At 40.4% G+C, this 72,089-nt stretch overlaps 1 protein-coding gene and 2 pseudogenes across 1 annotated transcript; 2 read left to right on the plus strand and 1 right to left on the minus strand.

Moving 5' to 3' along the window:
- Positions 1-23,208: 23,208 nt before the first annotated feature.
- Positions 23,209-23,882, minus strand: LOC147456666 (S-adenosylmethionine synthase 2-like; annotated as a pseudogene).
- Positions 23,883-25,074: 1,192 nt separating this feature from the next.
- On the plus strand, positions 25,075-25,510 carry LOC147456667 (large ribosomal subunit protein eL18y pseudogene; annotated as a pseudogene).
- Positions 25,511-26,899: 1,389 nt separating this feature from the next.
- Positions 26,900-27,262, plus strand: LOC147456668 (small ribosomal subunit protein eS26y-like). The gene is made up of 2 exons (XM_086515529.1): positions 26,900-26,961; positions 27,022-27,262. The coding sequence occupies exons 1-2, from the start codon at positions 26,900-26,902 to the stop codon at positions 27,260-27,262; spliced, it is 303 nt and encodes a 100-aa protein (XP_086371655.1).
- The last annotated feature ends 44,827 nt before the right edge of the window (positions 27,263-72,089 follow it).

Here is a 72,089-nt window from a genome sequence, read left to right on the forward strand (position 1 = left end):
ATCTTCTTTCGTTGACACCAGAGGAACTCCAAACAATACATGCCGCAGAACAACACAAAAGTCGAGCCCATGACATTCGGAAACAGGCACAACAAGAAGCCAAAATCAGAATACTAAAGCGAAAAGAACAGGCAAAACTTCAAAGAAAGTCCCAACAGAACAATTGTATCAACTTCCCTCCCATAGAATCCATACAAACGGAGGCTACATGGTTAGGTGGCATGGATTTACGCATTATGCTGCAACTTGCCAATGGCACCATCGAGCGTGCATTAGTGGACATTGCGAGAAGAGAAAATGTTGTTAACTACTCCACTTTCACGAAACTAACAAAGAAACCTCTAACGCCAAATACTATAGGGCTCAAAGTGGAAAACAAAGGCACAACGGACAGTCTGGGATATGTAAATTTACCAATAACTGTTGATGGAGCAGTTTATCCTCATCAGTTTCATGTGGTAGAGGATAAGGATCTTAATAAAGCAATTATTCTGGGAGTGTCGTGGATGCGTTCTTATCAAGCCACACCAGATTGGCATGATAATACTTTGCAGCTCAGGCAAGATGACCAATCTTTTGCCACACCCTTTGTACCAATAGAGTATATGGGAATCTCTCCAATCAACACCTGATCCAATCCAGTGATGTTCTCCAATGGTGGTCAATAAAATCTAGGTTAAAAAATCCATCATGCAAACCAATCCGAAGAAATTATGGATACCCAAATGACATGGCAATACAAGCCCACCCACGGTGCATCAACAGAAACCCGACCTCGACACACCACCCAAGGCTTTTGTCAAGCAACCTAGGCCAATCCAATCTCAACATTGACAACCAAAAGAAGTCAAGTGGATATGAAAACCAAAATTGCATCGCTCATTGGATGCCTCAGCCATGAAGACCACATCCAAGAAATTTTGGTGGCGACCAAACAGATCCCTCAATCACAAGACAAGGCAAGGTCACAACTTCCTGTCAAACAACGGGCTCATCTTCTACAAGTACTTCTATTCGGACCAGGTAGCTTCAACATAACCTCACCATCAAAAACCATTGAACTTATTGTTCAGAATCCATATCTTGCACAGCATTTTGTTACCACATGCATATCCTCAATTCGCATAATAGAGACACAATATACGGCTATGCATGACACATACTTTGTCCCATGCACTTTGACACATGTTCGTCTGGGACGACTCACTCTAGGGGAAAATGCAGCAAGATCATCATTTGATCGTCATTTTGTATATATTATCATCATTTCTTTTCTTTTCTTTTCCTTTAACAATTTTTCAGATCCTTATAACGGTTAGTAGGCATAATCATGAGCCATATTGACACATCCAAATGCTAGGTTAAGAATATGTATGTATGAGAGATTACACTAATTTTGGTAAAATTTTGGCCAAGTAATAATTATTATAACTAATTTTCCTTTATTAAAAAGCTAAAAACAATAAATAATCAACAAAATTTGATAAGTCAAGCCAAGAAAGTCGAGATTGACTTTTGAAAGCAAACGCCAAAACTTCAAAGCAAGGGCTTTGAACATGGCAAATATGGAAAGATTCGGCACACGATAGATTTTGAGCCAACTTCTAAAGGATCAAAACTGTAGATTGAAGTCCATTGACCGACCAAATATAAAAATGAAGAATGGTTTGAACTGCAAGTGATATGAACAACAAGATAGGATCAATGGAGGTAAGTATGAATGGGGCATTCCGGGTAAATTGGGAACATACAGCCAAATGGGGAAACATAAGATCATTTTCATTCACACACACACACACACACACACACACAAAATCATAGGGTTTTTCGCTTTGTTTCTACCCGCTATGATACCTCGGTAGCTCTTACTACACCAGATTCGATAGGTATGACCATTAACCCTGCAAGAACATGTATGTATTCTGGGGGTAGCAAAGCCGGCACCAATCAACCATAGTAGACAGTGAGACTTTGCCTAAAAATATGTATGAAAGAGGACCGACATAACTTCAAAACATAGAAATGACACAAGATTTGGACATAGCTTGTATTTAAACTCACACCGAAGCTCGTAGGAACTTACCACACATAGAAGTCGATAGCGCGCACTCTTGGTATCTGTGCATAGCTCTCGTCGTTGCTAACACAATGGCGGTGTCGCTTCTCCAATGGCGGCTCCGTAGCTCACTTAGTAAGTAGATAAGACTCTCACTCTCTCTCTCTCTCTCTCTCTCTCTCTCTCTCTCTCTCTCTCTCTCTCTCTCTCTCTCTCTCTCTCTCTCTCTCTCTCTCTCTCTCTCTCTCTCTCTCTCTCTCTCTCTCAGAAACAGTCACAGCGCTCAAAAACTCACTTTGATTAATAATTTGCCTCCTTTAGGTTACAAAAACTTTGGCTTATATACCTCAGCCTTGGAGGTGAGAACATCTCTAACTAATTACATCAGCAAGTGAAATTACTTCGGGATTACAAGCTGGAAACTCAATTGAGTCCCGTTACTTAATGAATGGCTCAAATCAAAATTAATGTCGGAAAGACATTTATTACAATCAATGGTTACAAAATGATGAGTGTGAGCAAAAATGTGGGTGTGATCCTCTGCTGGCTCAACATTCAGTCAAAGCAGCCAAGGTAGCATACCTCTCCAGAGAACAGCTAGAAGAGCATCACACTGCAGTCTTTACCGACAGATTCAAGAGTAAAGAGGGGCATCAGGTGGAGTTGCAACTCCTACCCAAAGAAGTATATGATGTTGCCGCCAAGCCAGAGACCAAAGAACCCAACCCGCAGGCTTGGATTCAGAGGCTTCTACGAACACAAGCCTTGCGGATTGGTTTTTCAAAAATCTTACGAGCTTTTATCTAATTAAAGGAGATAGAACCGCACAGATATCTAACATTCAGGGAAACAAGGTCGAAATGGTCATCACTAAAGATATAGTGGAAAAGGAACTCAGACTGCCTATAGAAGGAATGACCATGAGAGTAAGAGACAGGAAAACAGCAGGAACCTTTACCAAAGAGACAACCACAGCTACCTTCGTAGATTTGATTCACAAATAGGTGGAAGAGCCAGCCAGATTGTACCATCAGCACTTCCACTTCTTGGCAAAAAGGCCACCACTGTACACCACGCCAAATCACGCGGTTGCCACCACATTTACCCAAGTTCTAAAGTCAACAACTAGACAACCAGTGGACCACGCGCAGTATGTCTTGACCACCTTGAAGGGCACCAAGAAAGAAGGAAAAATCACCTACTTGGGTGCACCAGAAGTCTTGACGAGGATAGCATACCATGCCATTGGCATGGCTGACAATTTACCACCTGCTCCTGATCAAAATACATGGATATTGGCAGCACAATCCTCTCCAAGAGCTACAAGGTCAGGAAAGAGATCTTATAAATTAGATGAAGAATCATCTCTGACAGCTCGCCGGAACGGCACAGCAGTGAGAGCTCTGATAACGAGGAAAAGAGAGCTCATAGAGAAGAAATGAAGAGAAAAGTTGTGGCCTCCCACCAAGAAGAGCCCACACAAAAACAAGCTCGCTTTGAAAGATTCTACTATCGAAGTGCCAAAACCAACCCAAAACCCGACCACCAATCCTTCAATCAAACAAAGAGCAGCTTTATTGGAAAGACTATTGTATCATCGCTCTACAATTGCATTGGGAACTTATGACCAAAACAACTACAATGCTTCGCCCACAGACACTTCATAGTCATCTAGGAGGACTCAGACTAGGAGGGGGGGAGGTATACAGGTATACAGGAGCTACAAAGCAGCTACAAGCGACAAAAACAAAGAAAAACAAAAATTATATGACAAGGGCAATGTCTTACATGATTTCGCAATTTTTATGTTTGATTGCGGATATTGATAATATTTATGCCCTTATATACCTTGTTTTGCAACAAGAAGAGATCAAATGATGAATTTGGGTCTCTAGACGTGTAAATATCACTAAATAAGAGTGTTTTTGGAGCTAAAAAGTGGAAAAAAGTGGTAATCCAAGTTTAGAAATCACAAATAAGTGTATATTCATATACACAGGGTTACCAGCTATTTATTGTGTATGTTTGGAATTTTTTGGCTTCAATTTGCTATTTTTCTTTATTTTTTATGATTTTCTTGATAAAAGTAAAAGAAAAATAAAAAAGCAGGTGAAACGAGATCAGAAAAAAGAAAAGAATAGATGGTGATGATCCTAATGACAAGGGCAACCCATGGTAAAAATTGAGTACAATTCGGGAAAAGTTGCGGAAAGCCCGAAATGACAGAATTTTGGCAAAGTGGACAGATTTCTCAGAAAAAGGTCAAACAGAGTCCAAATTGAGAAATTTCAAATCCTAAAGTGCATTTCACGACGAGATAGGAGCACATGTCAAATTTGGTAACAAGTGATTCAGGAAGTCCAAAGTTAAGTATTTTTGACTTCACTTACAGGCTCATTTGCACTATTACCCACTTGGAGAGAGCAAAGAGCACACAGGAGCATCCAACCTTCTACAGCCTTCTACGACTGCTACGAGAGCTTAGAGGACACCAGACATGAGAGGTAGACTTGTTGCCATAAGCTTTTGATGCTTATCATTAACTTTTGTCGCAAAAACTGAGCAAAACCAAGGAACAAGAGCAGACGGGGAATGCGGTAGTGGCACAACCGCCTAACCAAACCTTGCAAGAACTTATAGGTGGGTTACCCTAGTATAGAAGATGGGTTTCTAACACTCAAAGCTCGAGAAAGAACGACTGGAAAAACCCTAGGTCAACAGAGCCTGCAAGAGGCAAACAGGAAAAAGTTGTCGAAACGACACAAAACTTCTCAGGAAGCTTAACAACATCGAGAGCAATGCAACCATGGAGTATCTCCAGGTTTGGACCACCAAAAGTGGGTCAAAACAACCGATTCGACGACAGACACACAAAGCGTCATTTTGGCATAACGGCTAAAATTGACGACCGAATGAAATGAAACTTCACAAGCAGCTTCAAGTAACTATTGATGACTTATGTTTGCAAGCAAAACCCAAAAGAAAGCTGATTCACTTACCGATGGTGGAAAAAGACTCTTTCGGGCAGCCAAATGGAGAAAGATGGAGAACGCGGAGCCAAAGTCAAGTTCAACCAAATAGATGGCTTCACAACATATCCAATGAGCTGGAAATGCAACTCTCGAGAAGAAAAGTTGAAGAGATTCAACTCCACGGCAAAAAGATGACTTCGGAGACTGAAATGCCTATAAGGGGGCTTTTTAGCTAAATTGATGACTTCTTAAGTTGAAAACTAGTTAGCAGGGCTTAGGGCATTAGCACAAAGCATTCTTTGCACAAAAGGACCAACATTTCAAGAAAAGACATCATACGCGTATGATGTCTCACAGCATGAATTTCACATCCATTTCAACATTTGAGTGCATAGCCTCATTCCACATGTTAATCACATCCTATGAACCAAGTATCATGAGAATTGGAGTTAGAAAACCCAAGGAAAACCAAAAAGACGCAAAGTAGGCCATAAAATTGATTTTTGGTCCTAATTTTGTCAAAATAACTCCAAACTCATTGAAACTTTGTAGGATTGTTGTTAAACACATCTACAAGCTATCTGGAACCAAAAAGCACCATTTTGACACAAAAGACATCATACGCGTATGATGTCTATTTGCACTTACAGAGCCAAAACTGCTCATTTGTCATCATACATCCATTATATATATCTAATACATGCTACATATGAAATTTGGAACCATTTGGTCAAGAGGATCACCCCATTAGCCCAATTGAGGGAAAATCCTTCACCTAAAGCCTATTTTTGGCCCAAATCCAACATACTCAAGTCCAAACCAAGATTTGAGTAGAGACAGTCCTTCACTAGTACATGGGGAGTCCACAGAACCAATCCCATGCAAAATTGATGAAAAAGACATCATACGCGTATGATGTCTCCAGAGCCATTTTTAGCCCAAAATCTATCCAAACTTCATAAATCCACTAAATAAGCCTATCTAAATCCAAATCCAAGCTTATAGAGAAATTTGGTCCAAAAATACACTAAAAGACATCATACGCGTATGATGTCTCACTATGTGATTTTGGCACCTCAGGGCTTCAACCACCAAACAGAAGTGATCTACATGCCATTTGAAAGTGAACCACCAAGTTTTATCCAATTTGGATCATAAAATCCAATTCCCTTTCAAAATTTTACCAAGAGCCGGAACTGGACTAAATTGGCCAAAACTTGACCAAATGGGATCCAAACTCAAATCCAAGCATATGATAATCATGTATACACTATCAGCTACAAGCACAACCAATATGAAGTCATTTTGACACAAAAGACATCATACGCGTATGATGTCTCCAACATGAATTTGAGCCCATTTTGCATATTTTTTCACCTACCTTGCATCCTTAGGCCCTGAATAGCTCATGTTTCAATTTTCAAGTCATTTGGATAGTTAAAAGCTTCACTTCGACTTTCAGTACTAAAAAGACGCTAACTTCTGAAATTGGAGTTACAGGATCCATGGATTCCATCAAGTCATCGGCAACGAAGAGAAAAAGACCGACAATCAAAGATGCTATTGCAAAAGCGGAACCCTTTGACATTCCAGCAGAAACCCTCAGGCCAACCAAAACTTGGGTGGAGGAAGCAGTATTGGAGAAAGAGGGAACAAAGATCTACCAGGGGACTTTCAGAGATCCTCAAGGGCAAGCGGTGGATGTACCGATGATCCCACAGGAATTGGTAGATTATAGCAGGTCAGAAGACATCAGCAGGTACCTGGAAAGGGCAGACTTGCACAGTTTCTTCACCTCGAGACCATCAGGTGTGGATACAAGAAGAGTGTACGAGTTGGCAACATCCATTCAGAAGGATGGAAAAGCCACATTGACAGCTATGGATGGAGAGAAGGTAGAAGTACAGATCACTCCACAGCTAATTGCAGACGCATTGAAGCTGCACAACAAAGGGAGCTCGGTCAGGGAAAGAAGAGAGGCCATAGAGGTCTATGGGCCCAAGAAACAGAATGCGACCTATGGAGATATGGCGGACCCAAGAGCGGCAACCCTTTGCCGACTGTACAACCAATTTCTTCATGTTTGCAGTAAAAGACCGCAAAAGTATACGACACCACCCCATGCCATTGCGACCACCATCACATGGGAATTACAGACCAATATGCCAAAAGAGGTGAATTACGCTCAACACATCCACGAGCAAGTAATTGCCATGCACAACGAGAAGCCAAAATACATAGGAGGAGCGGAAATTCTGACAAGAATAATTTATGAAGCTATTGGATCTAGAGATCAGTGGCCAAAGGCTCCCTCCCAGAATGATTGGCTTAGAGAAGCCAACGAGGAGGAAGAACAGCCCGAAGTACCCAAGAGGGCATCCACAAGAGCACGCCGGAAACTAGAAGTAGTTTCAGAACCTGAAGAGGATGTGGAAGAGCCACTTAAGAAGAAAGTAAAGAAGAAGGTTGCTCCCAAGAAAACCAAAAGTCAGAAAGCGGCAAGGATGGAAAGATTAGTGGAGCAGTTTAGAGCGGAAAGAGCTCTAAAGGGTGACTTTGAAGAAAAGTGGGTGCCAGACCCCACTAAAGTCGAAACTAGCTCGGCCAGGCCACATATTGATCAATACGATCAATATATTAAAGCTTATGAGGAGTCAGAGGCTATTTTGGAGCAGCAACCTGTCGAGCCATACACTGAAGAGGAGGTACAGCAATTAAAAGCTGAGCTGAAAAAAGACGACAAGGGGAAAAGGAAAGTAGATGAGTCTACTAAGCCTCAAGAGAAAGATGGGCAAGCCGACAAGGGGAAAGCCAAGGAAGCTGAGGACAAACATCCCTCTATGACTGATTTACCAAGTCCGAAGAAGACGGAAAAAATTGTGGAAGAGACCACAATAGAGGTGGACACAGATGTTTTGGAAAAGCCAGAAGCCGAGACCAAAGAAAAGAAGATAGATCCAGTTCAGCAAAAGAGAAATGATTATGAGGATCTGGTAGAGATAGGATACACCGAAGAAGAGGCCCTTGAGGCAGTTTATGGGATCACCCTACAAAAACAAGATGAACGGAAAGGGACGGAGAAAAAGACAAAGAGTAAAAAAGAAAGTGAAGAGAAACTGGACGAACCGAAAGTACTAGAAGATCTAAAGCCAGTGGAGGTGGTGGAGGAAAGAGCTTTAGAGTTGACAGATGATGATGAAAAAGACATGCACATGGTGCATGAATTGCTCAGCAAGATAAAAGAAAGGTCCAAGGCAAAGGAAGTAGAGATTGAGACAGCCAAACAAAGGGAAGCAGAGTTGCAGAGAAATTTAGAGAATGCTATGACTGAATCTGAAATTCATAAAGCATCACTCTATGACGCGGAAAATGAGAGAGACGGCTTGGTACTCCAGCTAGCCGAGGCTTCAAGAGAAGTAACAAGTGCAGAGGAAGCAAGGGAGCGGATAGAGGATGAGTTGGAGGCGGCTAAGGATGAGCTCATTGTGCTAAGGGAAAGAGTCGAGCTCCAAGAAAGAACAATCACTAGACTCGGGTCTACCCCTAGAGCTAGCAGAGCAGGAACCGAACAAGAGGGAGCTATCGTACCAATTTTGGAAGACCAGGTCCGAAGCTTACAAAGAGAGCTAAGATTAGAGCAAGTGCAAAGGTTGCACATTGCGGAGGGATCATTGGCCGCAGAGGAGAGGCTCACATTAGAAAATCAAACACTACGGACAAAGAATGAGGCCCTCCGCAAATAGCTCCAAGATCTACAAGAGAAACAAAGAAGAGAGACAGAGACACCACAAGAAGAATCAGGTGGAGCAGCCATAGAGCTACCAGAAACTCGAGAGGCAACCACAATTGAAGATCCAGCCCCAGCTCAAGAGGTGGCCTCGACTTCAAGAATCTCTGAAGAAGAACAACAAAGGCTCCATGACCAAATAGAAAAGTCAGCAGAGGAGAGTGCCAAGGCGGAAATGGAATGGGAGAGGAGACTCCTAATCTCCATTAGACTTCAGGGACTAGACACAAAAGTGCTCCATGAACAGTGGATGCAACCCAGCCTGCCTTTCCCTTTGATGAAATTTGAAGTGCTAAAGACGAAAAAGAGAATAGAGGAGGAGCAGTATGTCGCTCTTTACGAAGGCAACATCACAAAGGAAGAACAATCAAAGAAGATAGTAGATTCACAACCTAGATGGAGGAAAGGTTGGCTGAACAAATACCCAGCCTACCTCATCTACCTGGTGGAGGCACCAAAGGAGATTCGGGAGGATGCAACCTTCTGCCCGGTGCCAAGAGTCAGAAACTGGAAAGAGCATGGCAGGATTGCAGAAAAGAAACCAAATTGGCTTAATTATCCCAGGATGCCAGGACCAAAGGCAGGAGAGAGAATAGGTAAAGCCTACATGGTGAAAACCCTAACGGGCACCATCAAGCTCTTTACTGGCTCTCCTGACCTTTCATGTCAGATGCTCAAGAAAATCTGCAGGACTCTCTTAGCTTGCATTGAAGTGTTCGCGCCAAATAAAGCCATGACCTCGAGTCTACTATCGACGGCCGACACGGTGACTGATATGATGTACGATCTTTCATTGCAGCCTTCTCCAAAAGTGTTACACCTCCTATACCAAAGGATTATGTTTTTGCCTAGCTTCCACATGCAAACATTCGAAGAAGCTTTCTACACCGGCTTTTTCACCCACGAAAGCAAAATATTCGGCCCAACCTTGACCATCCGCAACCTACGATACGAATCACATTTGCAAATGCTCAAGACGACAGGACTTTATTGACCAAGCATAAAATTCATGTCAGGGATGACATGAACGCGGAGAGGGGGAGTGTTGAGCCAGCAGAGGATCACACCCACATTTTTGCTCACACTCATCATTTTGTAACCATTGATTGTAATAAATGTCTTTCCGACATTAATTTTGATTTGAGCCATTCATTAAGTAATGGGACTCAATTGAGTTTCCATCTTGTAATCCCGAAGTAATTTCACTTGCTGATGTAATTAGTTAGAGATGTTCTCACCTCCAAGGCTGAGGTATATAAGCCAAAGTTTTTGTAACCTAAAGGGGGCAGATTATTAATCAAAGTGAGTTTTTGAGCACCGTGAATGTTTTTGAGAGAGAGAGAGAGAGAGTGAGTGAGAGTCTTATCTACTTGCTACGCGAGCTACGGAGCCGCCATTGGAGAAGCGACACCGCCATTGTGTTAGCAACGACGAGAGCTATGCACAGATACCAAGAGTGCGCGCTATCGGCTTCTATATGTGGTAAGTTCCTACGAGCTTCGGTGTGAGTTTTCTTCCAACTCGTGTGTCGGAATGGAGCGTGCAGCATATCTATAGAACCACAACGAGTAGAGCTACACATTAGTACCATCGAGGTCAAGTTTCGATCACCTGTATTTTTCGGCCTGTCTTCATACGCGTTTACCGCACGGAGTGGTTATAGGTTGATTTTGCAGTTCAAGTCTTTAGGGTGTTGTTCTTACCTAGTGTATAGACTTCCCCTTGAGTTTGAGATCGATTCAATGATTCTAGATCCTGTTTCGTATAGCATTCTTTCGTAGTACGGATTTCAGTCACTTGCGTATTTTAGAACTTAGATTTGATTTCCTTAGTAGTGATTGTCATTAGAAGGTTGAGTAGGTGATTTGACACCCACCTAGTTGTTTCCATGCGCCTGCGGGTCAAGATCCGTCCTCGTCTGACAAATTCTGTTGTTGGTTGAGTTCTCGCTATTTAGCTTCCGCTAGCGGCATAACCGCCTTAACACTGAATCTGGATCTAGTTGATATGTGGGAAGTTCTTGCAACTTCTCCTTTTGGTTGAGCTTCTTCTTGGCCCTCTCTACTGCTTGCATGGTTCCTGTTCAGTGAATAGAGTGCAAAGCTAGCAGAATTGTTGGAATTTTCTTTGAAATGTCCTTTAGTCTGAAGTGCTGAAAATTTTGGTCCAGTTTACTTCAAATCAATTTTTGAACAAGCATAGATGCATAAAAACATGCAAGGAACAAAAATGTGAAGTCAAAACAAATTTTTGCAACCAAAGTAAATAATCACGATTATTTACAGCTGAGAATTTTTTTTAACTTTTTGTAAACTTGGCTTCATAGGCCTGAAGTATATACCAAATACATGCTCTGAGTGAAATATGGGCTCATTTTGATGCATACGGTGAAAATGGTACTAGATTTTGGCTTTAGGTCTTTGAAACAGTAGATATAAAGGAAATTTGAGATTTTGAGCTCCAAATTGGTTCAAACTTGGCTAGTGGACTTAACACATCATCTACTTTGGATGTATGATGGCAAAATATCCAAACTTTCCAATTTTGGATAGAAAGTAAATAATCGCGGTTATTTACTTTTCTTCCAAAATTAACATTTTTCTCTACAAACTGGTTCTAGGCATTGTATAGACCGTGTATATGAGATATAAGGTGATTTGGATCAAGAAATGTGGTCCATAACCAAGAAATTGTCTTGCAAAGACTTCTTTGCGTTTTTTGACAATTTTCCAAGTAATGGGTGGTCATTTTGGCTCATACTTGATTTTTGGCATGCATTAGGTGTGTACACATTATAGGTGAGGAGATGTGACAATTTCCAAGCAAAAATGATGCAAAAGTAAATAATCACGATTATTTACAACAGTGACAAATTCTTTGCAAAACTTACAAATCTTGACCTAGACATATTCTATACACCTAAAAACAAGTCCTGAATTGAATTTGGTCAATTTTGGTCAAGTCGGCATCACTTTATGCTTTGTCGACTGTGAAATCACCGTTTTTTATGACTACACTGCATGTTGGGTTGGTCCATCAACTTTGAGGCTTTGGACTTGTCCGCAACATAGTCGTGAAGCAACCTGTCCAATTCTGGCTCATTTGACCCCGTATGTCGAATTTGACGCTTTGTAACCTTCGACCCATTTTTAGCTTTTCAAGGGCGTTGCTTGGTGGATTTCACCAAACCAATCATATACATTGTATATGGACCTCATAAGCAAGTTATCTGTGGAGTCAGATCGGAATTCTGGCATTTGCCAAAAACCTAGCTTTTCTACTGGGGACCCCCTCGACCCCTGCCGAATGGTCAACTGATGATATATAAAGGTTCTATTATGTTAGGGCATGCTATGGTTCAAATCCCATCTGATTTGGTCGAGCTGGCAGGCCGCTATGGTCAGTTTTTGGTTGTAGGTCTTCGTGCACTCCTCGGTTTCTAGGGTTTTTTTCTAGGGCTTTAGACTAGCTACCGGCCGTACAAAATGGATCATTGATGAATAAAGAACTTACCCTCATGTCTCGTGTGAGACGGCGCTGAAAATGGTCAACTGTGGGCTCCAGAAAAATCGCACGAAAGAGGTCGAAATCTCTCTCTACAAAGGTTGCAAGTGGAAATGAGGTGGTTTTAGCCTACCTTGGATATCTATACCCGGACTTCCCGAATCAATTTTCCCCAGATTCCCTCATTAGTCCTACTAGGCCGTGAAATCTATGTTAAACTCAAAAATTTCCCTGATCGGATTCGTGTAGCTCATTTTGCAAGAATTTTGCAATAGTAGGCTTGGCTGCCTAATTTAGGCTTCCCGCTTCCATCTTCTGATTTCATTGAAAATTTTTGTGCTTGTCTGTCTTATCACCGTCATGTCTTCTGTTTTTCCATCTGAGCTTCCCTGCTATTTTTTTTACCTGTTTATTTGAAAAAAATAAAAGAAAATAGCAAAATGCTCTAAAAAAGTAAAGTAAAAATCCAATAATTAATAAAATCCATTGAAAAACACAGCTTTATTATTTTTTGTTGGATTTTTTCTATTTTTAAGCCTCATTATCAATAAAAATGATGAAAAAATACCCCAAAAAGGGACTATTTTTTATGATTTTCTGATAGTATATACACTAATTACACTCATCAAGAAGATATTATCAATGAATTTTTCCTTGACGATAAATTATAAGGGCATTATTAGGTAATTTTGCAAAAAATTACACGTTAACATCAAACTTTTTTCTCCCTCTTCAAACATTGCCCTTAATTACTTAGTACTTAGTGCCCTTCCACCCCTCCTAGATGGCGTAATCTGGGACGACTGTGTGCATGGGTTGAACAATTGTGTCTATGCATAGCCGTGGTTGGCTCTACCATGCTATGAAGATCAATGAAATTCAAACCAATATGTTGTGCAAGAGTTGGGTCTTGAGTGATTAACTCAAGGGTTTCTGATATCGAGGTTTGCTACTGATGTCTTCCAAAGAGCAAATCTTGTAGCCTGTGTGCTCTCTGTTTGATTGTACCATCAGGATGCTTCAGCACACTGATTGCTTGAGACATTGGTGGCACTTTTGTTTGTTGTCTAGCTTTTTCTCACCATCGATAGCTTGGTCTGCTTGGTGTTGTATGGTTTGGTGGAGTCTTTTGAGACTTAACTCGCCAGTGCTTGATTGGTTTTACGGTTTGTGGAGAGGATAAGTATCCCTTTTTCTTCCAAACCATTTCCATGTTAGGTTCCTTGCTCGGAGATGCCCGTTTCTTTGTTTTAACCTTTGGAACCTTCTTTTGTTTTGCCGGCGGCGGTGAAGTTATTAATTGATTTATCCTTAAGCTGTACTTCTGGTACCCAAATTTTCCTTACTCCTTGCATGCTACTTGTAGCATTTGATTGTCGAGGGGATGGAGAAGATTGACCACTTCGTGGTTTGGTCTGTTGATTGCTTCTTTTCCATTCGTCCTTGCTTGGTGCAATTGGAACAATGAGTTGCCCTCCTTTAGGTGATAGCTTTAGCTGATTTGTATCCCAATATGGTACTGCTCTATATGTTCGCATTTAGGGAATTTCAAGAGTCATCATCTCATGTTCATCTGGTAAACGTACAAACTAATGAGGACATGAACATCCATGTACTATCACGTTCAAGTTGACTACTCCCAATGTTGGGGTTGGGTTCTTGTTGCATACTTTGATTGTCGTTGTTCCTGCTATCAATGCTTGACTTGTTGCCTTCTTGTATGTGGAATAACTGAATACATTTACTCTAGCTCATGTGTCAACCAAAGGATTGGTGCCATGATTGTTGAGCTGTACTTTGTTGCGCAGGTCCATTCCATCTAACCAGTCATCTTCTGTTGAAACTGCGTCTTTAGGTAATTTCCATTGTCAATCGTCTATTTCCAAAATGTTGATGGCAATCGGTATCTATTGATTCTTGAGAGCAGCTTTTTGCTTGAGTATCCAAAGCCGAGCTTCCTCTTGGGCTTCATCAATAACCTGCTATCATTTAATCTTCCTTTGCTTGGCTGCATGCATTCTTTCTAGCAATTCATTAGTGAGTGGAAAATTATATTTCTTTAAACAATATCCACTAATCCAATTAGCCAATGGTTCACCATCTAGGGTGGACAACTTTACTGCTCCACTTGGAGATACATCTTCAATGATAAACAATCCATTTCCCTTTTTCTTAAACTTGGGAATGTGTTGCTTAAGAAAATAGACTAAAACTAAGTCCCCTTTCTTGAAGATTTTTGTGATTAAGTGGGAATCAAAAAACAGTTTTTGTTTTTGCTTTTGTGCATAGATGTGAGCTACAACAGTTAGCCTTTGCTCATCTAGCTTTTCTAAAATTTCAAGTCTTTTTGACAATTCATGTCCAGTTCACTCAAGATTCTGTGCTACCCTTAATGTCGGCAATAGAAATTCTATTGGAAGTATGGCATCAATACCATAAACAACGTTAAAGGGTGTAGTATTTAAAGCTGTTTTGAATGAAACTCGATAAGCCCATATAAGAGCATGGAGATTCATTTCCCAGTCTATCCTTCCTCAGAACTAACCACTTTAGTCAGCATCGAGCTAAGAATTTTATTCGTATGCTCAGCTTGCTCGTTTGCTTGTGGGTGATAGGGAGCTGATTTGTTATGGATGAACATAAAGTCATTAAGCAAATAATCAATTACCTCATTGAGGAAATGAGTTCCCCGACGCTGACAATCTCTATTGGCAGTCCATATCTCGTGAATACATACTCATATAAGAATGCAGCAGTGGTTCTGGCATCATTCTTTTGAGTTTCTTTAGCCTCGGCCCACTTGGTCAACTAGTCCGTAGCTACAATGATATACTAAGCTTGGGTTCTATAAGCAGGTGGCTGTATTGGTCCAGCAAAATCTATACCCCATTTTGCAAAAGCTCTAGCCCCCATCATTGGTCTTAAGGGCATGCTATCTACTTGTGTTGGCATTTTTACTCGTTGACAAGCATCACACCTTTGAACATATTCTTTAGCATCTACAAAAAGTGTTGGCCACCATATGCCTGCCATCAAGATTTCTCTTGCGGTGGTCTCACCAAAAAAGAGACCTCCAGCTAATACAGCATGTGCTTGTTCTATAATCGAAATATACTCGTTTTCATTTGCACAAAGATGCAAATGTTTATTTTTACCTCTCTGATACAATTGGTTCCCAATAAGAGCTTCCGTTTCAATTGCTCTTTGGTGGCATTAGCTCATATCCTCAGGAAATGTTCGGCTCTATAAGTAAGTAACCACATAATTACTCCACTTAGGAACATGTGTCATTTGAAACAATGTTACATGAGGTATGGGTGTTTGTTTTTGACATTGAAGGAAATCCTTTACAAAAGATCGAATATTTCTCCTCATAGTCGGCCAAAATACTCTAAGTCTCAAGATTCGTTGCATAGTTTGGTCTTCCGCAAAGTGAAGTGCTACTATGGTAACATGTGCTTGACTTAGGTACTATTCTTTTTATTCAGGATTTATGCATAAGAGCAATATCCCATCCCGATTTCTTTTGTATAGCCTACCAGCTAGTAATTGATACATAGCCGATTGCTCGATTAACCTGATCGTGATAGGAAGTGGTATTTGTGAATCCACTTGAGCAATTTTCATCAATGACACAATGTTTTCCGACCATCTAGGTATCATTTCCATGGAGAACAAATAAGCATCTGGTACATCATCGTCTACCCCTTTAGGTGATTCTCCTAAAACAATCCTTGACAAATGATCTGCTCGTTGTTTTGTAGTGCCTTTTTTAACAACCACAGTGAAATCAAATTCCAAAAGAATGATGAATCATCTCACTATTCTTCCTATGCTGCATGGCTTGTTGACCAAATACAACAAAGCTTGGTGGTCCACAAAGAACACAAACTTGTTGGCTAATAGGTAATGTCTATACTTTTTAACGGCATAGATCATTCCTAATCCTTCCCTTTTGGTGGTGGTGTAATTCTTTTCCACCATGTTCAATTGTCAGCTAGCATAAGAAATAGGAAAGTCAATTTTCCCGTCTCTTGGTTGAGCTAGTATACAACCGATAGCAAAATTGGAAGCATCTACATGTACCTGGAATACCTTATTCCAATCTGGTGCTTTCAAATTGGAGTTGAGGTGAGAGCTTGCTTAAGATTCATGAAGGATTCTTCACATGCCTCGGTCCATTCAAAGTGCGTAATCAAGCTATACATGGGTTTTGCAATTATAGCGTACATGTAGATGAGTCGTTGGTGATATCCGTAATGCCCCATGAAGGCTTGTACCCCCTTTATTGTTGTTGGTCTAGGCAAATTAGCAATGACATGAATCTTCTCAATATCAGTAGCTATGCCATTTTTAGACACTATATGTCTAAGATTTTTTCCTTGTCTTCCCATGAATGTGCGCTTTTCAGGATTTAAGCAAATCCTATAAAGTCTACATTTTTTGAATACCTTTTTGAGGTGTTCAAAATGATCAGCCCGAATTGATGAATGTACGCATAGATCATCCATATATACTTCTAAGAATTTCCTAAGATAATCTTTGAAAGCATGGATCATCAATCTTTGGAATGTGGCTAGAGCATTAGTTAACCCAAATGGCATAACCCGATAGGCAAATATACCCCATTTTGTTGCAAAAGTAGTTTTATGCTGATCTTTTGGGTCAACCAAAAGTTGATTGTATCTCAAAAATCCGTCTAAGAAGCTGTAAGCTTCTTTTCCTACAACTCGTTCTAAAACATGCTCAATTATCGGAAGAGGAAAGTTGTCTCTAATGGTAGCTGCATTCACCTTTTTGAGATTAACACACACTCGTAATTTTCCATTCTTCTTGGATACTACCACAATTGGAGACACCCAATCTGTGTGTTCAATTTCGTAAATGAATTCGGCTTCCTTTAGTTTTTCAATCTCTTCTTTTATCTTCCTGGAAAATGTTTCATTATACGTGTATGGTCTCTGTCTACTTGGTTTCACATCATCTCTCATGGGTATGGTATGTTGACATTTTTTTGGATCAACACCCTTCAGATCCTTGTAAGACCAAGCGAAGATATCTCGGTATTTCTTTAACAAGCTTAGAAAAATCTTTTCTTCTTCTTCTGTTAGGTCATTCGCAATGTAAGCAAGTCTAGGCTCTTCTCCTGGTTCATCCAAGTCTAGCGTTTTCAGGTCCTTCGTAACACTCGCCCTGTTTACGTAGTTCCCTAACAAGTCGACTATGATTTTTCGATCTCTGAGAGTGTACTTTTTATAATGGGATGGAACACGCATTACATCCTTACCATCCTCTTGCGTGGTTTCCATTTCGGTTGTGTATATCTCCTTTAGAGCTTTTTTCAACTCTTGATATTTCCTTTTCCGCTCAACTCGTGTCATGAGTGGTTTCTTATCCTGTGGGTTTGCTTCAGTACCCTTTCTTGTTTTTCTCAATGTTTGAGACATTTTTGAGTTTTTGTTTGAAGGATATCTCCCAGTTATTTTGTCCTTGACACAATTATTTTCATCTATCTGCATCAGGAATTGTGTTCTACTAGAGGCTGATGGCATAGGTCGTGTTTTCAAAATTCTGGTGTCTCTTTTTGTCTATACCATTTTTGTCTTCTTGATTTTTTGTTTGAAAAGTTAAAAAACTTTTCCTCCCTTCCTTTTAAGAGTAGCTTAGCTCTCATATACTCTTTTTCTAACCTCAAACCTTCTGAGGTAGCTGAGTGTTCATCTAACTCATTAGTTGCATCGTAATAGAGGTCCGAGAAGACTTGTTGAGCTTTCATTAAGTCCTTGGGTTTCTCATCTCCGTCTTCAATGTTGAGGATTGAAACCATTTGGATGGGAATTATGTCATAGCCATCCTCATTGCAAAATTGAGTAGGCATAGACGTATTCACACATTGATCCATTGTCGCTAAAATTTAAGTCCACTCAAATGGCTCAAACAAATTCTCTGGAAAGGGTTCAGGTACATAGGCTTTGTCTTCACAGTCCCTTTCTAGGATACATTCTTCTCGTCTTATGCTTCCATTTTCAGAAGCTCCATACATCCAAATAGGAGTGTCTTTGTTTAACCAGGATGGGAGTTTAATTTCAGCCGAAGAGACTGAATCAAACTCTTGGATGGGTGTTTTCAAAACATCTCTATAAGTGTGATCTTTTAGATTTACTCTTGTTATAGATCCCACTTGCTTCAAGTACAGATAATTGTTTCCCCAATCTTGGATAAGCTATACCTATCACATGAAAGGTCTTCCCAATATGATTTCATAGTTAAGTTTTTTCCCAAAGTATACTATGGCAAAAGTCACTTTTTCAAGCAGCCCTAATGGTCTCTCAATGTGTCCGTTAGCCAATTGCAATTTCATTCGAGTTTGTCTAATGACTGGCTGTCCCCAGGATTCCCATACTACTTTAGTGGCTATGCCTGCTCCACTATCCAGTATTGCCATGGTTTCAATGTCATTATATTTCATGAGGAGGGTGGTGTTTCCTTCTATTCCTTCATAATATTCTCCGACTTTGTTCATGGGAGCAGATCGAATCTCTTTATTGTCCAAAGTTTTATTTTTCAATTTTTTTGATTTTTTTGAGATTAACCCCATTATCCCCACCTTCTCTAGGGTTTTCTGTAAATCATTCCACAAGTATGGTCTGAGTTTTAGCAGTTCTCCCAAGGTAAGAGTGCATTGGATGAGTGTAGACATGATTGAATGAATGTTGTCTACTTCTAGGGTCTGTTCAGCTCTTTTTACTTGAGTGGTCTTACACACGATGGATTCATCTTCATTATCTCCCAAGTAAGAAGGTAATGTTTTCAAGGTCAATGGTTTCGACATTACGGAAGCTTCAATCTGCAATCCCCGTACAAGGATTTACATCCTTGTTCATATTAGAAGGTAGGTTATCCAACCAGACTTCCTCTATAGGAGCTGACTTTAGAGTTAGGCTCCCATCATTGATCTCTCTCACTTTTCCCATAAGTGTCCTAGCCAGTCTTCCTCTACGAATGGAATACCGTCTAAAGCATCTTTGTTGTAGGGCATTATAAGCTTTGGTTCTTTTGTTTCAAGGAGAGGTTATGTTGCCACATCGGATTTTTCTTCAGGTTTTGTGATACTTTCAAGTTTGGGTTTTTGTTTTTCCAGCATTTCTTGCGTGATTCTTACCAAATTTTGATAAGCTTCCAGCTTAGCTGCTTCCATGTCTGGAGAAGTATGGTTTTTCCATTTTTTTTCCATGTTTCGACCTGCTTTAAGTCCTGCTCAGTAGGCTTCCAAGGCGGCATTAATAGGCTCAAAAATTTTATCAACCAAAATGGATCGTCCAGATTTCACGGTTGTTTCTTTAAATTCACTTTCAGTTTCTTTCGACTTTTCCTGAAATAGCTTTTTTACTTTCTCCTCGATTTCAACCCGTTGTTTTTGTTTTCTCATCTCATATCTTTTGCTTCTGCTTCTTTTGATTATTTAAGAAGAAACTTTCGTATTTTTTGAATCATCAGAGGAGTTGTGTTTCTTTTTCTTGGCCTGGGCTCTAGTGATTACCTTGATTGGAACAATCGGTTCACTCTCTAATGAGCTACTAGGTATCGCTTGGACTACATTTACTATCGTTTTACCCTTGTTCAAAGGATTTTTAGGAAAATCTTATGGAAAGTGTCCTCCCTTTTTGCAACATTGTATACAATAGGCTTCAACTGGTTTGAGGTTTTTGTCAGGCTCTGGACATTCATTTTTCCAATGATCATCAGCACCATAGTTATGACGGTTTCCTATTCTTGGCTTCATCATGGGTCTTACCATGGGAGGTCTGACACCTTGATTAGCTACATAATACATTGGTGCAAGCTCTGGTGGAGCATAAGTCACTGTTTCTTCCATTGGTGGTGGATGTGAATTATACCAATCTCCTTATACCATTATTGTAGATGGACTAGGCTCCACATAGGGTGTAACAAGCACTAATGCTTATTCATCTATGACTCCTTCCGAATGCATGTACTTTACAGGCACTGCATTATGTCCTGGATACGGAGGTTGTTGTCCAAACACAGGTTGAGGCCTTTCCATACCCATGGGTGGTCTTTGAGCTTGGGCCATATTAGGCTGATATCTGTACATGGGTTGTCCTTGTGGCCTCATGGGCACATACTGAACATTCCCATCATACTTTGGTCTGAAGTAGCACTCGTGGGGCTCATGGTTGATCCATTTACCCTTGATTGCACACCATTTTTGTGGCCTAATTGGTTGTCCCTGTGGAGGTATCCCTTGTCCTGCTCCCCTCATAGGTGCTTTTTGCATGTTGTTCATCATGTCGTTCATCCTTTTAAGCATATCTTCTATGGCTGAGAGTGGTGCTACAGCAACCATTCCCACTTGTGCTAGTTTAGTGGATGTTTTTTTCTCGCTTTGGTTACCCTTAGATACATCTTCTTCGTTGAAAATTTTACAATTGTCTCCTAAGTCAATATCATCTGACACACATGCTTCTAGGATTGTATGCTTTTTACTATAGAGTATAGCATGAAGTTCTTTGTTTAGCAGTCCCTCCAGAAATAAATCTACAAGTTGTTCTTATGTAGGTATCTCCAACTCTGGGCATCTGGCAATGTACTGTTTCATTTGAGTTGCACAATCCCTAACAGACTCACCATGTTTCTGTTTAGAGTCCTACCGAATGGCGAGCGAATATTTTTGAGCAAGGCAATAACCAAGCAAGTTCCTCCAAACAAGCTCAAGGGATTTAGTTGCAATAAATTAGCTATACAATAGGAATTTTAATTACATGCTATGAGAATCACAGTGCCAAGATTTTCCATGGCCACTTTTAGATCTCCGGTGGCAAATTTTACACCATACTTGCTGCCTTGCAAAGCTGAGGTGAAATTGCACAGAGCTGTGTTCAAATTCCTTACAAACATGATGCTACTAAGCGCGGTGGTGGTATTGCACATGCAGTGGAGTGACCTACAGATTAATCATCTGCTCGACCCAATGCACATCTTCAAGAATGTGGGGGGGATCTTATGGAAAACCATCACTGGAAAAAGGGAGAGCAAGGCCCAAAGAGATGACCTACAGGTTGTGGGTCGAATGCCAGAGATGTGGCCTCAACTTAAACCCAATGGAAAGTTTGATATACCAAAAGGACCATGGGTTTTGAGTTGTGTAGAAGAGCAACAAGTGAAGAAGACTATATCTTCATTCAAGGCTCCCACTGGGTACATGCGATGTTTGAAAACGGCTTTTACGAGAGATGAAAATCTTAGTGGTCTTAAGTCCCATGATTGGCACAAATTTTTACAGTTTATTTTACCAATTGCCATAAAGGATTGTTTGACAGATGACATTAGAAGAAAAATCTACAAAATTAGTGAGTTGGTATGCTGGATCAGTTCAAAGGAGATAAGAGAAGACAACATCGATGCAACATGCTTAAATGCTATTGAAGCAGTGTGCATGGTGGAGAAGTACTTTCCAAGAGGAAGAGGGCAAGGCTCCATAACCTTGAGGCCATCTATCGGCTTTAGTCCAGGACGCCCGTGTGAAACCATGCAAAGCTGGATTTTTGGGGGGTCACTGCAAATAGTCTCTCTTTCTCTTTCTCTCTATCCATAGGGTTGTCCAATGTCGACACGACAATCAAAATCCGAGCTAGCTGTTGAGGCCTGCTCTTGCCTCATCCTGGCATCTCAAGATTCTCATGGTGAACTACACCCACACTGTCCTCCATCTTCTGGGAACCCGCGGCCCTGATCCGTTGCAAAACATCTCTCCCTTTGAATACTCTCTCTCTCTCTCTCTCTCTCTCTCTCTCTCTCTCTCTCTCTCTCTCTCTCTCTCTCTCTCTCTCTCTCTCTCTCTCTCTCTCTCTCTCTCTCTCTCTCTCTCTCTCTCTCTCTAGCTACATGGTTGTTGATATGAATGTCACCCTATCTGCCCATTTAGGTATGCTCTTGTCTCATCTGAGCTTCTCATGCGAACCTACGCCTGCAATGTGCTCCATTTGCAGAACCCACGGCCCTCAAAAATCCTTTCCCTTTGAATAATCTATCTCTCTCTCTCTCTCTCTCTCTCTCTCTCTCTCTCTCTCTCTCTCTCTCTCTCTCTCTCTCTCTCTCTCTCTCTCACACACACACACACACACACACACACACACACACACACACACACACACTAAAAGGAATTTATGTATATTATGATAACCACTTTAGCCATGGAGTTTGTTATTCTAATCTTACATTTACACGTTTGCAAAGAAGTGAATGTTACAAGCCCACAATCAGTTTAGTAGTAGTGATACCAATGTGCCACTCAAACTAAATAAATATAAGGCAAGTTTTAAGGGCTATCTTAAGCCTTCTCAATTTCAAAAGGTTAACTACTTCCTAGGTGAAATCAGGGTCATTGTTTGCGACCATAGTGCGACAGTCTCTTGGTATCGCTTGATGAAACCCCGATGAAGGTCATTAAGGTTGATAGAGATCATACCAGGACGGATTTTGTGTGCGTGGGTGCTCTTGTGCATGATTTTATATGCTAGTAATGGGAGGGCGAATGAAATGTTATTCTACACTATGATTATTTAGTTGATGTTATATTATGTTTGACAAACTGATGCCACTCCAGAAGTTTTATGCAAATGCAATGAGGATGGAATACCTACATCTTAGAAGAATTTAGCGAGAGCATCAATACAACAGCTTCTTCTCCACACTTCTTATATAGGAGGAGAATACTAGTTGTAGGGGCGGGGATGAGGAAACTTGATTATTTTCAGAATCTCTGAATCAGCAATGGCGTGCAAGACCAATCGCTACAACACTCTTTAGCAGCCTGCCTCACTATGTAGGCTCCACTTTCTATATATCCACCTTGTTTGGGTCTTTGCCTAAGAAAACACCTCCGCCATGAGCTCCCCAACCACCATATGTATCAATAATGATCTTCCTTCCTACTAGGCCAACATCACCTTGTGGGCCCCCATCACAAACCTTCCAAAAGGATTCAGATGGAAGATGGTATTCTCATCCAGGTACTTCTCATGTATCACAGACTTGATAACATGCTCCTTCAGATCATGTTAACTATATGTCATTGGTAACTATTTCATTGTGCTACATAGAGATCAAGACCGTATGAACTATGATGGGAACCATGGCAGTGATGGCACCATTTCATTCTTGTAATCAACAGTTACTTGAGTTTTGCCGTTTGGGCAACCATCCATAAGTTCCATTCTTTCTTACCTCTATGAGCATGGCACCTAATTTGGTAGCCAAGACATGGCCGAGGGGCATAAGTTCCTTATTAGTCTCATCAGTAGCATAACCAAACATATGCCCTTGATCTCCTGCACCAATCTCCTCGGCCTTATTTTTGTGAAATGTCCATGCACATCTTGAACAATGTCTAGTGTGTACTGTTTGATGTTAACCAAAACCTTGCAATGATCAACATCAATACCCACATCACCTGACACAAACCAACTTCTCGAAGTTTCTCATAGTTAATATCTACCATAATTGGTGGTAATCTCCCCAAAGATCATCACCATGTTAGTCTTGGTGCACGTCTCACAAGCCACCTTACTCTCTTGATCCTGTTGTAGGGATGCATCGAGCATTGCATTAGACACTTGACCCCAAAGCTTGTCTAGATGTCCCTCATTCACTGCTTCTCACATTTGGTGAGGCCCTCTCTCTCTCTCTCTCTCTCTCTCTCTCTCTCTCTCTCTCTCTCTCTCTCTCTCTCTCCCTCTCTCTCTCTCTCTCTCTCTCTCTCTCTCTCTCTCTCTCTCTCTCTCTCTCTCTCTCTCTCTCTCTCTCTCTCTCTCTCTCTCTCTCTCTCTCTCTCTCTCTCTCTCTCTCTCTCTCTCTCTCAGCCAACAGGGTTGGCGACTCTCTGCACCCTCTTTCCTCATCCGTCGGGATTCCCACGCTGCCTCCATTAGCTAATGAACCCACGGTCCTCATCGGGTGCAGAACACCTTTTCCAACAGCTGTAGAAGGTGAAAGCTCATGTCGATTGGCAGGGAATAGCAGGCAGTTGACGTAATCGGAGGGAGAGGTTGAGTCTGCGTGTCGCAAGACAATCTCGTGGATGAGCAATATGAAGAAGAAGGAGGAGGTGAGGTGAAGAGCTGTGGGAACCCGCCACCGCCACGATAGTAGTAGGTTGTTTGCAAAGTAGAGCCTTGAATGGTTGCAGCATTTCCTTCAAGGACCTTCCTGACCCACCCTCTAACCCCATCATACGCATCCCTCCTTGCGAGTCTGGCTTCTTCATCAAACGCCCCTGCTACGACTTTGTATGGAGTCCCAATTCCAGCTAATCACAAATCACGCACTTGCCATCGCACTTCTCTCTCAAAGAGCGCGCATCGGCACGCGTTGTTTGAGACAGTTTGAGTTTTGAGAGAGAGAGAGAGAGAGAGAGAGAGAGAGAGAGAGAGAGAGAGAGAGAGAGAGAGAGAGAGAGAGAGAGAGAGAGAGAGAGAGAGAGAGAGAGAGAGAGAGAGAGAGAGAGAGAGAGAGAGTCTCTCTCAGCACACGCGGGACAGCGAGCACTTACGAGTAGCCATCGCGAAGCATCATCTTGATCTAATAATGTGTCGCAAGCAGCTGGGGGACAACTCTGCTAGTTGAGATTTTAGAGAGAGAGAGAGAGGGAGAGAGGGAGGAAGGATTCTGAGAGGGGTTGCGGCAGGCGGAGCACCTCGTCCTCGGCAATGGTAGCAGCGGCAGCAGAAGCATCCATGGGTATCGACTTACCTGCTCTGGGGGACGCATCAGAAGACAAATCGCACTGCTCCTAAGAGTGACAATGTCTATCTGAAGCTTAATATCAAGCTCTACAGGTTTCTCATTCGAAGGACAGGCAGCCCATTTAATGCTGTGGTTTTAAAGCGGTTGTTTATGAGCACGTTACATGAAGGGGAAGAATGGTGTAGTTGTGGGAGTTGTGACGGACGACCTTAGGGTGTATGAAGTTCCAGCATTGACAGTGGCCGCGCTGCGCTTTACAGAGACTGACCGTGCCCAGATCTTGAAAGTTGGTGGCTTTGAAGGTCCCAAGTTCCAACTGGCTCAAATACTGTACTTCTGAGAGCTCCAAAGAACAATCGCGAAGCTGTGAAGCACTTTGGGAGAGCTCCAGGTGTCACACAAAGCCTTATGCTCGGTCCAAGTTGAGAGAGCTCACGGTCGACGTAACAACATTTAATTTTGTGTGAATTTTGCCAACACTAAAGGTCTATTATTTCTGAGCATCGTACTGCCACCGTTTATAGCTTATGTTCGGTCCAAGTTGAGAGAGCTCGTGGTCGGTCCAAGTTAGCAAAAGTTTTGTAGCTTATGTTCGGTCCAAGTTGAGAGAGCTCGTGGTCGACGTAAACATAAGCTTTAGTAGCTTTTGTTCGGTCCAAGTTAACAAAAGTTTAGTTTTGTAGCTTTTATCAAACATTGTGCTTGTAGTTGGGTTGTTACTGAAAACTTATCTCTAAGGAAGTGGTTAACCAAGTGCATCTTCCACCTTTGGTAACATTCATCCTTCTCTATGCGAAAGGCTGTCCGGAAAAATTTTACTTGTATTTGAGGAGGCTGTAATCCTACCCATTTTTGTGAGCATCAAAAGAGAGAGAGAGAGAGAGAGAGAGAGAGAGAGAGAGAGAGAGAGAGAGAGAGAGAGAGAGAGAGAGAGATCTCCACAATGAAGAGGAAGTAGAAGCAGTTGCGGCATAAGCAGTCATGACGGTCAAGGATTTTGGTTAACTTTCGAGGTGCTTGCCCTCTTGGCAAGTCCCCCTCAGTGCCACCTCAGCAAGTCCCCTCAGGGCCACCTCAGCAGGCTTTTTCCAGTTGACTGGTAGGTCCGTAAGCAGGCAGTCAGTTAGGGAGTCCTAGGCACCGCACTGCAGTGAAATTGACTCTCTCTCTCTCTCTCTCTCTCTCTCTCTCTCTCTCTCTCTCTCTCTCTCTCTCTCTCTCTCTCTCTCTCTCTCTCTCTCTCTCTCTCTCTCTCTCTCTCTCTCTCTCTCTCTCTCTCTCTCACACACACACACACACACACACACACACACACTTCCGTTTGCTTCCTTTTCTTGTGCCTGTCTCAAATCAACAAAAGGTTTCGTGACTCCTCTCTGCTACATTCAAAAGGAAGGGAGGGGAAGGGGGGGGGGGGATTCAAACAAAGCACTTTAGTTACTAGCCCACGCAGCATCGCTCTCTCTTCAACTCACAGGGTACGCCTCTCTCTCTATCTCTCTCTCTCTCTCTCTCTCTCTCTCTCTCTCTCTCTCTCTCTCTCTCTCTCTCTCTCTCTCTCTCTCTCTCTCTCTCTCTCTCTCTCTCTCTCTCTCTCTCTCTCTCTCTCTCTCTCTCTCTCTCTCTCTCTCTCTCTCTCTCTCTCTCTCTCTCTCTCGGGGGGGGGGGGGGGGGGGGGGGGGGGGGGGGGGGAATGGGGGGCGGACCCGGGGGCCTGAAAAAGTCACGCTAGCCAAGGCACGCTTTGAGGGCCTTCTGAGATGGCGGGGAGCTTCTTGCCACGAGGGCAAGCACCCTGAAAGTTAACTAGAGCCAATGGTCAAGCGCCGCAATGGTGGATGTAACAAGCACGAAAGAGGCCACACCGACCCCATCAGGTGCTCCAACTGTGGGTGATGTGTGCCCAAGGACAAGGCTGTCAATCAATTTCTTGTAAGGAATATTGTTGAACAAGCTGTTGTGCAAGATGTGCAGGATGCTTGCGTTTATGATGGGTACGCAGTTCCCAAGATTTACGCCAAAATGCAGTATTGTGTTTCACACGCCATTCACTCTCACGATGTTCGTGTGAGATCCTGCATAGCAAGAAGAGTTCGGGAGCCACCACAGAGGTTTAGACACAAGGAGGATATGCAGAACCAGAACCAACATACCGATGTTCCTGCTGTTAGGAAGTGAAGAGGTGTCTAATTAGTGCATAAGCTAGGAGAGAAAGAAGGCTCATGAATTTTGACTTGTATCATAGAACTCTTAGAAGATGCTACAAGCATTGCCACTGTGGTTGAAGCCACCAATAAGATGGACGTTGAGGGACTTTTGAGTCTTTTGAACGGGCTTGTATCAGATGTTTTGGAAATGTCTTTCTAAAGTCTTTTCCAAAAAAAAAGGGGAGAGAGAGAGAGAGAGAGAGAGAGAGAGAGAGAGAGAGAGAGAGAGAGACTGACTTGCTTCTGAGACTCTGAGAGAGCGTGATAGAGAGAAGCCCTGCGAGTGAACAAGAGACATGACACTGAAAATTCACTAAACTCAACTGCTGAGAGTGAGTGATGGCTCTTTTGTTTAATGAGACTATTTGAGATGCAACATGATTACTTTCCTGTATACACTATACTCTATAGAGTAACTATTGAGATCTTGATCTAATATTTTTCATTGCTTATGCTCGCTCGGTTTCTTGTCCGCTCGGAAGTACTCGCTCGAGGATTGGGATTCCTCTATGTTTAAAGCTGTAGATTTGAGCTACCGTATTATGTTTGATCCCCGTTTTGAAACAAGCAGCTACAAATCCTTGAGTTAAGGTGTTCAAGTCCATGATTGACCTTGGTGGAATGTTTTGAAACCATGTCAATGATTTTCCTTCTAATGTCATTCCAAACCCCTGGAATTGGGTATGGAAATCAAATATATGTTCTACTCTTAGCACTTGCTTAAAGCTTGCTAAGTGGTCGTATGGATCCCCTGATCCACTGTATTTTCTAATCCATTTTTGAAAATCAGCTGGTATGATGTGTTTGTTTAGTTCAACTCCCGGTCTCCTTGCAGTTGGTCCTGTTCCGAGTCCTTTAAACCAGTCTGTTGAAAATAGTGACTCATGTAGCCCTGGACTGGCCTTAGTGTCACCCGGTTTTGTACATGATGACGTGGTTTCTCGTTTCTTTACATTACTCTCAGATGATCTCTCACGGTGTTCATCTCTTGGAATTGTTTTTGGTCCTTACCCCAATATCCAATCCCGTATGGAATACCCTTGGTATTTGGTTTGTTCTACCTCCTCAGGAGTCATCATAACAAAGTTTTTGTTATAACAAGCCCCAAACAAGTAGGTTGGTAGGTCCGCTAATCCCTTATCTTTGATCTTGAAGATATAGATGAACTTCACGGCCGTTAGTTGTCCTGGTTTGGCATGAGAAGTCCACAGAAGATCTTTTATGTTTCTATCTTCTCAACAATAGACTCCGATCCTAAGATTATCCGTACTAAGCCATTTCAAAGGCTTCAAATCTACTTGATCGTATCCCTCGAGTTCTAAAGTTGGTGGTCCTTCTTTTTCTAACATATCTTTGATTATGGTGTTTACTTCTAACCCCCATTTGTCTATCACGTCAGGATTTTTGACTTGTAAATACTGAGTTCCATTTCTCTCCATGTATATTTTTCCTTGTTTGTTTGCCCTAATTTCTTCTTCAAACTCAATCCCATGGTCATCAATGCGAATAGCATACTCCTCGTTAGGGTCCAAGTAAACCTGGGCTCCATGACGGTTAGTCTTGTAAAAAGATAGTATATGCTTATAGCACACTGTCGTTCTGGTTTCTGAGTGAGTCGAGTCAAAAGACATTTCGGATGTTGAATCTGAAAAAGTGTCTGAGACTTCTTCAAGGATTGTATGCAAGGAATTGCCTTGATTCACGCTTTCTTCGGTGGATACTCTACTGGAGGTTTCTCCGAGTATGCCCTGATTTCCTAGTACACGACCAGATCTAAGGTTCATATAGACTTATGAAGCCCTGGATAGAGTACTCACCTTTGGATTGACTTGTCATCAATTTCCACTTGATTGGATTGCGACTTTTCGTCGAGCCACTGATTCCTCGTCTGCAACCTGATTCCTATACAAATTTGATCAAGTTAGCTATTCTTCTATAAAGATAGTAGAGTTTTTGCTACTCTCGTAATAGGTCTATATGTGTCACTTCAAATCGAGCTATGGGAGTCAAAATTTGACTTTCAAATTCGAGCTTAGCAAAAAATCAAAGGTTTGATCTGCAGCCTAGAAACTAAGTGTACATGTACCAATTTGATCCGATTAAACCTCAAAATTGCCCAGTGGCTTAATATTATGTTGGTCTAACACTGTATAAGTTCAAAAGTCAAAATTGATGTCTCTGAATAGCAGAAGTAAATAATCACGATTTGGGCACTTTTTTGACTGGTTTGGCAAGTATACAACTTATTAAAGTCCCTGGAACAGTTTCAATAAGTTTGGACAAAATCTTATCAAGTTTATCAACTGTTTTGTGTTCGCAGAATCTGATTTCCAAAATCTGGCTTAAGTCTCACTTTTGGGATCCAAATTTCACCAAAATTGATTTGTGAGGTCTACTTGATGTGCTTGACCTTGTGGTACACTCAAACTTGCAAATTTCTCAAGTTTTGAAGCAGATGTAAATATTCACGATTACTTACTCTAGCTATATTTTTGTAACTTTTTGCCCCAACTTTGACACAGATATGTTAAGCACCTTAAGTTAAGGCCACTAGCCAAGTTTCATCAAGTTTGGACAATTTTTGGTCAAATGGTCATCAATTATCTGTCTGCAAACTAACTTTGCAATTGTAGTCACAATTTTCAATCCAGTGATCCAAATCTTACCAAACTTGGTTTGTGGGCTTATTACAACATGGTAAAACTAGTGGTATGCTGACTTGGTCAAAAAAGTTGAAAAATGAGACAGATGTAAATAATCGCGATTATTTATCATTATTGACACATTTTTGCATCTTTTTGGTCAACTGAGCATGTACACATGTTTATCACATCAATATAAGCCTATGAATCAATTTCCTACAAGTTTGGACAAATTTTCCCCAATTTACACTCAAGATTCAAAAAGTCAGTACAAACTTTAGTTTTTTGCCAGTTTAGTGATCCAAATCTCTTGGGCCTTTACAAAAGTTGTTTGTACACATGCAATGAGTCAATGGTATGGACCTTTGTCAATTTAGAGTAGAAAGTTAATAATCGCGATTATTAACTTCATGTTTGAAATGAACACTTTTTTGCAATTTTTTCCAAAGGCAGTCTTTACATGAGCTATTTTAAGCCTATGAATCAAGTCAAAACTTAATTTGGCCTAAAATATCAAGACAAAGTAAATACTTTGAGTTTTGGCCAACTCTTGAATTTTTTACCTCGAAGTGTCTTTGAGCTTACCAACTGGTTCAGAAAACTTTTAGGCTTATTCTCCACTCGGATTGAGTGGTTTCGAGTCTTTTCGAGCTATTTCTAGCCGTAGACCTAAAATTCTGCAACTTCCAGTAACAACTCACACTTGATTCTTTCACAGAGAGCAATGTTCTGAAATCCACCTCGGATCCTACTTACCATACAATTAGATTCTCATGCAATGGGGTTGTGGAAAGTGTCCACAAAGACTCGTTTTCTTGTGTTTTACATTTTTCTGAGCATTGATTTTAAGACTTGCCTCTTCTACCAATCATTCTTAAAATCCTAATCTTATTCTACAATCCTACAATCCTAAAGGCACTTAGTAAGTACGGTTATGTCCAAGATACCTCTACACAAAAAAAGACGACAATCTTAAGCTATGTGATTTCTAAAAGAAAGTTTTGAACTCTGGGAGAACCTAGAGGAAGTTGAAGGATAACTTCACAAGATGCTTGTGTTTTTCCCTAGTTTAGGTCTCTTTGATCCCCGACAACGTTGCCAAATGTGGGACGTACGTCTAACCTCACCATCCTATCTTATTGCAATATAAGCACAAACCACGATTAAATTGTCAATCCATGGGACGAAGCCAATTTGACTAGTACATAGAGGCTACAAGAGGTTTTCAATCTCTCGAAAAACAACTATCAACTCGCATCTAACTCAAGTTACACTCAAGTGACTGAAATCACCAAAAGCCAATCGCTCAGCGACAACAATTCACATCCGTCACAGCATCAAATGACATCCAAACGTAACGAAAATTCTAGGACATGTCTTATGGTCTCAAATCCCACTTTAGGTAAAGTTCCAAAATCACGATTATTAACAGCAATGGATTTTTGACCTAGTCATTTTCGACCCAGAATGAATCTAAATGCTTAGCAATGATGCCTCAATACCCCGCCTATGCTTAGTTTTTTATTTAAAAGTGTAAATTCCTAATTAGGATGAAATTAGGCCACGGGTCAGCGATGCCAAAAGCTACGAATTACTGTGAACTGCTTACGTCAATGCCTAGAGCTCTTATCTGCGATTGCAATACAACAAACGCGACTACAATGTGACAACCAGGGAGGGATTAGGAAGCACAAGAAGGAGAGGAGTGAGCGTTGTTAGCTCACGCTGTGTATTTCTTATCCAAAAACTTACAAAATTTGGTTTTTATATCTTAGCCAAGGTTTTTGGGTGGTCAAAACTAATCATCTGGACTTCTACCAAAGCTGGGAAATAACTGGCTGATACAATCTGGAAGCTTGTAGCCCCGGCTCAGTGATTACAGAGTTTATCCGAGAAAATAGGAGTTACAATATTGCCGATTTATCAAAATAATAAATGTTTTACAGAGAGAACTCCGAAAAATGGTGTCCGTGTTAGCTTGCTGCTAACAGTAATGCAAGCTTGGAATTGATTTTTTTCAACATGAAAGGATATTTGAGGAATCCCAATCCTTGAGCAACTAATTTCGAGCGAGACAAGAAACCGAGCAAGCAGGTACATTGAAAAAGACCAGATCATGACCTCAATAGTTACTTTGTAGATGATAGGATAGCGAAGTAAAGAAGTTGCATCTCAAATAGTCTCAAACAAAAGAATTATACTCTTACTTCAAAGGGTTCATACACATTGATACATAGTCAACAACACATATGAAAAATGATGCTAGCAAAGAGAGCATCAATACTAAAAGCAAGAATCTCTTAATAAAACTAACTCCAAAAAGTTGTGCTTACATAGATAAACACTACATGCCACACTATACCGCAGAAATGGTTGACGAAAAAATACGCTACAACACAAAACTATTACAACTCAAGAGACTTGAATTACTACTATATATTTGGCCGTGCTTCACCTAAAGCCTAAAAAAGCTCCACCTTTGTCAAGGTTGCTTGGTGCATGAACTCATGGGATTGAGAGTCCAAACCCCAAATATGGAGAAACACTTAGTAGATATGCTTGCATGGCACATATTTCAGTCTCTTGGACTCTCTCTTTTGGAAGTCTTCATAGGTACAATGCGGAAAACTAGACAAAGTCACAGAGGATGTAACTCCCTTTGCCCTTGACCCATCTATGCTGGCATAGAAAACATGTGTCTTATTTTACACAATGATAACCTCTTTAACTAATTGTGCTATCATGCATCTGCCCAAATCAACTTTGGTCTGAGATCCTTTTGTTAGCTTTGATCGCCACTTAACAATCTTTCCCAATGTGAAACTCTGACATCCCACCATGCCAACCATGTTTTCAAACAAGAAACCTCTCTATCAATAGCATGTACAACCCTCCAATAGCAATAGAGCTCATGTCATAGTAGATAAGGTTGTTCTTGCCTTTGTATTCTTCTTCTTCATCGTCCTCCACTACATGAGCTGACCCTCTTACAAGTTTCTTACCTTTGTTATTTCTGTTGTTGTTGCTGCCACTGCTGCTGTCTCCACTATTGTTGCCTCCACTTGAGGAGCACCAAGAAGGAGGATGCCCCCTCTTACTACATTTGTTACAATACTTTTTGGTGTAACAATCCTCTGCATGTCCCATTCTCCTACAATCATAACACTTCTTTACACTTGATGATGAATATCTCCCCTTGGTGATGATATGACAAAAAGCTCCTCTTGATGATATCGATGAGCATTTTTGCTTCTTCTCTTCTACTTGAAGAGAATTGTTGACATCTTGAAATGTTGGAGCTGATTCTTTTTCTTCAAGGATGGTGACTAAGTGGTCATAAGAGGGTGGAAGTGCACTTAAAAGCATGGCCACTTTGTCATCTTCTAGTACTTTTCACTGGATGTAAGTGAGTTGTGTGAGAATTCATGGTTCGAGGAGATGACTTCTGTCTTGCTCTTTGGTTAATTTTTGAATGGTGTGCTCTATGGATTGCGGATGATATAATCTAACACCCAATTCCTAATAACAAAAAACACTCTTGAAGGCACGAGCTCCAACCATGTAGAGAGCTTTTGCAGTAGAGAGCTTTTGCAGTGCATACTCTACCCTAGTATATATATTAGAAAAAGATTCCTCAAAAGCTTCTCCAAAAGCTCTCTCGTTTCCCACCCCCCCCCCCCCCCCCCCCCCAAAGACAAGCAAAGCCCAATCATCAACCAGCCAATTGTACTCACTAAACCAACCATCAAAGAAAGGGTGATTGATCTTCAGCTTCTTTTGTTTAACAAATGTAGTTTAGATGAAACCTTGATAGAAAAAACCACTAAACAATCCATTCAATACCACCTTTTGTAGAGCATAGCATTACCCAATTCATTTCTTCCATAAGCATGATATGGCCACATTTCACAGCCTTGCATAAACATGTTATTTGCGTCCATGCACATTGCACAAACCTTCATTCGAGATGACTTAGGATGGGAAGGGGGGGGGGGGGGGGGGGGGGGGGGGGGGGGGGGTAACCATAGTTGAAACAGCATATTGCAACATCTTAACTTGCAAGAGGATGAAAGATTATGTGTGTATTGTATAAAGTCTGTTCTATTGCTTTATTTTTTTCTTTTTATTGGTTTTTTAGTAGAAATTTTTCCTTATCAGGCATAATAGTGAGCCATATGGACAAATTTTGACAGGAGAGATTCCTAGAGAGAGAGTATATACATATGCGTGTGAGGAATAATCCTGCCAAATGTTTGGCCAATCAATTATAATCTTCAGCAATTTTCTTTCCTTTTTAACTTTGTAATGATAAAAAATTAATAAACAAAGCTAAGAAATTCATATTTAAGTTTTGAAAACGATCACCAAATCTACAAAGCAAGAGCTTTGATCACGACAAATATGGAAGGATTTGGCACTTATCAAAATTTCGGCCAACTTGCAACATACCAAAATTGCAAAATCAAGGGAAATCAACAACCACAATGCAAATTCACGAGCCGTCTGAGCCACATTGGTATGGCATGAGAAATACGGGCAAGTAAGGTAAGTATGCACATAGATTCCAGGGTAAGCCGAGCACATATAGGTCAAGTTAAACCTCATTTGCATTCAGACAGTTTTAGAGAGAGAGAGAGTTTTGACTTAGATCCTCTGTCAAACTTTTGCCTACTATAAACACGCCAGACAACCATACTTTACAGGATTTGCAAAATATGCCCTTTATCTATGTATGAACAATCATGTATGGTCAAATGTGCACAAAAACCATCACAAAAACTGAATCAATCAACTTCCTCCATTATCTACTATACAACATATCCCAAGGGATCTTCCGTCTAGTCTACAAAACTACTAGGATGCAAAGAAAAGGAACAAAGAAACATGCAAAAAGGATGGCACAAGCGCAAGAGGATGGTGACATTGATGAGCAGGAGGCAAAGAAAATGTGTAGGGCAGTTGCTAAGAGTTGGCGTAATCAAACTAAAGGGCTTTTTGAGGGTCTTCAATGGAGCATTCTACATCAACTTCTCACTCATCCAACATTCTTAGTGTTGCAACCCACATCAGAGACAGTTGGGAGGCTGATTTTCTCAAACATTTGTCATACATTTTCTGAGGCGAAGACTCCTCGTTCAAACAATGAGCTATTTTTGAAATGGGCTACTGTCATGGCATGCCTCAATGGGGTTGACGATGTAATGAGCAATAATGATGTTGCGAAGGCATTAGGACTTCATCAAAGAAATGTCACGGGAGCCAGTTTTCTGCTGCAAACTGATATGGAGGAGGGGTCACTTCCCTTAGACACGTGTCAACGTCAACAACACAGGACCAGTACCTTAACAATCAAAATCAGAGAAATCGTGTTTCAATTCTGTTCAATGGAAACCCTCATCTCCCCAAACAAGAAAGATGCCGTTCGAAAGAGAATCGGCAAGAGGGCACATGTGGTGCATCCGGTGCATCTCCTTGATTTACCTCAGGTATATCAGCCAGAACATCTTCAAAGTGTGTCACAATTCTTTACTTAGTAATTTTGGGTCGTGTTTCAATTCTGGTCAATGGAAAGCCGCATCTCCCCAAACAAGAAAGATGTCGTTCAAAAGAGAATCAACAAGGGGGCACATGTGGTGCATCCGGTGCATCTCCTTGATTTACCTCAGGTATATCAGCCAAAACATCTTCAAAGTGTGTCACAATGCTTTACTTAGTGATTTTGGGTGCTTGCAAAAGCTTTGAAATGCTTTATAAGTGTCTCAAAGTGCTTCAAAGTGCATCACTTAGAGCCTACAAATGCTTGAAAGCGCCAGAAAAGTGCATCTTTCTGTGTATGAAAGCGCCAAAAAGTGCTTCAAAGTATTTCAGAGCGCTTCCAAAGTGCACTAAAGTGCTTCATGGTGCTTGAGAGTGCCACAAAGTACTTTGGAGTGCTATCTAAACTCTAGAGTGCTTTGGAGTGCTGCAGAGCGCCATAAAGTGTCTCAGAATGCTCTTAAATAGCACTGAAGTGCTTTCAAAGAGCCCTTAAAGTGCACTTCACAATGCTTTCAAGTGCCCAAAAGTGCTCTAAAGTATTGTAGAGTGCTTCAAAGTGCTTAAAAGCACTTCAAAGTACTTTAGAGTGCTTCATAGTGCTTGAAAGCAATCAAAAAGTTCTTTATAGTGCTTCAATGTGCTTCAAAGTGCCACACAGTTCTATTTAGTGCACCAAAGTGCCCCAAAGTGCTTCATAATGCTTTAAAAGTTCTTCATAGTGCTTGAAACTGTTATAAAGTGCTTCATAGTGCTTGAAAGTGCCACAGAGTGCTTTGAAGTGCCACAAAGTGCTTGAAAGTGCTTTTAAAGTGCCACCAAGTAGTTTAGAGTGGTTTTAATGTGCACCAAAGTAGTTCAAAGTGCACCAAAGTGCTTCAGAGTGCTATCAAGTGCCACAAAGTGCCTCAGAGTGCTCTTAAAGTGAATTGAAGTGCTTCAAAGTGCTTTCAAGTGCCCCAAAGTGCTTTACAATGCTGCAGAGTGCTTCAAAGGGCACCAAAGTGCATGACAGGTTGCTTGCAAGTGCCACGTGGTTCTTGAAAGTGCCACAAAGTGCTTCACAGTACTTTCAAGTGCCCCAAAGTGCTTTAAAGTGCTGCAAAATGCTTAAAAGTGTTCTCCAAGTGCACTGAAGTGCTTCACTAGTGGACACCAACTCCCACTCTTCACCGACTCCCACTGCTCAACCAACCCCACCTCACTTTGGTTGAAAAGGTGGAGAAATGACATACCTACTTTTTTTGTGGACAAAAGGTGAAGTCATACCTACTTTTGAAAAAATACACCCCGAGGTGATAATAGTAGGTGTTGCAACTAGATTTTAGTACTTTATAGTATTTTTAAATTTCTTTTGTGTGGCAGAGGGATTTGTCCATGCGGTTCCAAGAGGATCATTCTAACATTAGGATGTCTCTTAGATGCTTTGAGGGTCTGAAGACATACTTCGTACGCAAGTTGAAGGACCGCAACACCTGCTGTTGTGAATACCATGTTCAACTTGTTTACTTGAAGGAAGGCTTAAATCAGATGCGTCATGGAAGATATGGGCTACATGGAACGTCATGCTTTTAAAGTTGTCTTGTGTGTAGTTCGAGTGGTGGAATAGTGCAATGCACAGCATCAAAAACCACTTTTTCATCCTTGACAGAACTATGGGAATTGTATTGTGTCCAAAGCAACTGATATTACTTTTCATCGCAACAAATGTCTTTTGGGAACATGCATTGATTGCGGGATTGAAAGGCTCTCGTTGTGTCTCATCGAAGAGAGTGATGGTATCTCTAGAATGACTGTCAATGTTTTTGACAAGGGTCCTACACAAGAAAAGGATGAAGAAGGCCTAGATAAATGTCAAAAGGACCTCGTGGTTCAGCAGCTCAGTCCGATGAGTTTCATTTTTGTGCTCCGAGGGAAACTAGGAAAGTTCATCAAACACAACTACTTGTACAAGTAGCAAGCTCAACAGTTCAAGGAGTGTTTGGCCAATTTTTTGATGATGTAGTGGTGTCTTTAGTGGATTTTGCAGAGAATTAGTCCTTCAAGGTGCAGAACGAGATCCAGTCAATGCATTGGTATTCATCTCAGGTCACAATCTTTGTTCACATTTCATACTTACGTGATGTGCTTGGTGTTATACAAAAGACGACAAACTTCTACATCTCTGATGACAAGACACATGACACTTTGTTTGTGCAGCACTATTTTCTTTTGCACAATGAATGGCTGAAAAGACACGGCTATAGTGTCAAGTGACATTGGGTGTGCTCGGATGGTGCTGTGTCACAACTCAAAGCAAGGCGTCCATTCTATTTTGTTGCATGATTCTTCAATATGACAGGCATCAAAATGATGCAAAATTTCTTTGCTTCAAGACATGGAAATGGTGAACACGACGGGGCTGGTGTAGTGGTCGAAAGAGCTCTCACATAGGAGCAGTTGAAATTTGACGGGTGGGAGATGCATGACGATTCAAGCGTTGTTGCATTTCTCAATGCAACTCTCAGAAATCAATGCCCACAGACAGTCAAGAAAGTCGATCGTGCTTTTTGGGAGGTCAAGCTCGGTGATGTCGATAGATTTATAGAGTGGGATTGCAAGCACATGACAGGATCTTGATCCTGGCACTGTGTCAATGGCTACACTTAGACGGATAGGCGTGGACTAAGGCACAAATTGCTCTCTTGATTTTGTGGTGCATGCAACAAAGGTCAATGGAGGATATGTGCCAACAAAGATCATGTGCAAGGGTGGGTATACTTGCAAATACAACCCACAATTACAGATGAAAGCGATGGAGAAGTGTCAAGCGAGGATGAGGATGAATGCACCCCCATGTATGTTGGCCACCACGATGACCTGAGCGATGCCTTGATGGTTGGCCAAAACTTTGCAATGATTGTAGAGGAGGCAAGTCCAGACTTCTACGTCCTAAAATGCACCAACACAAAGCACATGACCAAAACAGAGGAAAAGGATCAATGGCGCAACATCATTAAGAAAAAATCGTATGTGGTTGAGGGCCTTTCTATGGCAAGGTAAATGGCCAAGATGATACTTATGTCCTTTTGGAAAACAAGCCCAGTTCTCTAATCTACTCCCATCTAGTGCGATGCATCAGGTTTTCCATGTCCCCGAGGGAAGGTGAGCAAAATGTATATGATATGTCAAATGACATATTCAAGCAAATCTATAACAGCATGTCCCCAAAGGAGAACTTGTAAGATTAATCTCTATAAATTTGACTTTGGCTAGCACTTGTAATAGTAGCTAGCACTTTTTTTTAAAAAGGGAGGCAATGAGCTATATTGAAGAGAGTCAGGAAGGATTACATCAAAGCTCGGGGGGGGGGGGGGGGGGGGGAGGGGATCACCTGACTACTGTCCTCTAAAATTACAGCTAAACACCCCTACTGAAAAGCTAGCACTTTTCATAGTAGAGTGATTAAAAAAATCTTTTAAAACACTTGAAAGCACTTTTGAGCACTTGGCCAGTTGACCAACACTTTACCAGTCCCCTTGAACCACTTTACCAGCCCCCAAAAACACTTAAAAGCACTCTTGAGTACTTTACTAGCCCCCTATACCACTTGACCAGCTCTTTGGACCACTTGACTAGCACTTTTAAGCACTTTATATTACTTGACAACCACTATGAACCACTTGAACACACCCTAAACCACTTGACAAGCACTCTGAACCACCTGACCAGCACTTTGAACCACTTGATCAACCCCCTGAACCACTTGGACAACACTTTGTTCCGCCTAACCATCATTTACCAGCCCCTGAAAAACTTGACCAGCTCTTTGGACCACTTAGGACCTCTTGACCATCACTTTTAAGCACTTTATACCACTTGACAAGCCCCTTGAACCACTTAACCACCCCCCTAAACCACTTGGCTAGCACTTTATACCACTTGACAAGCACTCTGCACCACCTGACTAGCACTTTGAACCACTTGACCAACCCCTAAACCACTTGGATAGCACTTTGTACTACTACACCACCACTTAACAACCACCTGAACCACTTGACCAACTCTTTGGACCACTTTGGACCACCTGACCCCAACACTTTATACTACTTGAAAAGCACTATGAACCACTTGAACATCTCTTTGGACCACGTAGGACCACCTGACCAGCACTTTGGACCACCTGACTAGCACTTTGAAGCACTTTATACTACTTGACGAGCACTATTGACTACTTGACCACTTAACCAACACTTAACACCCAATCCAGTTAACAACGGCAGTAATAGTTGACTTGCAAATTCTTCATAGTATATTCAAATTTAGATACAAGAACAATTTGGTTTACAGGGAGTTAGCTTTTTCAAGGAGTAAAGTTAGTTAGTTAGTAGCTGATCCGGCCATCCTTGCCAACGTGGCCGCTTATAATTGGTTGCTAGAGGGGACATTTTTGGTGCAAGAATTTTTTGTTGTGCCCGTACTTTTCCATGTGCCAGATTCCCGGGGAGGTCACCTAATAAAAATGTAACCTATCACGTGAGTTCAACAGAAGGGTATTTGAAGCTCTTGAAACTTACAAAAATATATATAAAGAAGGGCACTATTTTTTCAAACTTGAAAAAAACTTACAGATTTTAAAATAAAAGGGTACATTATATTCTTAACAAAATTCACAAATAAGGGGTTTTACAAACATGTCTTGAACACACATGATTTGGTAGTTTTACACATAGTGAACCCCCCAGATTCCAGCCCAATTGTGCAAGTTCATCCATGCTGGCATCAAATGGACATTCCCTAATAGTCTTGGCTCTGTCAAGAGTCTCAGCCCACTGTATTATAAAAGTGGGAACATCTTCTTTGAGGAAATTTTCCCATTGCCTCTCATTTTGCTTTTCTATCCCAAGCAGAATGACAAAGCTACTGGGATAATTGAAGTACATCTTATAAAGGGAATCATCCAACAATAAAGTGCTAGACTTATTGAACTTAGGAAAGAGGTGTCAAAAGGTTTCTAGATTTTTGAAAAACATTTGCTTTGGGGGGTTTCCATATTCCCAACTGCTAACATGGCAGAAGTTCTGTGCCAGCCACCCACTCAGACAACGCTTGGCCTGAGATAGGCACTTGTCCATACCCTTCTCAAGATTGTGGCAGGTGTGCGATGACCATAGAAAAGTACCTGCTATCTGACTGAGTCCAAACAAGAATAATTCTGTAACGTTTTGTACATAGTAGGTGACGGTATCATCCCCCTTTACTTTGTCAAAGTACAACGTGTTTAAATCTGGGGGTTCCAATCCTTTGCGCTTATCATGCACACAAGCAAGCACATTGTTGAGAAGTCTACAATTACTACCAACTCTCTATGGAATGGGAAGCAAGGCATTGGTTCGTAGCAAGGAAGCTAGCGATCAATGTGCTCTACCTCATCAGTGGGCGGTGGGGATTTTGAGCCAACCACACAAATTTTAACTACAGAGCACAAATGGAGAGAAACTAAGAGAGAATACTTAAATTTATATTGCCGCAAAAAAAGATACAAAGTTGCAATCTAAAAAAGATAGCGTGAAAAAAAAGATACAAAGCTTCAAGAAGCTGAAGCTTCTTGTATGCTCTGGTTTTTGGGGGGAGTATGCCAGTACTCTTTTTGGGGTCCTGGGATAGCTTGTCCTCCATTTGTTTCTTTCTCTTCTTCCGCATCTCCACCGCTATAAATTGCAGGGTTGATTCCATTTTGGGATCCTCTGCCTCAGCTACATTTTCCTCCTTACAGGCATTAGTAACTGGGCAGCATATTGTGACCATAATGAACACAATGACCATGATTCAAACATGGGAGGAGAAAAATATACAAAATTGACATTACCTTGGTTGCTTCCAGACGGATTTGTCTGCTTCAGAATGTCTCGGTCACCACACTCAACAATTTTTGACCTTCAAAGTTCTTATATTTCAGCAGCATGGCATCAAGGTCAAAGACCTCATCCTCATCGTGCGTGGACGATGTGGAAGCTTCTTTCTCGGCCACCACTGGCTCAGCTGAACCAACACACACAATTAGTCTCCACAATAGATTAGCATAAGTTTTGTTGTATATAATGACCAACCTACCTTCAAGCTCATCATAAGAATTCCCAAGTGCCCAACATATTTCTATATGGGATATCTCCCATTTATAGTTTGGTACACCACACTTGGGATCAGTGCACTGACCACTGAAAAGCAGAACGAATGGTATCTATGGGCACACGACAGCTAAAAGACACGAGCCGCATATTTTTTGATAGTTCTTGATCACAGGCCACACAATTTCCAAACAATAAAATAGCATCCACACTAAATTTAGACTTGGAAGGTGGAATGGGCACTAGAAGGGCCTTGCTCTCTCTTTTCATGAACTTGCTAGACCCCTTCATGAAGGAGGCCTGCCTTCTGAACTCACCAAGCTCCCTATCCATTTCCTGAACTATTTTTTGTACAAAATTAAAAACAAAGGAAGATTATTGCACCACCAACCATAATGGGGGACATGCAGACCCTAGCAGCAGACACTTGGAAGAACCATGGGGAACATTGAAGTACTTGTAGACACTTGCAAGTGCCCGCAAGTGCTCTATCTGTCCACTTGCAGCACTTTGAAAGGCACTTGATAGCACTTTTGCTTTTCTATATTGAAGCAGTTCCAAACTCACTTGTTCTCATGTATGCCTTACCAATTAAAGACGATGACTTTCCATGCTTCTATCCAACTTATAATGTGCCAACTAATATAAAAAAAGATACATTAAAATTGTGGATTAGATCAAAGAGTGGTATGAATATAGCAAGGTGCTATTGGTTTTGTGGAAACCTTTTTTTGAATGAGATAGAGCAAAAGACCATTGTCTCAAAGTTGAAAGATGAATTGATCAATTTTAAAGGGATGATGTAGTGGAGAATCTAAAGTAGTGTTTTGATCAAATATACAAATGAATTATTACAAGTCTTGATAGAGGCTTCCAAAATACCTAAGGAGGACTTGGCTAGCAAAGCCAACTTTGAACCTTAGTTTAGAAAGATGGCTGAAATTCTCTTTGAAGTTGTGATCAAGGCCAACCAACTAGATCCAGCTAGTTGGATTCATAGTACCTCAATATGTCATAAACTAGCCAAGTCAAGGCTTACTGGATGCAACAAGACCTTGTAGAACCTTGACACTAAGACATGCAATGCACTAACACCCTACGAGTTGCAAATGATGAATAAGCATTGGGAGCAGCTTGAGTAAGAGGATATCTATTAGATGATCCATAAGGATAACACTAGATTCAATGATCAAGGGAGACGTAGCCAAGTTGGAGCACTTCAAATTCCACCCATAATAGCCACTCTAAAGAAGGCTCCATATAAATGCAAGAGCAAACGCTGACATCAATGTTGCATCTAGAATTTTGGAATATGCAAAAGTTCAAAGAAAGGGAAGGAGGATGTAGAGAGTAGAAACTACATCTATATAGGAATTTGTACATAGTCAAGGTAGCAATTAGTAGTAATTACGGCCAATAATTGTAATAGTGCACAATTAATTAGAGCCCAGTACAATTGCACCTATAAACATGATCCATAACCTTTTTTGGACCTTGTCACTCTATCAAGTTGTCTTTATTTTGGGACCTTGTCACTCGATTGAGTTATATTCATTCCTTTCTATTCATTTTTCTATTTCTCTAATTGTAATCAAGCTCTATTGTAATCCAACATTTAGTACTAGTTATACTTTTAATCTATTATATGAATGCATTAGGTCTAGTCCCTTGTGTCCAACATCTGACTTTGTACTTCCAATTCTATTCATTATCTAGTTTCCTTATGCTCATTTAACGTTTTAATATGTTATCTTTTTCAACCTAATTTGATTCTGAATCTCCAACCTAGAATAGTCATTAGAGTGACTAGCTCATTTGACGGTATTTGTAGTGGTGCCTCCCGAGTGATCTTGTCATGTTTTGTTTCGATTAGTGATTCTTTTCCATCTTCATCCTCTTTTTGAGCTTGATCTCTTTCTTCTATTCCATAAATAAAGTCTAGTCTACTAGGGGATCATCATAAAGAAAGTCTAGGCCTACTAGGGGGAAAATAGTAGATGTTTTGTTCTAGTTTTCCTAGGATCATGTTGCCAAAACTCTTCAAAATCTCTATGTAGTCCCGTTTGTAGCTCAAAATATTCTTGTTCTCTTTCTAGATGGGAAACCCTTTGTGATGGATCTTCAATCTTCACTGGTTGTGGTACCTTAGTCCTTTTTCTACTTTGTTTCCCCACTTTTTGCTTACCTTTGGCAATTATTTTCTTTTCTTCTTCTATGTCAAATGATGGTTGTGTAGCTTTAACTATATCTTTTTCAATCTCTTCTTGTTCATCACCTGCTATTTCTTCCTCTCCCTCTTCATCCTCTTCTTTTGATAGATGGATTAAATTTCTCTTGGATTGGGTGGTAATTGACTTGGTCCTTTTTGCTTCCTCTTGTTTACCCTCTTTGTTTTTTAATTCTAGCAATGAGCCAAATGTTTTGGTCTGATGTAGGCAACAAGTTATTAGCCATACTAATTTCATGTATGCTATCCAAACTTATGGAGCCCCCAAGTAGGAAACACTACTGCTCTTCTCGCTATTCTTTGATGTGTTTAGCCCATAGAGTGCATGGTCTATGGACATAGGCTACTTTGACTTCAAGGTGGTGGTGAATGCAGAGGCCACCGCATGGTTTAGTGGTGTACCTTGGTGGTCTCTTTGTTGAGAAGTGGAAGTATTGGTGATAGATCCTCATAGAATTTTCTACAAGTTCATGTATCATATATGCAAATGTCACAGAGGCCGTGTTCTTAGTGAACACTCTGGTATGCTTCTTCCCTTTGGACCGCATGGAAACCCCTTTTGTGCAAAACTGCAAAGGTTCAGCCATACTTTCATTCATGATGTTCACCTTAGCTGCTTGCCCTATGTATTTTGTGTCGTCTTCTTGGATGTTGTTCATAAGCTTATATAATTCTTAGAGGTCTAATCCACATGGATTTATCTCATAGAAAGGAAAGAGTCCCAATCTTTGATTAGCTTCCCTTGTGTTTGGTGCCTTGTCCACTTCATTGATTTCCTTTGGCATCAATTGGAGCTTTGTTGCTTGGTTGTTTGCACTTCTAAATATGCCATGGAATATGGCCACATTATGCTCTTCAAGCTATGTCTCTGCCACATATGTCTTTTTGGCTACTCTAATAGACTCCTCTTCCAGTTGGTAGGGTGGAAGCTCTTGTAGCCTATTCTTCATATTCTTCCTTTTTTTAGGCTTGACTTATAAGTTACAACTGTATGGAGCCTGTATGCTTGTAAAAAAGTTTTTTTTGGTTAGTTGCATTTTAGAGTCCAAAATTGTTGCAAGTCCATTACTTGATCTTGAAAATGCCAAATTCACTTTTGATGCTCAAAGATCATTATTAGAACCTATTTAAACATGATGCAGCTAAAAAAATCAACTTTTGACAAAAGGTTTTGAGAAATTATTATTTGAGGGGTGATTTTGGCAAGAAATTTTAACTTTGGCACATCACATCGTTGGAGGGAATCATAAATAGATAGGATTTGATGTTTGGAAAACTTTGGATGAAATGACACAAGGTTTAGCTCACTTTTTTAACCAAAGGTCTTTGACGGGGCAAATAAAGGAATGAAGGGTTTTGGGAATCCAAGTTCTTTTAAACTTGGTGGATTATGAAAAGTTATAAAACTGAGCTCAATTTAGCCAAGTATATAATAAGTGCAATTATTATTTACTCCTTTGAATTTTCAAGTTTTTTGCAAGTTTTGCCCCACACATTGGTAGTACATGATGTAATGAAGTTCTAATTGTGATTTGTGTGAAAATTGAAATTTCCATGTGCCTCTTGGGTCAAATTTTGAATTTAGAGATTTGGTGCATGTTTTGATGATATCAACAAGTGAAAATGGAAATATGCAATTATTCTTAACATATGGGGTGGATATAACATGCATAAGCTAGGCACAAAGAGATATTTTGACAAAAAGATGCATATAATCATGGTTACTAATTAACCTTACAAATTTTCATCAAAGTTGAAAATTTTAAGCTGTGTAACACACACGTCAACTAAGATCTACATAGACTTTAGCATCCATGAGATTGAGAATTCTGATTTAAACTTGGTCCTCCCACTTTGCTCTTTGACAAATGTAGTGTTGACCATGACTCTAAATAATGATGGCCTTGATCACTTTGGAGTGCACGGGATTTTCCCATAGGGCATGCATGTCCACCATGTTAATTTGGATTGGTTTGGATTTGCATTGCTTTGAGCCATTTTCTAATGTGGTGGGGATCAATCAACATTTTTCCATGGTCCCACTTAGGTACATTGTCTATATACCCTATGTAGAGGCCTTCTAGAAAGCTAGATCCCAATTTTGACACTTTGCAAATACCTAGATTATTATGAAGTGACCTCCGTGGACCATATGAGCCTATAGGATTACTCTACAAGTCTAAGGTTCCCTTCAAGTTTTCTACAATTCTATGCTATGATCCCTTCAGTTGGGTACCAAGCAATTTAGTATGGCCATTTCCTTGTCCTTCTGTTCTTGGGAGGGCTTGGTGACCTAGGGTTTTTCTAGGCCATCTGTTTGACAATATTGTGAGCAATGAAACAAGTTCATTAGTAGGTTAGAAGGTAGAAGCTCAAGAACATGCAAAAGTAGGCCTCCCAGACCTCTATCTAGAAGGTGACTAGTGGAATTGGGGCTAGTTCTAGCCTATCTAGTGCATACATACATGGACCTTGTAGACAAAATTCTCTCAAACTTCTATGTTAGTCCTAGTAAGTTGTGAAATCCTTTTGTTTGCCTAGTTTTTGGAAAATTTGCAAAACCAAGCATTGTGGGCCTAATTTGGGATTTTCATCTCCGTCATCAAAATTGAACGAGATTTGACATGCTCATCCATCATATCTTCTTGATCACCAATATATTTTTTATTCATCCATCTGATCTTGTTTTGTCTTTATTTATCTTTTTGACCTTTTTATTAAGAAAATTAAAGAAGAATCACAAACCCAAACTAAAAATAGAAATACAAGTCAATAATTTACAAAACACTCTAATATACTAGAATCACCCATATTTTTGTGGATCGCTCCATTGTGATCGCTTTTTTGGGAAAAAAAACATAGCAGCTAAACAAATACTATTGATTTTTTTATTGTTTTGATTTTTTTATGATATGTGCACTATATGCGCACACCTAGGGGTTATTATGTTTTACTTTTTCTTATATCTATGCTTGAAAGGGCATATTAAGTTGAGTTTTGTAGAAAAAATACAAATTAAGATACAAACTCTTGATTGAATATTCAAACATATCCCTTTTAATAGCATCATCAAGTAGTTGGGTCCGCCTTTAGAATGCCTCCCTCCTCGTAGTTGAAGCCCTCCAAGACGATATAGTGTGCAGCCCAAGTAGTGTGGTGCATGGTATAAAAAATGTGTTTATACATAGCAAAAATTGGCTCTATCATGCTAATGATTTCAATGCAGTTTGAAACACGATGTTGTGCAAGAGAAGGGTATTGAGTCCATGGATTGCTCAAGGGTTTTCAAAATTTAGGTTTCTAGTATGTGATGTCTCTTGAATAGAAGATTTTGTAGCATTTGAGCATGTTCTTTGATAGTAGGTTGTGAACATAGTGTTGAAAGCTCTGCAACGGATTTTATAAGCATTTAGTTGATAAGCAGATTGTTGCTTTGACTATTGAATCTTTGGATATTGATACTTTTGTTCTCGATACCATGATGCAAGCTTCCTCTTGAGCTTCATCAATGATCTATTAGTGCTTGATCCTAGATGCTTTTGCTGCATGCATTATTTGTAAAAAATCATGGTCAATGGTAGATTATATTTGTGTAATTCACAACCACTCCAATTTTCCATGACTTCCTTGTTGAGAGTGACCAATTTAATAGTCCCATTAGGTGAAACACTTTTAATCACAAATAGACCATGTCATTTCTTTTTGAATTTGGGAATACACGACTTCCAAGGAATATACCAGCACAAGGTCTTTGTTTTTGAAATCTTTGGTCACTAGGTGTGAGTCAAAGAATTGTTTTTGTTTCCTCTTTTGAGCTTAAATGTGTGCAATGGTAGCAAGTTCTGCTCATCCAATTGTTCTTGGTTCTCTATCTTTTAGAAAATCCATGCCCCATTCATTTGAGCTCTTTGGCAACTCTTAAGTGTTGGAAGTAAGAATTCAATGGGTAGAGTTGCATTTAATCCATAGAATAGATTGAAGGGTGTTGCAATTAAAGCAATTTTGTACCAGACCCTATAAGCCCACAAAGCAAAATGCAAGTTCATTTCCTAATTAGTTTTAGAATTTCACTTGTATGATTTGCTTGTCCATTGGCTTGAGGGTGATACGACATGGATTTACTATGGATAACCATAGTCATTTAGAAAGATCTCTATCACCTCATTAAGGAAATCAATATTGTAGTCACGCACAATCTCTATTGAAAGGTCATATCTAGTGAAGATACATTCATATAAGAATGTCGCAGTGGTATTTGCATAATTATTCCTTTTAGACCTTGCTTCAACCCACTTGTTCAAATAATCTATGGCTACAATAATGTATTGTGTTTGTGTTTTGTAAGTTGGTGGTTAAATAGGACCTACAAAGTCTATTCCCCACTTTGCAAATACTATAGCTCCAATCATTGGCTGTAATGGCATGCTATCCATTTGAGTTGGCATCTTAGCCCATTGGCAAGCATCTCATCATTTCACAAACTCTTTGTCATCCACAAAAAATGATGGTCATCAAATGCCATCAATATTGCCCTTTCCATGGTTTCATGAGAGGCTAGAACTACATGTCTTTCATATAGATTTAGAACATATTTATCTTAGTTGGAACATAGTCTTAGCTATTGACCTTTTCCACTTCTATACAAACTTTTTCCAATCATTATAATTTACCTCTTCATTTGCAATAGGTCTTTGAAAAAATTTTATCATGTCTTCAAGACGACTCATATTTGTCAAGTATTCTACCAGATGTTTGCTCCATTTTGTTAGAATGGATGCTTAGAACAAAGTAGCATGAGTTAAAGGAGATCATTTTATGCATTGAGAGGATTTGTACATAAGCGTGATATACTCCTAAGCATGTAAGCATTCTCATGGCTTGGTTCTCTACAAATTTTATTACAATTACTATGTTACGATCTCAATTTAAGCAGTTGGTATGTTCTTATGGGTTTATGGAAAAAATCAAAACTCCACCCTTATTTTTCATGTATGATCTTCTTGCTAGTAATTGATACATAGCAGATTTATCAATAAATTTTGGTGTTATTGAAAGAGGAATCTAAGAGTCTATTTGTGCTATGGTCATCAAAGTAACTAGGCTTTCTAATCATCTAGGGGTCATTTCTATGGAGAATAGGTAAGCATTAGAAAAATCATCATCATCAAATCCCTTGCGAGGTTCTCCAGAGGTGATCCTAGAGAAGTGATTTTCATTTTGATGTGTGGTGCCTTTTTAACAACCACTATAAAATCAAATTCCCATTTTAAAAATTTACTTGTATTACATGGGCCTGGTGATCTACAAAGAGCTCAATTATTTGCCAATAAGTAAGAACTCAAAATTATTGCCAATAAGTAGTGTCTATACCTTTTGACAACATACATCATTCCAAGGCCCCTTTTTTTGTGGTCTAATTTTTTTTGGTATGTAATTCAATTTCTTGCTAACATAAAAGATGAAGAAATCTATTGTTGAGCTAGTGTATAGCCAATTGCAAAATTGGAAGCATCAAAATGCACATGAAAAAGTTATTCTAGGCTAGAGCTTTCAATATTAGAGTAGATAGCAAATCTTGATTAAGTTTCTAAAATGACTCTTGGAACTTTTTGGATTAAAAAAATAGAGTGTTCAAGTCATACATGGGCTTGGCAATCACGTCATACTTGTAGATAATTCTTTGATAATATTTTGAATGTCCCATGAAAGCTTGAATTTCCCTTACATTTGTGGATCTAGACATTTTTGCAATGACCATAACTTTATCCATGTCTATAGAAATACCATTTTTGGAAACTATGTGTTCAAGAATTTTGCCTTGCATAACCATGAATACACATTTCTCATGATTTAAACAAATTCCATATAGGTGACATTCCTCAAAGACCTAGTTGAGGTGTTCAAAATGGTCTACTCTTTTTTATGAGTGCTATATAAGCCATCCATGTAAACTTTTAAGAAGTTTCATAGATATTCCTTGAAAGTATGTATGACTCATTAGCCTTTGAGATGTAGGTAGAGCACTCAGTAGTCAACCCAAAAGGCTCATATGACCCTATAGGAAAATATGCCCTATTTAGTAACAAAAGCTCTTTTATGTTTATCTTTTGGATAAATTTCTAGTTGATTAAAGCCTTAAAATCCATCTAAGAAGCTGTAGGATTATTTTCTAGTCACTCTCTCTAAGACATGATCAATGGCAGGAAGAGGGTAGTTATCTCTAATGGTTTTTCATTCACCTATTTGAGATTGGCACACACTCTCAATCTCCCATTTTTCTTGGATACTAACAAAGTTGGACATATCCAATTGATGTGCTTAGTTTCATAGATGAATTTAGCTTCCTTGAGATTCTCTATCTCCTCCTTAATTTTCTTGAAAAAAGTCTCATTGTAGGTGTAGGGTCTCTGTCTACTTGGTTCAACATCATCTCTCATAGGTATTGTATGATGACAAATGTTAGGATCCACACCATTAGATCTTTGTATGACCAAGAAAAGACATCCCTATACTCTTTTAAAGTCCTTATGAGAATTTCTTCTTCTTTCATCTGCAATATATGTAGGCTTTGGATCTTCCACACATTTTGATAGGTCAATATTCTTAGCATTCTGTGGTCCCTCATAACATTTTCTTGGTTTCTTAAACTATCTAGTGGGTTTCTCCACCATGATTTTCTATCTTGTAGTATATATTTTTTATAAATGAGATGGAACACTCATGGCATCACTATCCTTGTCATTTTTTGACTCCTTTCTATGGTCCACACCTCTTTCAATGTTTTTTTCAACTCACGATATTTAGTTCTCATATCTAGTTGTGTCATGGAGGGTTCATTTTTTTCCACTTTAGGTTTCTTTTGTGCCTTTTGTTTTGGTTTTGGCCTTTGACATAATCTTTTTTCTTTATCTGGGGTGAGATATCTATCTATCATCTTGTCTTTAACACAGTCATTGACATTTATATGTTTTCCCCATAATCTTTGGCATAGGCTCAATTCTTAGAAGCTTGGCTTCTTGTTTCTTCCCATATCTTTCTTGGAGTCTATGACAATGATTGGAAAAATCAAAGTATTTTTCCTCTCCTTCTCAAAATAGCAATTTTGCCCTTACATGCTCTTTCTTGAAGTTTTACTCTTTATGGTCATTGTTTCCTCCTTTCACTCATCAGTGGAATCATAGTAATGGCAAATGTTTTTTGTTGATCATCAAGTTACACAATGGTTACCATTTGGACGGGAATAGTTCATAGCACTCCTCATTCACAGAATATGGTTGGGGTGGACTCATTGACACAAACATCCATGGTTTCCAAGATTTGATTCCATTCAAATGGCTCAAAAGATATTTAGAAAAGGGTTCTAGTACATTGTTCACATCATTCATATCTCAATCCAAGATAAAAGCTTCCCACTTCAAACTCCTAGTTTCCAACACTCCACATATCTAAACAGGGGTTTCCTTGTTTATCCATGATGGAAATATAGTTTTGGCTGAAGTATCAAAATATAATTCTTGGAATGGTGTTTTTAAGACATCGTTGTAAAATGATCCTTGAAGTTCACCCTCCTCATAACAGATCTCACTTAGTAGGAAAATTTGGACTCTTTTGATTAAGGGGAGGCTAAGAATTCCCCAATGGGGAGAGGGTTGAGATACCATCTAGTGCCCTTGCAAAACTGGGTGTTTCATATGTTGGGCCCTTTTGATCAAGGGAAGGTTAAGAACTGGCAAATGGCGAGAGGGTTGTGATATCATCTAGGGCCTATGCAAAGGTAGGTGTGTCATATGTTGTCTCCTCCTTCTCATGGTTTTCCTTGGGTAAAACCACTTTTCTTTGTCATATGTTGTCTCCTCCTTCCTTGGAAAAACCACTTTTCTCATCTTCTCACCATGGTTTGAGATGGACCACTTACAACAATCACAAAAACCAACCTAAAGTGTACTTTCCTTCCCCTATTTATGGAAATATATTTGGAATCCATAGGACAAACCCTTTTTCAAAATTGTATCTGTGATTTTTTTATTTTCTATTTTTGTCTTTGATCACTGTTATATATTTATATATCAAAGAGGTACTCAGTTTCTTTGACAATTCAAGGAGCAAAGGGAAAAAAATTTGTAATCATTAAGGGAAAAAAAATCTCCCAATTTCAAATACAGCATGGCAGCCTTTTAGGATCTTGCAATGTAGGTGGGCTTTTGCTCATTCAAAGCATCATGCCAATTGTCGTCGAACCTAGACCATGTAAAAAGAGATGGGTGTGGTGCAAGCCTCAAGATGATCAAACCACCTTACACGTGGAATCCTATTATACGTAGCCTAAAGATCCCACTTGTGGTAGTGATAGGTGGTATGCTCTAAGTGGCTTAGCGAGACTCTTAAGACAACCTTGTAGAGACAGTGCCATGGCAATCAATTGAATGAAGAAATGTTTCTTTCTTGATGGCACTAGCCTTGGTCTCACAAGTTTCCCACCTACCTCCTATGTATGTCAAGCCTATCAAGTGTCCACTGCATGTCTTGTGCAAGCCTTAGAGTTTGTACCATTTTGGCTCTTGTTCTATGCACCTTAGATAATCCCGCTCTTTGTGGACACTGCATTCACGCACGTATACATTACATAGTGTATAGTAATCCAATATGTGGGCATTTTCTATCCAATAAAAGTGTTTGTTTTATTCTCCTAAAAAATCCCCAAAAGTGGCTTAAAATTTAACTTTTTTGAAGTGGTTTGAAAACCCTCAAAAAGTAGATTTTTTGAACTCTTACCCTTACAAAAAGCTACAAAAGAGTTTTGCTTCACAAATACATGTTGTAATTAGGGTTGTAGAAAAACACACAGAGCTTGGAGAAGACGAAGGAAGCTCAAGGCACACAATAGAGAGTGTATTACTAAGTGTGCAATGGAAAGATAAATAGCCCTAGAATGATGGACGTATATACAATGCACGGGGGAAAAACCTCCTAGTGAGGGAACAAATACCCCGGAGGTCCTAAGTGTGTTCACACACATAACTACCACATGTATATGGTAACAAATCCCCTCCGGAGTGGTCTGGTGAACAAGAGCTAGCACATGAGTAAAGGGAAGTGCCATGCTCTGAGGACATGATCAGTCTACAAAGGGGAGTAAGCCCAAAGCTTTGCAGAATGCTTTGAACTTCTCACAAGACAATGCCTTTGTGAAAAGATCTGCAAGGTTGTCCTGTGTTGGCACATAAGCCAAGATGATCTCTCCTGCTAAGAGCCTCTCCTTGACATAGTGGTAATGCACCTCAATGTGCTTTGTGCAAGCATGAAAAATTGGGTTCCTCACAACTGCCAATGCGCTCTGACTGTCAGTGTAGATAGTATTGTAGTGTCCTATCCAACACCCAAATCATCCATAAGGTGTCTAATCTATACACACTCAATCATAGCTGTAAAAACAACCATGGACTCAACCTCACAACTAGAAGTGGCCACAGTAGGTTGATTCTTACTCAACCATGATATACATGAACTGCCAAGCATGAAACAAAAACCACTTGTGGACACTCGTATTTCAAAACAATCTGCCCAATTTGAGTCCAAAAAAGCATGTAAGTCTGGTGGCAATGATTCCCCCTTGGGATAAAACAAGTCAAGATGTAAAGTGCCACTCAAGTAGCGGAAAATCCTCTTGACAGCCTACCATTCTTAGACCTTGGGCTATGTATAAATTTGTTGACCTGTGAGACTCCAAACTAAATATCCGACCTTGTGTTGCACACATAAATGAGGCATCCATTAGCAGTTTGGTAAAGATTGACATCTGCAGGATCACGAGCATCATGAAGGCTCAATTTCAAACCCATTTCCATGGGAGTGGCAATAGGTTTGCAATCCTCAAGTCCAAACTTACATTAGCAATGTCTCTATGTGACTTTTTTGCCACAAGGCAATACCACAATCACACTACTTAAAATGTATACCCGAGTAATGATGCAACATCCCCAAATCTTTCATCTTGAAAGTAGCATTCAAATCAGCCTTAAATTTAGCAATATGTCTCTCATTTGGTCCAGTGATCAACAAATCATCTACATAAATAACCACAATGAGAAGTACATCACCCTCACGCTTTACATACAATGTTCTTTATGTTGGACTATATACAAAATCCTTGTTTGACCAAATGAGTGTCAGCCTTCTCATACCAAGCACGAGAAGATTGCTTGAACCCATACAAAGATTTGTTACATTTGCACACCTTATCCTCTTGTTTTTTCTTGACAAAACCACGAGGTTGCATTACATAAACTTCCTCAAATATGTCACCATCATGAAAGCAGTAACAATGTCTGACTGATGTACATACCAACCAAAATGAGTTGCCAATGCACATAGAAAACACGCAGTAGTCATACAAAAAGTGGGAGCAAAATTCTCTTCATAATCTATGCCTCTTTGCTGTGCATAACCCTTTGCAACAAGCCGAGCCTTATAGCGACTAGTTTCACCATCCGGCTTGCATTTCAACTTGTGAAGCCACTTTGTACCAATGACCTTTTTGCCATGAGACAAATCACATAAAGTCTATGTGTCATTTTCTAAAAGTGCATCATGTTTTGATTGCATGGTAACCATCCAATTTTTTGAGTTCTGTGCTTCATCAAAAGATAGAGGTTCCTCAACGTCATGTAAGCTAGACACAGCCAAAGCATAACAATCTGATGCATAAGATGCATGGCAAGATCATGGACTAGTGTGACTAGACAAAGGTGCATTCAATTTAAATTCACGCAATGTATTCACCAGCCATTTTGGCATACCTCTAGCCTGCTCATTTTCAGCCCTTTCCTCATCAAGTACATCATGTACATATGCATTAGTAATAGGCTGATCTGTATCATTTTCAGAAACCCCATAGGCTGTACATTTTTCTCATTGGAATTTACATTCGAACTTCCACCACTGAAAAGAGGCAAAAAAGTGTCATAAATGTTCTATGAGCTTACATTACTGTCTCTAGTACATGATAGCAAGGGCTAAATAGAATCTTCCACAAACACTAAATCTTGGGAAACTAGAATACGCTTTGTTTGCGAACGATACAACTTGTAACCTTTGCTTTTAGTAGTATAACCAACAAAAATACATTTGACAGCCTTATCATCCAATTTTCTATGGCGTGTTGTGGCACCAAAGCATATGCCAAACAACCAAAAACATGTATGTGCTCAATAGAAGGATTTCTATCATGCCATGCTTCATCTGGATTAATAGACTGCAAAGCTTTGGTTAGGACACCTGTTAAGTACATATGTGGCACACATGATGGCCTCAAGCCAAAAAGAATGTGGCAAAGATTTTGTAGGAAACCTGTTTAGTACATAAGTGGCACACATGATGGCCTCAAGCCAAAACGAATTCGACAAAGCTTGACTTTTGACCATACATTGTGCCATTTCTGTAAGTGACCTGCTTTTCCTCTCACTAACACCATTTTGATGAGGCATATAAGGCATTGTATATTGGTGTTTTATCCCATAAATAGCTAGAAATGCATTAAATTCATGAGACATAAACTCCCCCCCTGGATCGGAATGAAGGGTGCCCATAGTACATTTTGAGACATTTTCAGCCATAGTGAGAAATTGTTTGAAGCACATAAGAACTTTGAACTTCACTTTAAGAAGAAATAACCATGCATGCCTAGAGTAATCATCAATGAAAGTCACAAAGTAAAGGTAATTGCCCAAGGATGGGGTTTGCATGGGCCCACAAACATCACTATGCACAAGCTGCAACCTGCACGTGGCCCTAATTGAACCATCCTTTGGAAACTTTGAACATTGCATCTTACCCAAAATACAACCTTCACAAACATGTTTGATAGGTGCTTCAAGAGGCGGCAAAGAAGCAACCATATCAGATTTTTAAACGCAGCAAACTGACAAAATTCAAATGACCAAACGTGCATGCCAAAGTTTTGCATTTGAAATAGCCTGTGAATCCACAACTGCATTTGCAAAATTCTACCCACACTTGTCATACAAAGTGAGCTTATACGGCACACGACATAGAATTCTAGATGCAACAATTTCATCAGCACCAAAATTGAGATCATATATTGTACATCTGTCATCCACAAATTTTACTATAAGACCAAGTCTAGCAAGTGTAGATATAGACAAAAGATTCTTCTTGATCCCAGGTACATAAAGTGCATCAACAAGTAGCTGGATAAGAGGCATTGTTGGCACAAGTAATTGAATTCTCATGAGGGACAAACTCAAGAGAGGTGAACAAATCACGATGTGAAGTAATGTGCTTTTTAGAAAATACCACACATGTGAATCTGTAGCAACTAACATGCATGCATCATGGTCAACAGGGTTATAGGTACACTCTGCACTAAAAGCCCATTCTACATCAACATCAACATCACAATCTCCTTTCACAGAAAACTCAACAATAGATGCATTTCTAGGGATCCAACATTTGTAGTGTAACCACCCTCTTTCTTCTTAGCCTCTTTGGCCTTCAACTTAGGACACTGCTTGATCAAGTGATCATTAGCTTTAGAATAATGGAAACGCATCTTCTTTTTGCACTTATCACCAAAATTTCTAGATGAATTGTTGCCAGTAGAAGCATTAAGAACAAGTGATTTTCTACTTGTAGAACAACCATAAGAAGTGGCTGCATTGCTATTACCACCCTTTCTTTGAGCAACAACAAAAGCCTATTCAACTGCGCGCTGTCAGGTCCTGTTTTTAATGGAAAGTGACTCTTGGAACAGCAACGTGCACAATGCATCAAACTTGACAACTTCAGGATTTCCTTGGGTCATAAGTCTTCAAGTACTAGCAAAAGTCTGGCAAGGCATCAAGAACAGTCTGCACAAGGGAACTGTCTAAAATGACTTCACCTACAAAAATAAGTTGCTCATTGATATCCTTGACACCAAGAAGGAAATTTTCCACGTCATCTTTCTCATGCATAATCTTCAACTCCAGCTCTTTACGTAGCAATGCAATTTTTGCCTCATTGCGACTTGCATAAAGACCAGCCAGAATATCCCAAACCTGTTTTGCAAATTTCACCGAACAAATGTGATGAGTTATAGTGCACTTCATAGACAATGTAATCAACGCATAAGCCTGCACATCTTTTACATCCCAACGAGCTTGTTATGACGTAGGGAAAACAACTCTAAAAACAGCAGCAATCCTTGTAGCAAGACCTACAATATCCTCAACATCCCCTATATCCTTAGAACCAGGATGTACATCAATGCCCTACACAATGTTCCAAACGCCCTTCAACACAAGAACATGTTGCATCATATAAGCCCACATAGGGTAATTGTTCCCATCCAATTTGTCCTCAGTAGCAAACATCTTGAACACATCTGTGTTGTTGTCAGCCATGGTAAATGATGCACCTGATGTAAAAATTTCCCAAAAGGAGGAGAAACAAAGCGAGAACAACACGTGCTATATAGAACAACCAGTAGAAGACGGTAAGGACCAGTTATGTAGAAAACAACACTGACAAAAAATTTGCACAAAATGATGAAATAGCTTGCGCAGTACTACCTGTAGTGGAACCAAAGGTGGAAATGAGCCCGAATAAAAAATTTGAGCAGTCTAAGCTCTTTGAGCACTCCCAAAAATTTTGTCGACTTGAGAACACTTGAAAACGCTCACAAAAATTGGAGAAAGTGAGCAGGCATGGGTTGGAGCAATTGGCGACTAAGCCCGGGAGGATGCAACGTGCTCTGATACCAATTGTTGGAATTATGGTTGCAAAACACACACAGGTTGGAGAAGATGAAGGAATCTCAAGGCACACAACAAAGATTGTATTACTTAGTGTGTAATGGAAAGATAGATAGCTCTAGAATGATGGACGTATATACAATGCACGGGGGGAAAAACCTCCTAGTGAGGGAAAAAATGCCCCGGTGGTCCTAATTTGATTTTTGAATTGCAGAGATGAGAAGTGGAAAATGCCACTTTTTCACATTAATTAAGTCCATCCTTGGATATCCTTTTCAAAGGAAAGTGGTGCATTTAAGAGGTTCAAACCAACCTTTTAGGCTGCTAGTGGTTTACACTCTCCCCTTGAGTGCATACAAATTATCTTAATCCCTAAAATTTAGGGATCCTTATAGGACCCTTAGAGAGTCCAAAACTTTTCTAGTGTTGTTTCAAGTACAACTAATCATTTAACCAATCTTGAATTAGTTGAACCCGCCTCATAAATGGTCATATCAAAATGATTTCATAGTTCATTATCTTTCCAAAATCTAGAATGGCAAAGGTATGTTAGTAGTCGATTCCACAAGAGCCAACAATGAAATTTTCTAGTAATCTCATTACTCATTTAATGTGACAATCTACCACTTGCAATTTCATTCTCAATTATCCTATTGTAGGTCTTCCCCAAGCTACCCAATAGCTTTGATGGCTATGGAAATGCTAGCCTCACTCTCTAGTATTTCCATGGTTTTGACCTCATTATATTCCATAGAAAGTGTTGTATTTCCTTCATTTCCTTTGCAACAATCTCCTACCTTGTTCATCCAAATAGATTTGACAATTTCATCCCCAGATTATTCTTATTTCAACTCCTTGGTTTTTGCAGCATCAACTCCATGATTCCCACTTTTTCCAATGTTTTATGCAAATCTCCCCATAGGTGTGGTTACATCTTTAGCAATTCACCTAAAGTGACGGTACATTGGATAAACATCAATGTTAGTGATTGAAGATGTTCAAATTTTAGGGTTTCTTTGCTTGGATCAATTTGGTGGTCTTACACATCAAAGATTTCTTTTTGTTTTCACCTAGATATGATGGTAGAGTTAGTAATTTTTGTGCCTTGGAGAGGCACAATTGTTCCAATCCCCAATCACCATACAGATATTTTTTGTCCAATTCCATAGGTGGATGGTCTAGCCATACTTCTTTAGTTGGTGTTGATTTCTAGTATCATGCTTCCATTGTTAACATGTCATACTTTCTCCCAAAGATCTTCACAAAAATCCTCTTCCACTACGAGAATTCCCTCAAATCCTTCCTCATTATTAGATACTATCATTTTGGGTTTCTCTCTTAGGGTAGTCCCAACGTGTGGCTCATATGGGAAAGCCCTCTAGCCACCTAGCAAAGATGAGATGATGAGATGGTTTAATAGCAAGAGGATGCAACCTCTCTATCCAATGATTGTAAAGCACTAGGCCTACATAAGAGGCTATTCTGTAAAAATGAATCAATTGCACTTTGAGTCTATCATTGTGCCTATATGCTCTCTCTTTATGCTCTTGCTCTTCACATAGCCTAACCCTAATCTCCAACTCTATAACCTTAACCCTAACACCATGTCCAAGCTAAGTCTCTATCCTCCATAGCCTAATGTTATTTTGCAACTCCTCTATATTGTCTTGTAGCTGCAAAGTGTTTTCAGTTGCTTTAGATGCCTCCTTCTTAGTGTCTTCCAGCTCTAGCTTGTGCAAGTTGTAGAGAGATCTTTGGCATCAGAATTGGAGCTTGATTTGCTCTAAATAGACATCAATGTCAAATGGCTTGATCATTTCTACTCCCTCCTCTACTACAACTTGCGAACAAGGCGATCGTGGTTTTTGCTATCTTCTTTGGCCCTGTTCTGATGTTCCAGCCTCTTCTGTTGTTCTTTCCTTTGTTTTCAATACTTCAGTAGCAGCTAGAACTGTAGTAGTTTCTGGTGGTGCTGTCTCTTTTCCTTGATTTGCCTTCTCTTGTGACAACACCTTATCTACCCCTTGTTCTAGAAGGTCTACAACTTCTTCTCTTGTTTTTGTTCCAGCCTCTGAAGGTACCTCTTTGTCTTTTGGAGATTCAAAATCATAACCTTGTTGGCCTATCGTGTCCTGCTCCCCTTCTCTTCTTGGTTATCATCTTCTTCCTTGGCCTTCGTAGATTCGTTGGATGATTCAAGATCACCAAAGCGTGACCGCTTTGCTTCTTCTCTTTCCCTTTGCTTCATCTTTTGTTTGAGCTCATTTTGAATTCGTTGCCACATGTCGCTGGCAATATTCAAATTCTCTTTCGCTTCCTATCTTTTACGTTGTTTGATCCGTTCAAGAGTTGTTGTCTGCCTGCATAGTAAAGGGACATCTTCTTCTTCCTCTTCCTCTTTTTCATCATCCACTTTTGTTCTCTGATTTCTTTTCTCTTCGTGCTTCTATTATCGGATTCTTTCTCTTTGCACCTGTGGTTTTTCCATTGTTCTTCTAGCTTGGGTAAGTGGGATGGCCTTTGCCGCTCGGGCTGTTCTCTTTTTCAATCTTGTATATCTCATGGAAAACTCACTCCCATGCTCCTCATCTGAAGACTGGTATTTTGAAGGGGTATCTCTTTCCTTAGATACCGCTTCCTCGCTATTCGGTGCATCCAATTCTGTCTTCTCACTAACAGTGTCCGTTCTTGTTGCGCTCTGCCTTGTTTGTTTAACCTCTCGTTTTGGCCTTGTGGATGGTTCGACTATCGATTTTACTGCTCTTCTAAATTTGTGGATCAAAACTATTTGTGCTTCTATATGTGGTAGATCAGCAATCATTCCCAATGCTTGGTAGATGATTCAAGTCAGCACTAGTCCAACGTTCATGTAGGTCTTTCTCTTTTGGCTCCCCTTAAGATTTGCTTTTACTATGTTGTCGAGGAGGTAGTTGTCAAAGTTGCAGTTGACCACTCTTCTTTCTGCTAAGCCCATTGCCATTACTACTGCCATGTGCAACATTGATTCAGTGTATCTTGGTGGCTTCTGTACTTTGAAATGTTGCGATATGAGGCGCAACGGCAATTTTGTTTTGAGTAGATCAAATCTTGATATGTTAGCTTGTGTCCTCTTTGCTTCAAAAAGGCATTGTCGTTATCTATTGCTTTTGTCTTTTGCAATAGATTGTGTGTCCCTTGCTGCAGATGGAGAGCTTCATTGACTATTTTGCAGTGATTTTAACTTTCACTATCACTCCATCTTTGTCCGCCGTCAGGGTGTCTTCCCCATTGTATTGAATAGAGCTTATGCGTTCATGAGCCCTTCTAAAATCTGTCCCCATGGCAGTAGTCGTAGAAAGATGTCCAATTGAAGGCACCTGGCCCCTACTTGCACTTTGAACTTCTGGTGTAGTGTCCATAATTCCCTTGGAAAGATGGTGGTCTTTATTATCTCTCCGTCCGCTGTTTGAAATCTTTCGATGAATATATTGGTCGGTATTGCTTTGAACACCTGTTATGTGTTATGGGCCTTCTCATTTGAGGATATATCTGTGATCTCATATGGTGCTGCTTCCCACTCCCTTTGTGCTTTCCTTTGAGGCATCTTGAGGTCAGTTATACAGATTGAAAACAAGATTTAGCTATTGATCAAAAACTGTCGGAAAGTTGAAGAAAACGCAAACTTTGGCCATAAAATGAAAAATGAGCATAATTTTGTCAAAACTACCCCAAATTTGATCAAATTTCACCAGTGCATCTAGGATAACTATAGGCACAAAGGCATAGGGTAACATATGAATTCTGGTAAAAAGGTACGTGGATTGCAATCCATGTTGGGACGCATTTTGCAATTCCAACTAGGGGAGGTTGTTCCTAAGTATATGGGAATTCTTTTAGGATTTGGGGAACATGGATCGCGATCCATGCTGGGAACTTAATGAAGATCTGATGATACCAATTGGTAGGGTTCATCAAGATGGTGCCTTGGTCCAAAATTTTTGGGATTTGGATCATTTGTTTGGTACTTAGTTCAATTTCTGGAAATCATCCTCAGACTTAGAGAAATTTTGGCATTTTGATGTGGATTTCCTAGCTCCCCACCAACTTCCACCAGATTCTGAATTCATCTGAAGGGGAAAATTGAACCTAGAAATTTGCACAACTTTGCAGGTACTCTTTTGCTTTGCTTTGACCCTAATTACACCTTTAAGTTACATCTCATTGATGATTGTATTTCATTTTCTTTTGGACTCCCTTCTATTTTAGTTGGCTTTGGAATAAAGTTCTAAGAAGTTTTAATTGCTACTCTGGCTAGTGGGGAAGCTTCATACTCTTCTCCTAACCCTACTCCATGAGTTTTTTGCTAGAAACAGACCATTTTTTCCTTGATTACTGCCAAAAGACCATTTGAAAATTGAAGGTAACAAACCATGAGGATTTGATGATTGTAAAAGCCCTTTTTGTGACTATTTTTGTATGGTTAGTCATACTTTTGCATCCCCCATCTAGTGAACCACTTTTGTCCTGATTTTAGCAAAAAGGTACATGGATCGCGATCCATGTTGGGAGGCATTTTGAAATTTTAGCTTGTGGAAGTTGTTCCTGGGCATATGGGGATGCTACTATGCAAATTGTTCTAATTATAGGGTTTGGGAAATATGGATCGTGATCCATGTTCCACCACCTTTTGCAATTGTTTTTGGACTACCTGATTCTGTCAGTTACTAGGGGTCTGCTGATGAAACATTTTTGGTTTTGGGTGAGTATTGGAGTCTCCCATGGGCCTTGACAACTTGTAGATTTTGTGACTTTGATCTTCTCTAATCTGTTGTTTTGATAATGTTGATGCAGTATTTATTGCATACAATGGACTCAAGCTGCAGCACCTCTTCTTGGTCCTCGATCTTTGGTGGGTCTTCAATAGTTGGTTCTTGAGGTGGCTCTCCTTTGTAAGGCTTTAGTGGGCTCACATGGAAAGCATTGTGTATGAGCCAATGGCTGGGCAACTTGAGTTGATAGGCTATCTCATTGATTGGTCTAAGAATCTGGAAGGGACCATAGTACCTTTTTGCTAACTTAGCCTACTTTTGGTGTCCCGTAGGATTCTTGCCCGTCGTGTGTCTTAATCAAGCCTTGGGAAATTTAAGCAAGACCCAATCATTTTCTTTAAAGGCTTGGGCTCTACTGTGTGCTTATCAGTAGTAGCCTTTTGCCTTTTCTGTGAGATAGAGATAGCATCCTTAATCTTTTGGAAACATTCTTGTAGGTCTCGCCTATACTCATCTGCAGAGCGAAGGTCTTCCCGTGTACCTTAAGTAGCAGGGGACTTTTTGATATTCCCTCAATTACCTCAAAAGGTTCTTTTCCCGTGGAAGTATGTACAGTGTTGTTGTAGGCATACTCCACTAAGTGTAAGTACTTCTCCCATTGGGACCTTTGATCTACTTCCGTTACATAGGATTTTAGTAGATCAAGAATTGTTAGTTAGCTATTTCACTTTGGCCATCCGTTTGCGGGTGATAGGCCGAAGAGAAGTTTAGCCTTGTCCCTAAATTCTCAAAGAGACCCTTCCAAAAATTAATGGTCATTCTAGGATCTCTATCCGACACTATGTACATCGGCAAGCCATGGTACTTGAACATTTGTGAAATGAAGAGGGCTTTGATAGTCTTTATGACAGGTATAAAATAAGCTTGTTTGCTGAACTTGTCTACTATCATCCATATTCCCGCATTCCCATGGACAGAATTAGGCAATCTAAAGATAAAATCCATGGATATTCTCTCCCATGGTGAATTAGGTATTGGCAAAGGTTGAAGCAATCCAGGTTGCTTCCCTTTATCAAACTTCATCTTTTGGCATACCACACATTCAAAAACATACTCTTGTATGTTTGCTTCCACGCGGTATAGGATTTCCTATGGCCTCTTCTTTTTGTTGGTTCAAAGTTGCACCATCACTTTCTTCATAAGATGAATAATTTGAGGAAGATGGAGAAGAGGGTGACCTCTTTCTTGCCTTTTTCTCTTGGTCATCCTTGTCTGCACCATCACTTTCTTCATAAGAGGAAAAGGATGAAGAAGATGGAGAAGAGGGTGACCTCTTCTCACCTTTTTCTCCTCTTGCTTTTTTTCATCCCTCTTTGAATTATGGTGTGGAGAAGTGTGTGATGGTCTTCTCCGTTTAGGAGGTGATGGAGAGCGTTTTGCCCACCATCTTCATGGAGCCATCTCTGCGCATGTGACAGGAGACTCACTTCTTTCTCGTTCCTTTGATGGGGGCTCTTGAGTTCTCCTTTGGAAAGGATATGCTTCATCAAGAAGCAAATTTTTGAGCCCTTCGTATGGATCCTCTTCTTCTTCCCGAATCAGAGAGAGGCCTCTTTCGGAAGTCTCACAAGGAAGCTTCCTAAGTACTCTCTTGTCATGGTGGGGAGTTTGAAGAATCCCATGAGCATGAAGCTCCTGTTGCACTTCACTTTGGAGGGATGGATTTCCCATGGCTTGTTGAAGCCTAGAAACAAGGTAGCTAACAAGCATAGGGGCATCATTAGTAGACTGCTCATTAGCAAAATCAAAGCTATCAACTCTCTTTACTATTAATAGTCAACCATTCTAACAACTTTTAGGTATAAACTTTTTTAGGTGTACTTTGGCACTTCAAGCCCTCGTTGCTACTCCTCTTTACCCCTTTAGAAAAGAACTCAAGCTACTGTACCCGTGGTTCGAATATCATTAATTGCAAGGAGTAGAGGAGAGGGTCTTTCAACACCAAAAGAGCACCAGCTCATGTCAAGCTTCTAATAGCTCAAAAGTGGTTAGACCGTAGACACAAGCCCCGGAGGACTCCACTATTAAGACCATAGCTCTCGACGGTGATGCCCCATTATCTGCACAAAGGCAGGCACACTGCAAGGCTGAAAAATCCCTATTCTACTTACTCGATGGCAATTAATAATAACAACCATTTATAGCTAGCTTGAGAACCTCCCTCCTTGAGCAAGAGAAGAGAAACCTTGTGCTTTGATAGCAATGTAACATTTAATGGCCTAGTCACTTGTGTGTAGTGGAAAATAACATGAACATAGTGAGCATTTCATTATAATAGATTCCTAATGAGCATAGCAAGAGTGCGTGGATGGAGAGAGCAACAAAAAGCATAACACCTAGTTAGATAGGCATGAATAATACTTCAAAAGAGAGAGGAATTAAGCTATCAACAACAATTGAGGACCGGATTTACATGGAGCCGGCCCCCCCTCCAAAAGGCTTTGTATTATAGGTTTCCCCCATCAAGGGAGACATTTTACAATACAATTCTTTGTGTTCCTTCAATAACTATCTAGTGCAATGAAGATGCAAGCTTCAAGCACTAAGAAAACACAACATAAATTCCCTCACGGTCTCAGACCCAAGACCTCACACACCTTCAAAGATAGTGAGAGCTAGTGGGGTATGAGAGTAGTTTGAGAGGAAGAGGGATTAATCTTACGAGAAAGAAGTACATCTCCTCTCATAATCACGCATAATAGCTTAGCATAGCTTAGTAATTAGCATGGTAGAGGAGATGAACATGCATTGAAGCTTGGTTCTTGGTTGGATTTGCATCACAAAGCCAAGAGTTGTTGGTGTAGGCTTCCCTTCTCACAAGCTTGAAGTAGATGATGAGCTTTCCATTAAAGCTTGATAAGGAGGGAGAGAGAGTCTTATTGCTTCACACATGAGATTGTGTGAGTGTGTAAGTGATAATTCCTTGACAAATTCATCCCCCTCTCTCTCTTGGTTGACCCCTATTGCATTTTACTCATGCAAGCACCTCATTGGACCTCTCCAAGCTTAGCCAATGAGAATTGAGAAGCATAAGTGATAGCCTTGTGATATGTGTTTCCCTTTCCCCTTTGTGAGAGCTTTATGTAATTAAATAATGCAGCTAAACTCTCATTGGATCCCTTTGTCTTCTAGCCACTAGGAAGCAGGCAAGCCATTGGGCTGCTAAATGCGCCCTTGGGAGACTGTCCAATAGTCTTCTAGAGAGCTTAATTCTTATTGGTTCTTTTATGAAGAGTTTTTAAATGAATTAAACTAGATTTCCTCTAGCCTAATTCTCATTGGTCCACCTCTATGGCCATCCAATAGGATTTAAGTGCACCATGTGGGAAATTGGCCTAGGGAGCTGACATGTGTGCCTTATTCCCTTTGTGTAAAGGGAGCCTGTGAGTGAGTGTGTGTGTTTCTCTCTCATCCCCTGCTTACAACCCCCTCCTATGTAGGAGCCTTGAAGACTTTTTGTCACACTCACTAAGCATCCAATTTTACTAAGCTTGACCATTGGACACAACCTTAGCATTTTGGAAGTCTTAATGGGTTGAACCTGAGGGTCTTTAAAGCCCATTGTTGCACATTTCTCTTTTACAGATGGCCCCTCCTTTGGATCCCTATTTTCCCTCCTTTGGATCCCTACTATGGTCAGTCTGCCAACTTTACCAATATTTTAACTTTTTCTCCCCTAGTACTTCCCCATATTAAATGATCAGTTTAGCATGAGAAAATCATTTAGGATAATAGATATTAGTCATTATGATAGAAGAACAAGCTGAGAGCTTGCTCAAAATGATGAGAGAAAAGATCAGAGAACAGACTTGTCAGACATCAAAGAGGCCAGTTAAAGGAAAAGCAAAGCATGAGAAAATCATTTAGGATAATAGATATTAGTCATTATGATAGAAGAACAAGCTGAGAGCTTGCTCAAAATGATGAGAGAAAAGATCAGAGAACAGACTTGTCAGACATCAAAGAGGCCAGTTAAAGGAAAAGCAAAGCAAAGCAAAGCGGAAAGAAGCCAAACATACCAAGATCCAAGAGTAATAAGAAGATGTTGGAATTAGGGTTGCAGAGAAACACACACAGGTTGGAGAAGACGAAGGAAGCTCAAGGCACACAATAGAGAGTGTATTACTTAGTGTGCAATGGAAAGATAGATAGCCCTAGAGTGATGGGCGTATATACAATGCACGGGGGGAAAAACCTCCTAAAGAGGGAAAACATGCCCCGGCGGTCCTAGTGTGTTCACACTAGGACATCACTACCACATGTGGTAGTGATGTTTTCACACACATCACTACCACATGTATATGGTAACAAATCCCCCCTGGAGTGATGCGGTGAACGAGAGCTGGCACATGAGTAAAGGTAAGTGCCATGCCCTGAGGACATGATCAGTCCACAAAGGGGAGTAAGCCCAAAGCTTTGCGGAAAGCTTCAAGCTTCTCACGAGACAATGCCTTTGTGAAAAGATCTGCAAGGTTGTCCTGTGTTGGCACATAAGCCAAGCTGATCTCTCCTACTGAGAGCCTCTCCCTGACATAGTGGTAATGCACCTCAATGTGGTTTGTGCGAGCATGAAAAACTGGGCTCCTTGCAACTGCCAATGCGCTGTAATTGTCAGTGTAGATAGTGTTGGCAGTGTCCTGTCCAAAACACCCAAATCAGCCATAAGGCATCTGAGCCATACACACTCAACCGTAGCTGTGAAGACTGCCCTGTACTCAGTCTCACAACTCAAAGTGGCCACAGTAGGTTTCTTCTTGCTCAACCATGATATACATGAACTGCCAAGCATGAAACAAAAACCACTTGCGGAAACTCGCGTGTCAAAACAATCAGCCCAATCTAAGTTCGAAAAAGCATGTAAGTCTGGCGGCAATGATCCCCCCTTGGGATAAAACAAGCCAAGATGTAAAGTGCCACTAAGGTAGCGGAAAATCCTCTTGACAGCCTGCCAATGCTTAGACCCTAGGCTATGCATAAATCTACTGACCTGAGAGACTACAAACTACATATCTGGCCTTGTGTTGCATACATAAATGAGGCAGCCAATAGCAGTTTGGTAAAGAGTGACATTAGCAGGATCGCCAGCATCATGTAGACTCAACTTCAAACCTGTTTCCATGGGAGTGGCAATAGTTTTGCAATCCTCAAGTCCAAACTTACATAGCAATGTCTCTATGTAACTTTTCTGACACAAGGCAATACCACCATCACACTGCTTAAACTCTATACCCAAGTAATGATGCGACAGCCCCAAATCTTTCATCTTGAAAGTAGCATTCAAATCAGCCTTAAATTCAGTACTATGTCTCTCATTTGGTCCAGTGATCAGCAAATCATCAACATAAAGAACCACAATGAGAAGTACATCACCCTCAAGCTTTACATACAATGTACTTTCTGTTGGACTGTTATGAAAGCCTTGTTTAACCGAATGAGTGTCAGCTTTCTTATACCAAGCACGAGGATTGCTTCAACCCATACAAAGCCTTCTTACATCTGCACACATTGTCCTCTTGTCCTTTTATGACGAAACCGCGAAGCTGCGTTACATAAACTTCCTCAAATATGTCACCGTTCAAGAAAGCAGTAACAATGTCTAATTGATGTGCATCCCAACCAAAATGAGCTGCCAATGCACATAGAAAACGCACAGTAGTCATACGACAAGTGGGACCAAAGTCTCTTCATAATCAGTGCCTTTTTGTTGTGCATAACCCTTTGCAACAAGTCGAGGCTTATGGCGATCGATTTCACCATCCGGCTTGCGTTTCAACTTGTAAACCCACTTCGTACCAATGGCCTTTTTGCCAGGAGGCAAATCACATAAAGCCATGTGTCATTTTCTATAAGTGCATCATATTCTGTTTGCAAGGTAGCCATCCAATTTTCTGAATTATGTGCTTCAGCAAAAGACAGAGGCTCCTCAACATCATGTAAGCTAGACACAGCCAAAGCATAACAATCTGATGCATAAGATGCATGGCGAGAGCTTGAACGAGTACAACTAGACAAAGGTGCATCCAATTTACTATCATGCAAAGTTTGCACTAGCCATTTTGGCATACCTCTAGCCTACTCATTTTCAGCCCTTTCCTCATCATGTACATCATGTACATCTACATCAGTAATAGGTTGATCTGTAACATTTTCAAAAACCCCCATAGGCTGTACATTTGGTGCATTGGAACTTACATTCGTAATTCTACCACTGAAAGAGGCAACAAAGTGTCATAAATGTCTTGTGATCTTACATTACTGTCCCTAGTACATGACAACAAGGGCTGAACAGAATCTTCCACAAACACTACATCCCGAGAAACCAGAATATGTTTTGTTTGCGTATGATACAACCTGTAACCTTTGCTTTCAGCACTATAACCAACAAAAATACATTTGACAGGCTTATCATCCAATTTTCTGTGTTGCACTTGTGGCACCAAAGCATATGCCAAGGAGCCAAAAACACGCATGTGCTCAATAGAAGGATTTCTATCATGCCATGCTTCATATGGAGTAATAGACTGCAAAGCTTTCGTAGGACACTTGTTAAGTACCTAAGTGGCGCACATGATGGCCTCAAGCCAAAAAGAATGCGGCAAAGCTTGACTTTTGACCATACATCGTGCCATTTTCGTCAGTGACCTGTTTTTCCTCTCAACAACACCATTTTGTTGAGGTGTACAAGGCATTGTACATTGGTGTTTTATCCCACAACTAGCCAAAAATGCATTAAATTCATGAGACATATACTCCCATCCTCGATCGGAACAGAGGGTGCCCATAGTACATTTCGAGACATTTTCAGCCATAGCTAGAAATTGTTTGAATCACATAAAAGCCTCGGACTTCTCTTTAAGCGAAAATACCCATGCATGCCTGAAGTAATCATTAATGAAAGTCACAAAGTACAGGTTTTGCCCAAGGACGGAGTTTGCATGGGCCCACAAACATCACTATGCACAAGCTTCAACCTGCATGTGACCCAAACTGAACCATCCTTTGGAAACTTAGAATGCTGCATCTTACCCAAAATACAGCCTTCACAAACATGTTTGACAGGTGCTTCAAGAGGCGGCAAAGAAGCAACCATATTAGATTTCTGCAAACGCAGCAAACTAGCAAAATTCAGATGACCAAAACGTGCATGCCAAAGTTTTGCATCTAAAATAGCCCTTGAATCTACAACAACATTTGCAAAATTTTGTCCACACTTGTCATACAAAGTGAGCTTATACAGCCCACGGCACAAAAGGCCAGATGCAACAATTTCATCACCAAAACTGAGATCGTGAACTGTACATCTGTTATCCACAAATTTGACTACAAGTCCAAGTCTAGCAAGTGCGGATACAGACAAGAGATTCTTCTTGATCCCAGGTACATAAAGTGCATTAACAAGTGTAAAGGAACTGCCATTTGCAGCAGTAATCACAATCTTTCCAACTCCCTAAACCGGATAAGAGGCATTTTTGGCACAAGTGACTGAATTCCCATGAGGGACAGACTCGAGAGAGGTAAACAATTCACGATGTGAGGTAATGTGCTTTGTAGCACCAGTGTCGAAATACCACACATGTGAATCTGCAGCACAACTGACAAGCATGCATCATGGACAGAAGGATTGTAAGTGCACTCTGTGCTAAAAGCCCATTATGCATCAACATCAGCATCACAGTCTCCTTTTACAGAAGACTCACCAATGGCTGCATTTGTAGTGGAACCAGCATTTGCAGTGGAGACACCCTCTTTCTTCTTAGCCTCTTTGGCCTTCAACTTAGGACACGACTTGATCAAGTGATCATTAGCTTTACAATAATGGCAACGCATCTTATTTTTTCCCTTATCACCAGAATTGCCAGACAAAGTGTTGCCAGCAGAAGCATTAGGAACATAAGTTTTGCCACTCGTAGAAGAACCATAAGAAGTGGCTGCATTGCTGTTACCACCCTTTCTTTGAGAAGCAATAAAAGCTTGTTCAACTGTACGTTGTCTACTCTGTTTTCTTTGGAAAGTGACTCTTGCAACAACAATGTGCATAATGCATCAAACTTGACAACTTCTGGATTTGCTTGGGTCATAAGTCTCCAAGTACTAGCAAAAGTCTGGTAAGAATCTGGTAAGGCATCAAGAACAAGGGAACTGTCTAAAATGACTTCACCTATAGAAATAAGTTGCTCATTGATATCCTTGACACTAGCAAGGAAAGTGTCCATATCATCTTCCTCATGCATAATCTTCGACTCTAGCTCTTTACGCAGCAAAGCAATTTTAGCCTCATTACGACTTGCATAAAGACCTGCTAGAATATCCCAAGCCTGTTATACAAATTTTGTTGAACGGGTGTGAGGAACAATGGTGCGCTTCACAAACAATGCAATCAATGCATGAGCCTGCGCCTCCTTTACATCCCAACGAGCTTGTTCTGCCCTAGGCAAAACAACTCTAACAGCAGCAATCCTTGCAGCAAGACCTACAACATCCTCAACATCGCCTACATCCTCAAAACCAGGACGTACATCAATGCCCTGCACAATGTTCCAGACGGCCTTTGACACAAGAACATGTTGCGTCATTTACGCGCACATAGGGTAGTTGTCCCCATCCAACCTATCCTCAGCAGCAAACATCTTGAACACATCTGTATTGTTGTTGTCAGCCATGGTAAATGTTGCACCTGATGTGAAAATTGCTCGAAAATAGGAGAAGCGGAGCGGGAACAACACATGCTATATACCACAAACCATAGAAGACTATTGGCACCTGTTATGCAAAAAATGGCACTGACAGAAATTTTGCACAAAATGACGAAATAGCCTGTGCAGTACTGTCTGTAGTGGAAACGAAGGCCGAAATGAGCCCAAATTAAAAATCTGAGCAGACCAAGCTCTATGAGTCCTCCCGAAATATTTGTCGACCTGCGAACACTCACCAAAGCTCATTGAAATCAGAGAAAGTGAGCAAGCATGTACTGGAGCAACTGGCGACTAAGCCTGGGAGGATGCAACCTGCTCTGATACCAATTGTTGGAATTAGGGTTTCAGAGAAACGCACACAGCTTGGAGAAGATGAAGGAAGCTCAAGGCACGGAATAGAGAGTGTATTAATTACTGTGCAATGGAAAGATAGATAGCCCTAGAGTGACGGGCGTATATACAATGCACAGGGGAAAAACCTCCTAAAGAGGGAAAAAATGCCCCGGCAATCCTAGTGTGTTCACACACATCACTACCACATGTATATGGTAACAGAAGAGGGAGCTGTTGCTAAGGGATTAAGAACCAAAAGAAGGTTGGACCACCGTCAAGAAACCACGACTTTTGAGGTGGTTCCTTTTGATGGATCCTAGGTAGATAACATAGAAAAATTAATGGAACAAATCTATCAACAAGAGGAGCAAGCAAGGCAAGAACAGGAGCAACAACAAGAAACACATGTTGAAGAATCAAAAATGCCAAGCCCTCTGCCTAGCACTCTTATCCATATGGAATACCTGACCATTAAAATAGAAATACATCTCAAATAAACCAACCAACACCAAGCAAAGATTATGAAGGATGAGATCCCCACCTCACAACTCACACCCAAAGAAATGGCTAAAGAGTTAATCATGGACTTGATTTCCCCATGCTGCTGTGCGGCTGATTTGCTGATGACATTTATAAAAGATCCAAGCCATGAGCCAAAAACACAAAGGGAATCGGCATCCCAGGATAACAGTTGGAGGTCTT

Source organism: Adiantum capillus-veneris, chromosome 6, assembly GCF_014529385.1.
Source record: "Adiantum capillus-veneris isolate H3 chromosome 6, ASM1452938v2, whole genome shotgun sequence".
In the NCBI taxonomy this organism is placed as follows: Eukaryota; Viridiplantae; Streptophyta; class Polypodiopsida; order Polypodiales; family Pteridaceae; genus Adiantum; species Adiantum capillus-veneris.

Bases quoted from the DNA above. Each gene is read 5' to 3' on its own strand.
- LOC147456668 (XM_086515529.1), top strand. From the start codon at position 26,900: ATGGTCAAGCGCCGCAATGGTGGATGTAACAAGCACGAAAGAGGCCAC. The intron at 26,962-27,021 runs GTGCTCCAACTG...ATTTCTTGTAAG, and splicing joins GGCCACACCGACCCCATCAG to GAATATTGTTGAACAAGCTG.